This window comes from Thermobia domestica, chromosome 13 (assembly GCF_964235325.1).
Source record: "Thermobia domestica chromosome 13, izTheDome1.hap1.1, whole genome shotgun sequence".
Taxonomy (NCBI): domain Eukaryota; kingdom Metazoa; phylum Arthropoda; class Insecta; order Zygentoma; family Lepismatidae; genus Thermobia; species Thermobia domestica.
In genome coordinates, this window is record NC_137466.1 from 156178296 (window position 1) to 156250384 (window position 72089).

Consider the following 72089-nt stretch of genomic DNA (forward strand, 5'->3'; position numbering starts at 1 on the left):
GAAAAGTACTAATATATAACCTCTCTTTTAGGCGCCCCTCCAACCACGCGCCCGGGACACGTGCTTTGCTTGCTCGCCCATAGCTGCGGCTCTGTGAGCTACATAAGTAACATACAATGCTTACGTAATACTTTGGGTCATAAGTACTATTAAGAAAGGAAGAATTGCATTTTTTTAACTTTGGGAAAGGAGCTACTATGGGATTAAAGATAAGGTAGGAAAGGCAACACATTCCAGTCTATGCTTTCACCCAGCAGACATATTGTTTGGAACCAAAAAAATGTGACTTTTGGAATCTTGTACTTAGGTTCACAGCGGAAGCGACGAAATAACTTGAATCATCCATTGTAGCTCTCCCCGCAACCAGTTTCTAAAATGTTGGCAATAAGTTTGCGAAACGAGAGGTGACGACTCCAATTTTGGGTGAAAAGTCGCTATAAGAAATAATCGAGAAATTCATTGTCTATAAGCATTGTAAAAGTTGTAGATGTAAACTAAACAATATGTTCTACTCACTGGCGCAAATCCCGGGGGGGATGACGGATACATGTCCCCTCCAATCTTGGAACTGAGGGGGACTTCTCCCAAATAATCCGATTTGAAATGTGTTTTTTGGGAGAAATTTGATGATTTTTGTCCGATTGCTACAAAGGAACGTGAGATGTCCCCCAGAATAAGCCTCAAATCTGCAGCCTCCTAACGCTAAAGACAACTCTGATCCTCCACAACATTGTTTTTCAACTTCATAAGTATTTTGGACATCGCCAAAAAAAGTATGGTAACGGTCTTACCCTCCCCTCCCCCCCCCCAATGTTGAAGACAGATTTGCGCCGCTGGTTCTATTCACATCTTTGTAAACAGGGCGCAACCAATCCTTTAATTCAGGGATCATTTCAGGTTGTTTCGGGTACTTTTGTTCATGTTGTGGTCAAAATAGTTCCGAAATAATTAACACTACAGTACTTACGTTAAGCAATTTTTTGTAAAAGAAAAAGTGCAGAATAATTAAAAGACCCCAGAGGACAAATATAACAAACACCTTCTTCGCCTTTTTTCACGCATCTATAGCTAATCTTGTTGCTATCGGTAATGATGTATTACGTGTGTCTCTCAACGGAAACTCTGCGAACTAAAGGACATCAAGTTTGTAGTTATTCTTCGTTAGAGGGCAAGGGTAACATAACAATGCAGGATTGTGGAGTAGTGAGTACGCTGTATTTCCAAACTCTTCATCACTTGCGCTGATTAAAAGCAACAAACAGAAAAAAAGAACGTAAAAACTGTTTTGAACTAATAATGCTTCTCTACAGATGAACATTTTGTTTGCAGCAAAAAGTCGCTAAATGTGTAAGTAGGTAAATCGTCATTTAAAAATCACCCAAAAAAGTCTCCAATCGGATTTATTTTTTTTGTCGTTATCGTAGGGCGACCATACGTCCCGTTTTGACCGGGACAGTCCCGTTTTAGGGGCGTGTCGCGGCCGTCCCGTCAGTAGATGGAAAAAAGTAGTATTCGTCCCGTTTTATGTAAATGAAAGAAGTAAATAACAAACCCAGTACCTTTACTCCTTTTAAAAGTATTAATAATAACAAAGCGGCAAAAATTGAACTGAAAATCCCTATATTAAACATACTCTATAGTTCGCAGTACTGCTCGAAAGGCAGCAGAGGTTTTAGTAGTTGGTTGTGTGTTAAACAAACTTCAACGTGTCTTTCCTTTTTCATAAGTACCCGCTCTGTAACGAAGAGAGAGAGGGGGAACTCTGATATCAAGGCACTGATAAGAACAAAGGTAGATCTAAAAGTCTAGTGTTGCAAGAACCTGTCCCGTTTTTAACTGAAAATTTTATGGTCACCCTACGCTATCGTTGAGGTCGAATTCCCCTTATTTAGCGACTTTACCCAAAATTGGCAACATTGACCCCCACCGAACAACACCCCGTCATCTTGAGCCTAGCCAGCATAATAGTGGGACGTAAAACTTAAAGATTTCATTTCGAACAACACTCCCAGAAACCTACTGTTATACTATTCTCAAACCACCCTTTCGTACAGTTCTCCCTATTCGAAAAAAAAAAAAAATTGTAAATAGCAGTGTTCATACATAAATATGGAACTCAATTTCCCTGAATTTTGCTGGTTTTCCAGGTATTAATTTTGCAATTTCCAGGTCTAGTGGAAGAAACTAATAGTACGAGAACACATAAATTTTAAGAATACTATATTTATATATTTGAGAATGGCCACCCTTCTCCCCAATGAACGATTGCAATTAAATATTGAGTCACAAGAAAATAAATAATTAAAATAAATAAAATTTAAGTTGAAAAATATTAAGTTCAGAAGCCTACTAAGGGAATTATATAATACTTTTGTTCCATACTTGAATACATTCAAAATATACAAAAAAATATTGGCTTGGGGAAGAAAAAAGGGCCAGCGAGATTTTAACTGATTCTTGTAGTACTCGACGACAGAAATAGATTACTGAAAGAATTTTCAAAATCGGCACAGGCAAACATGAAGAAAATCGCATTTTCAGGTACCGGTTCAAAATGAGAAGAAAAAAGGACCGCGAGATTTTAACTGATTCTTGTAGTACTCGACGAGAGAAATCGATTAGTGAAGGAATGTTCAAATTCGGCGCAGGCAAGCATGAAAAAAAATCCCACTTTCATGTACCGGTTCAAAATGGGGAAGAAAAAAGGGCCCGCGAGATTTTAACTGATTCTTGTAGTACTCGACGACAGAAATAGATTACTGAAAGAATTTTCAAAATCGGCACAGGCAAACATGAAGAAAATCGCATTTTCAGGTACCGGTTCAAAATGGGAAGAAAAAAGGACCGCGAGATTTTAACTGATTCTTGTAGTACTCGTCGAGAGAAATCGACTAGTGAAGGAATTTTCAAAATCGGCGCAGGCAAGCATGAAAAAAAATCGCACTTTCATGTACCGGTTCAAAATGGGGAAGAATAAAGGGCCCGCGAGATTTTAACTGGTTCTTGTAGTACTCAACGGGAGAAATCGATTAGTGAAGGAATTTTCAAAATCGGCGCAGGCAAACATGGAGTAAATGGCATTTTCATGTACCGGTTCAAAATGGGGAAGGAACAAGGTCCCGCGAGTTTGAACCGCTACGATGTATGTTCACGAATGTGCCCGTCTTCTCAAATTTAGTTAATTACTGTGACACTGAAACATGTGACACAGAGTCACATTGTGGATGACTCTGCAATCGGCAACCACTGCACATATACTCCTCCCGCCCCACAGTTTGATTATTTCGATCCATTCCTCACGTGCTAACGGCATGGTTCAACATCTGCAAGAAAGAGGTAAATGTAACGTTCAATTGGCAATAGCTTTTCACCAAATTAAGCTGCATGAAATCTGATTGCATATTTGACATACTGAGAAAATTCTAGCCCGTGGCCATATGTATCACATATCCCACCAGTTCATAAAAATTTTGAACACAAAATTACGGTCGTCCGTGTAACGTACTCCCAAAAGGCCTAATGTGTATCACCCACCTCACATTCAATGAAACCACATCCGTGTAGAATTAAGAAAGGAACCTCTTATGATGTATACAGGATGTCTCAAACGTTCCCTGACATAGGGTAACTCTGTTATTATCAGAGTTACGACAAAATGTAAGAGGAAAAACATCTCGAAATATGACGTTTTCAATCTAAAGTGAACACTTTTTTAAAAAATCGGACAAGATGAATGTGCTGTATACTCTTTATGCACCCAATTTTAAATGAAAATGCAACGTTGTCATTTACCTGGACCCACGACATAAGTGAATGAAGTTACTGTTTGAAACGGGGGCTGGCCATCGACATGTTAGCGTAAAAGACAGTAACTTCACTCACTTCTGTTGTGGGTCCAGGTAAATGGCAACGTTGCATTTTCATTTCACATTGGGCGCATAGAGAGTGTACAGCGCAAACGGGTCATCCGATTTTAAAAATTCCTTCACTTTAGATTGAAAACATCATAATTGGATATGCTTTTCCCTCCTACATTCTGTTGTAACTCTGATAATAACAGAGTTACCCTATGTCAGGGGACTTTTGAGACACCCTGTATACCTTATTTAATGTATGTTTGATGTCACTATAACTGTAGTATAATTTAGTTTGTTTAAATTTACAATTTAATACAAGTAGATTCGGATTTACATGCGTAGGATTTTGTATGCATCTAACTAATGAATTCTTTTATATTTATGCTTAACTTAGTGACTTGGCTTTGGACTGCAACTGATTATTGTAACCCATTATTGCTTGAGAAGAAACAAGATATCCGAATCTTCATTTGGAGAAATCAAAGGTCTATTGGAAAGCTGGGGATTACAATCATTAATTTCTACATTTCAAGGTGCGTAGTAAATTATACATTGTGTTTATTGTTAAATTACTATTATTGGGTTTAGAATCAATGAAGCACTTCATGATATTTTATGGGGATCAAGATGGGTGCCGGATAGATAAGTAAGTATTTGAGCGTCAGGCTCTTATTTCTTTTCAATTTAATATTTAATCAATGATTATTTTTCTCCCTCATTATTCCACCAAATCGTATTCCAAGATCATATATCCATTTTTGTTCGATATATCCATATTTTTGATCTCTTTCATATTTCTATATTTTCGATTTTTGATATTGTTTATATTTCGATATTGCTGTATTTTTCGATATTTCGAACAAGTTTCGATAGTTTGTCGACATCGATTATCTATATCTAAATTCGGATATCCCAAAGCCCTATCGAGCACCCTCCGAAATGAAGTTTTTGGCTATGGACCTGATTAGGGATGCGCACGAGACAAGACGAGACAATTTTTGTTACGAAATTCGAGACAAGATAGAGCTTTTCCAATAGAAACGGATCCAGTTTTCGAGACGAGACAACTTTCGCGGCACCTTTTCGAGAGGAGACAACCTCAAATCTTTTCTCTTGCGCATCCCTAGACTTGATCATGAGTTATCAAAAAAAAAAATGTTAATGAGAAATAACATGTAAATACAATATAGGTAGCTAAAACATTTTTGTTTTCATTCTTCAGTAATGCATTGTTATTAATCTCAGGGGGGGCGGTGGCTCAGTGGTAGAGCGTTCACCTCCGGTGCTTGGGGTCCCTGGTTCCATCCCAACTCGCGCCGTGTGGACTTTGTGGTGGACAAACACCTTGCTCGTGGGTTTTCTCGGGGTTCTCCCGTTTCCTCCCACTTTCTTCATTCCACCATTTCACTCATTTCTCATTATCACCGTCTCCTTATCCTAACCGGCATAACCGTGGGACGTTAAACTTAAAGATTTCATTTTTTATTAATCTCAGCATTTTATAGTGTATTCTTAAGCTTAAGGTGATGTATAATTAAATTTTGAATTCAGTTAACTTATTTTGTTTCTCAGATTGTTTTTAAAATGTATGTACAAACGTTTATGTTCATTCTCGAGAGTTTAAAGTGACGTATAGTTATTAAACATAGTATTTAATATTGTACTCTTAACGTGGAAGTGATATACAGTTAACTTTTGAATTCAGTTAACATTTTTCTTTCTGAAATTGCTTTAAAAAGTATGTAAAAACGTTTTTATTTTCTTTCTTGAGTGCTAAAAGTGATGCAAAGTTATTAAGCTTACTACTTTATATTGTATTCTCAACCCTAAACTGATACACAGTGCGTTTTTGAATAAATTGTCAAGTTATTTGAGTGATGAACACTGGTAGAAAATCCTGACTACTACTGGAACATTTTGATTTTAAGATGACGACTACTGGTGCAAGGATTTTAAAATATTGTTTTTCCTTCAAGGGCTACTTCTTTTTGAATTCTGACTACATGGTCACTATAGGAAGGATCAGTGAGTCTTTCCAACTATGGTACAGCTCCGACAGATTCACGATGCTCAGAGAAGAGACAAAATAGTATGTTTTCAAACTTAAAGTGAGAACCACTGGCGTTTTTACCTTGCTATGCAAAAGTAAGTGAGTACTCCAATGGGGTTCCAATGCGGTACCTAATTTCTGCATTTTAGATATATGGAAATACATGTCTCTAAAATGTAAAGAACTGATTTTTTTTGGGGGGGGGGGAATAAACTATAGGTATGTGGGGCTTGCATACTTGACGCTACAATTCGGAAATTGAATTAAAATATGACTAACGGCTATCAAGATGTTGTCAAATAAAGGGAGGACCAACACAGTTAAGGGGTTTTCGTGTTAGATGCTAAAATTTCCGAAATCGGTCATGGAAAGTTAATAAACACCAGTAGCAATTTCATCTTAAAGTAATTAGATATCTTCATGGGGTGTTAGAACATCATGGAGTCTACCAAAATTAAATTTTAAAAGCTTTTGAAAATATAATCTCACATTTGTAAACAGTATTTGAAATATGTATTTACCCAAAACTTCCAGCTAGTACATCTAACATCTGGAGAAACACTGTGAAATAAAAGCTTGAAATTTCGGAAACAATTATTGGTCGCAACAAAATTAAATAAGATGGTACTTCTATGGGTTAAATCAGTACCTCAGTACAATTTCGATCGAAAGATTAGTTCAGTCCTAGGTTTTCTTCAGGCAATTCCAAGGGTTCATCGAGCTGTGCAAAAGAATGAAAATTCGCTGTCAATATCTAAGATAGTAACTAAGATATAAGGAATTATATATTTTATGACGTGAAAATAGAGATCTTTATGGATTTGTACTTTTGGGTCTTTCCTATAAGAAAAAAATTCAGAAAACTACTGTATATACCTTAATAGACAATTCAGTGGGCGGGGACACAGTAGCTTAGTGGTAGGGTATTTAACTAATCTTTTTTTTTGCAGAAACTATTGGAGTATTCACTTAACCCATAGAAATACGATCATACTTAACTCCCTATTTAATTTTAAAATTAAATAAAAGGAAATATTTCAGTGTAGCGACCCACGATTATGCATTTTAGTCTCAGGGAGATTATGATTAAAGCAAGTGAATGTTGTTGACAGAATTGATGGAATGCAAAGGTGGGAGGAAAGAGAGTACCCCGAGAAAACCCACGAATACGATGTCCACTACAAACTGACTTGGCCGTGGATCGAACCAAGAACCCAATACACCAGAGGTAAGCACTCTACCACTAAGCCACTGTGCCCCCGCCCATTTAATTGTCTATTAAGGTATATACGGTTGTTTTCTGAAATTTCTTCTTCTTACAGCAAATACTCAAAAGTACAAATCCATGTGGGTCTCTATTTTTACGACGTCATAAAATACATAATTCCTTATATCTCGCTTGCTATATTAGATATTGACAAAAAATGTTCACTTTATTTCAGAGCCCGATGAACGCTTGGAATTGTCCAAAGAAAATTTAGAGCTGAATTAATCTTTCGATCGAAATTGTACTGACGAGTCTGAGGTACTCACTTAACCCATATAAGTACCATCTTATTTAACTTTTGTTAGGATCAATAATTGTTTTCTGAAATTTCAAGATGGTGTTTGGTGTCTCTCTAGCTGCTAGATGTACTAGCTGGAAGTTTTAGGTAAATACATATTTCTAATACTCTTTACAAATGTCAAAATATATTTTCCAAAACTTTTAAAATTTAATCTTGGTAGACCCCATGATGTTCTTAAACTCCATGGAAATACCTAATTATTTTAAGATGAAATTGATACTGATGCTTATTAACTTTCCATGACCGGTTTCGGAAATTTTACCACCTAACACGAAAACCCCATAACTGTATGGATCCTCTCTTTATTTGACAATATCTTGATAGTCATATTTTAATTAATTTTCTAAATTGTACTGTCTAATATGCAAGCTCCACGTACCTATGGTGTCGCTTTTTATTTCACCATATTTCGGTAACTGTTAGGCGTACCGACTTGCGGTTTCGGTAAACACACGCCTCTAACGTTATTTAAAACGTTATTAAGACATATTTTAGAATATTTAGAAATGAGAGTTCTGCGAATATCATGACACCCGAAAACCCCCATCAGGGCGTGTGTGTAGTGTATTTAATTGAAACTACTTTTGAGGTGGTTGTAAGCCCTCGTAATTACGTTTCCGAAACTGCACCACCTAGTACGCAAACCCCACACTTCTATGGTGTCGCTCTTTATTTTCCCATATCTCAATATCCCTAAGGCTTACCGAGTTGAGGTTTTCGGTAAACAAATGTCAGTTCCCTACATTTTAGAGACATACATTTCCACATATCTAAAAAATACAGACATTAGATACCCCATGGTACCTCGAACACCATTGGGGTACCCACTTACTTTTGAATAGTAATACATTTTGAGTTGTTGTTCAGCATCAATAAACACTTCATAGTTTTTCTACGTGCAACCCAAAAGTCCATACCTGACCGAACAGATTTTGTCCATTTAATCTCAAAAATGTTAAGATACTTTGTATTGTTAAGTACAACCAAGTTAAGCACACTGAATTTAATATTTTAAATATTTTCTGATTTTTGTTTCAGGTATTTCGTGCATCAAAACAAAACCAGGATTCTGCTTGGAAGACAGTGAAAAGAAGCAGTGTAGGTTGTGGCTAAAAGTACGTCCTTTCTGAAGACAGACCCAATTGTATTTACATTCTTTTGTACGAATATATAACCCTAATAAAAATACTGTACTACAAATTATTATTTCTTTCTTCCATAAATTAGAATAAAATATTATCTCTGTTTAAAGAAAATGTTTGTTAGTGTTAAGTCATTTCAACTCTTTTCCTTGTAATAAGAATATTATCCCTCGCAATATTTTTTATCTTTGTGCTATTATGATTGGATGAAGTAAAATTCTATACGAAGCACTATTATTTCAGACATGCATTAAGAACTAATGTATTGTTCTGTATGTAAGGCAATGTGTATACTGAACATGTCTAGCGAAGGTGTTGTTTTAATATAGAATCTATAACTCAGCTTTTCAGTAGTCAACTTTATTGGGAATCCGAAGAAAGAAGTATAAAAAAAAAGGTTGGACTAACCAAAGTATGTGTTCGAATTCTGGACTAATCCAAATTATCCAGAGAAATCATTATATATTTCTTTGTTGATATTTCAGATGTGTCCTTTATCCAAGTCATATGAAACGGAGACTTCATACATCGCTATACTTTGTATGAACTATGTTCCGTATTTACTTAATCACTTTGTAACTTTCTCTAGGGTTGAGAAGGCCGCAGGTGTCAATCGAATAGTTTAGTATTTCACTCATGTCACCTTGTGACTAAGGTACGTCCTGTCGGTATATATATGGTACTGGGTTCAATTAGCAATAAAATACATTTTTAGCATTAAACAAATGTAAAAATCTACACGAAATGAGATACCATGATCTCTGACTTACGGATAACACCAAGCAACTAATGATACTGAGTGTGATTGAGTTTAATATCTGGCTAAAATCAGTGTTCCTTTAGCTATACTTCTTTTCGTGCTCTGATTTGCAAAGATTGAAATAACCGTTTTAAATTATTGCATATATATCTTCTGAGTAATTCTGAGAATCATTGCTCTTTCTTTAAGCAATGTATGAGACTGTTAAACTGCTCGTTGCTTAAAATGTTGCACTAAGAAGGATGCATCCCGGAAAGTCCAAATTTGCAGAATGTCTAGAGCAGGGAAGGATAAATATGTTTAGTCGATGGCTGCACAACGCCTCCGCTGTCACCACGTTGTCACAGCGAATACAGCGGACGTTTAAGAATATTCTGCACTTACTATTAGGTATCTGCCTGGGAACTTTGGTGAAGCTACCCAGTCTCCTTCTTGGTGTCGCATTTTTAATGGCGAGTACTGAGTAGGAATCATCTTGTGAGCGAACACGTTTTCGGCTGTCAGCATACTTTTAATTATTGCGATATTAAAAAAAAAACATACCTGTTAATTAAAATGTACAGAGAAGTTATTTCTGGAAAATTCTATTCAGGCCTCTTGTGGTAACAACTGCACTTTAGAAGAAGATACTATTAAGGAAAAGAATGAGGTAAAATAATCTTTATATCGTACAAGTAGTGTTGTAAATAGAAAAAAAACGGTTCGTATTTTTTCAGAAACGTACGTTTTTTTAGAAAAAAAAACATTGCCTCTCGTTTTTTTTCTAAATTTCGTTTTTTTTCAAATAGTCATTTGTAATGCATCTTACGTCTATTTAAGTATGAAATATTTTTATGTAGGTGTAATCACCGTAAAATGCAACATAAATTAAACGGTAGATACTGATACGCTACAAATATTTTACAATTTACATGAATACCATACCTATTAACAATTCGGGTTTCAGCAGTTTTCATCAATATCAACTAAGAAATAAAAGTAGAAATGAAATTTTGTTTTTTCGTGAAAGCAGGCCTTTAATAAGTACGAAAATAATGTCACGAACAGTATAAAATTCCAATAACTTGTCTAAAGGTAAAAACTAATACTAATTTGCCTAATAGTATTTTTCTAAATATCATATATAAATAATTTGTCGACTAGATATATATGATATGCAGAGCCGGCTCTACCATATATGCAGTGGTGTATTTACGATTTTGTTTCGGAAGGGGCTTTGCTAACTTTCGGGGGGGGCTTTGCCTGAAAATGTTAAAATTCTGCAAGATATTTCATATACTATTTCATATACTTTACTATAGTAAGTAAAATTTCGGGGGAGGGCTTAAGCCGGGAAGCCCTCCTAAATACGCCACTGCATATATGCAACACGTGGATTTGCGTGGAACGGCAAGCTTGGATGGTCCGGCAAAATCTGTCATAAGTATATTATTTAAATTAAATATTTCTTGTTGGAAACATACTTCATGATGATGGTAGTTACATTTACTAAGCTGACCTTCTATTTGAATACTACATTCATAAATTATGTTTAGGTTGCATTAGTTTAAGGCCACATGGACAATGTTAAAGCAAATGGTCGAATAAATCCGAGCACAAATTGCTTGATTGTTGTCAAATGCAAGAATTCAATTCTCGAATAGTAGTGAATATCAGTTCCATTTCGTATGTTATCACAGTTTTGATATGAAAGTAGTCTTGTTTTTGTCAGAAGCAAGTTCCTTATCATTGAAGATAGAAACAAGTTTTTTTAAAAAAATGTTAGGAGATGTAGAAGAAAAATCAAGAAATAAAGATAAAAGAGCTAGTTGCACTGGAATTGCAAACTGATACATTGAGATTGAAGCTCGATAGTGAATTCTATAAAAAGGATTACCATCTATCCTCTGCAGGTGTGTTTGCTTTATCTTTCACTATCATAATAGATTCACATTTAAAGAAAAAGAAACATACACAACGGAATTGCAGTTTTAGTAAGTATTTAAGCCTTTCTGAGTGCGACTGCACTTACCCTCCCCTTTGTTGTTCATGCTGGAGTAGCATACTTAAAATCATGACTTCTAAGATTTGTTCTTTCTGGAGAAAGGGGGAGGCGGCAAATTATGCCATTGCACGAGGCGTCAAATTGACTAGGACCTGAATATAGGATGACTCAATTTGAAGTAGTGCAGGGTGTTTCAAAATTAATATTAGGGTTTTGAAACTTTGTAGTATCTATTACAATTAACTTACAATTATAAATATTATATCACATGAAAGAGCAACTCAAACAGTTTTGTACGCAAGCATGTACATGCATTATTTCTTCTGTCTGCCGTTAGAAAGAGCAAGTAGCAAAGATGGAGACTAGAGAGCAGAAAGCTTTTTGTGTTTTAATAAAGACTGAACCTGTACAGTGCAACCGTCTGTGTGAAGAATATTAAGGAGACGCTTGCAACTACGTCTTTATTGTTTGCAGTTGCTACAGGTCTAAAACCTACAGACTACGGTTTACGTGCCAATTTCGCAAGTGAAATATTCGTGCAAAAATAAAAATTTTCTGGATCGTATCGTCTACAGTGATAAATCGACTTTTCACCTAAGAGCTAATGTGAACACTCATAATGTTTCCATCTGGCAGTCAGCAAATCCTCAGGAGATGGTACAATTGAAACGAAACTCCCCTAAATTGAATGTGTTTTGTGCCATATGGCGGAAAATTTATGGGCCTTTCTCGCCTATCGACTAGATGTGTGCCGTGTGATGAATGAATCTCACATTGAACACTTGCAGTAAAGACTGTTTGAGGTGCTCTTTTACTTGATGCATTGCTCATAATTGTACGTAAAATGTAGTAAGTACTACGAAGACTTAAAACCCCAAAATTTATTTTGAAACACTCGACTTTTCTCTCCAACAGTGTTGGAACTAAGATGTAAAAAGGAGAGAAAATTTTCCCTATAAAGTTATTGTTTACAATGATATTATTATTAGTCGAGACTATAACTACAATAACAACACGAGTTAGTAGTCAAAAAAATGTAATCAAATGTGTACTCGGTGGCCCAGGTGTCCAAAATGGCACACACAGGTGTGTCACTTGTTTAATCCGCTCCAGTGTGGACACTAATTAAGATATCGGGATATTGTTCTTGCAAAATGTGGTTGATCTATAGTTTATCATATTAATTTCTTTTTCTTCTGGTGTCGAATTTCCTTCTCAAATTTCACCCCAGTAAAAAATTCGAGAATTTTCTAATTTCAAATTTCCTTTACTTTTTTTTTTCCTTGTAGCTTCCTTCGTTGTAGAAAGATATCCTTAAGACTTGCCAGGTAGATACCTCGGATAGATACCTAACTGTTGACCTCAATTGGATGGGCCTGCGCGTAGTGTTGCCAATTAGGGAAATTAAAATTCTCCTATATTTGGGCAAAACATTAGAAATTTTTGTTTATAAATCCGTACCTATACGTTCGAGTGCAAGTCAACTTACGCCAATCGAACATTTGTCCTTACTTAACAAACGAAAGTACAGATCGTTACAATGGGGTAATTAGGGGACGCACGTAAAATTCATATTTAGGTTCTAGCCCTTGATTTTTCTAGTTTTTCCTTACTTTTCTGTTTACCCCATTTTATCTTTTTGATAATTAGAAGCTTTGTTCCTTAAATATCGCCATAATACTTGTAGGATGTATTAGTGGTGTACGAATGTTTAATTTAAGGTAGTTTGCATCTGTCGGGTTGCAGTGTTGCCAGCTATCAAATATTTTAATTCCAGATTTTAGGGGGAAATTTTGGAAAAATTATATGTTTTGTCTCTATTATTTCCCTCTTGTTGGCTATATCGGAACAGACGTACCAGTATCTGGAAGTCTCGTCTTTGGTCTACACAACGCACTATAGAAAGTTTCAATAGGATAATTAAGGGAAGTACAGTTGAGCTTTACAGTGGACCTTGTTCTCTAATTGGAAAGATAACTGTGATTTTTCTTAAGGTAGAATGAGATATTTTTTATTGACATGCTTACTTTATTAGATATCATCACAAAACTCGTAGGATATATTAGAGAGATAGCAAAGCTTATTTTAAGATAGTTTGTGTGTGTCTGATAGTAGTGTTGCTAGCTACAAAAAATTTTAATTCCAGATTTTAGGGGCAAATTTTGGGAAAAATTCCCTTTTTATTTCTATTATTTCCTTCTTGTTGGCTACATTCGAACAAATGTACCAGTGTCTAACAGCCTCATCCTTAGCATACACAGCGCACCATAAGAAGTTTCACTAGAACAACTAGGGGAAGTACAGTTGAGGTTTATAATAAACCATGTTCTGGAAATGGTAAGAAAATGGTGAATTTCTGAGGTAGAATGAGATTTTTTTTAATTTCATACTTACTTTGTTATATATCGCCATGATACTTGTAGGATATATTTTTTGAGTACTACGGTTTATTTTCAGATAGTTTTCGTCTGTCTGATGGCAGCGTTTCCAGCCAAACAATTAATTCCCGCTATTAGGTGAAAAATTCGGAAAATTTCCCTTTTCCCCTCTATTATTACCCTCTTACTGGCTACATTGAAACAAACGTACCACTACCTGAAAGCTTCCCCTTTGCCCTACAGAACGCACCATAAAAAGTTTCAATAGGATAATTAAAGAAGCTGTACCCCGGCATATTTGATTTTTGCCTCTTAGGTGTAAAAAGTGTCAAAATTTCATGTGTACGACAGAATTTTTTCTTTCCCTCTTTGAATGGAAGCCAGCGACTTCAGGATTTCACTGTACCTTGTCAACACACCAAAGATTTCTTTAGGTTACTTGAACCCATATAGCAGCAGTGGTGCTAGATACAAAAAATTTTGAAATTCGGTTAGGGATTTTTTGTAAATTTTCACCCCTACGTTTCCCTCAATAATTTCCCACCCGTTGGTAACACTGCAATGCAACTTACACCAAAAAATAGCCACATCCATTTTCTTAAAAACAAGGTCTTAACCATATCAATCGAATGAATAGTTTTTGAGCAATAAGTCACTAACTGGAAATGTAGGAAAACGCCAAAAATGGCCTGGGACCGAAAGGAATAATCACACAATTTTGCTCGTATAGGTTCGAAGAAACAAACGATTTGTAAGTTACGAGGGCTTCGACTCTAGTTCTGGTGATTCTTTCAATAATCTGCAACATAAATCAATAAATAATAGTTGCCAGAAAAAAAAAACAGACTTTTGAAAAAAAACATGAAAAAGAACGATGTTTTTTATTGAAAAAAAACTTCACAGAAAAAAAACCGTTTTTTTACAACACTACGTACAAGCAATGGATGATAACAACTTAATAAATGATTGTACGTAAATCTTGTTTGAGTTTGAATATAGGATTGTATATGGCTGTGCATTTTGCATTATTATTGAAGTGCTGCAACTAACTAACTGCAAACCATATGATAAATTCTTACAGTAATATATCACATATTGATTTACTCTGTATGAAAACGAAAATAGTTTAACATATGGTTAACCTTCTTTGTGCCCATAATTTTAAAATTAACACTTGTGTCACTTTTCAACACTTGGCTTTGCAGTAGCTTTCCAACGAATTAGCAGGAAGCCCAAACTTACAGGACACCCTGCAGGTAAATACATTTCTTTTGACAGTTTCACTGCTCCAAACTAAGATTTGAAAAGTGTAGTATTGTTAATTTTATTATTATTGGCACAAAGGAGATCAACCATATTTTAAACTATTTTTGTTTCCATACAGAGAAAAACAATATGCGACAACATTACAGTAAGAATGTATCATGCATTTTGCAGTATGTTGTAGCACTTCAATAATGGTGCACTATACGTACAATCTAGATCCTGAATATGTCCAATCCATATATTACAACAAGGCAATACGTATGCGATACAGGTAAAATCCGTATATTTCATATGGACAATCTATAAGCTACATACATCCAATCCATACATTACATATGGCCAACCTGTACGCGACGTACGTATAATCTATATGCTGCATGCAGACAGTCTATAAGCTACATATGTGCACTCTGTATGGTGCATACGGATATTCTGTATGCTGTATCGGGACAAGCTGTGTGCGACATAAGGAAAATCTGTATAATACATACGTACAATACGTATACTGTATCTACTATCCATTTCATAAAGATAGGCCCCTGACTTGGCGGTGCTGCCGTGACGTCCAGTCAAAACTTGTATTACATTGTCGTACCTCGTTGGAATTCTTGGAATGTTGTCTTTTCAATACTTAAGACATACAAATTTTCTTTGTACTGTGTAGTGAGAAAAAAATAGAAATTAATGAAAAAGTGCGTATTTTTTCGTACTTTTTTGGTAAATCAATGTTTATAGGACTATATCTCGGAAAGGAGATAACATGAAATAATTTCCTGTGCACCATATGTAGATGCATATGTTACCTGTAAGTTCTGAAAATTTCATTACTCAACACGTAGTAATTTTCTTGTTATTCAGTAAAAACTGAGACATCATTATCTCTGAATTGCTGCGGTGTATTAACAATCTTAAAAAACTTTTAGAAAGATCTTAAAGTAGCTTTTTCAACCAAACTGTTTTGACTTGTTTTAAAAGATAAACAATCAGAAATATGACATTATAATTTTCTCAGCTTTGCGCCCTTCGCTATCGCAGTTTATACGGAGTGCTACGTTGCCACATTTTCCTGGCGCGTATACACTCTCAGACGGACGGGTATTTAAACTTGTCACGCACACTGTCCGGCACTTTTTAGATATATTTTTAAAATTTTATGTCTCCACAGATTTTAAACCAATTTCTTAGAAATTAACAGGATATACAGAAAATGTGCCAAATGTTCAAAATTAGAAAAGCGAACTCTTATTTTGTTTGAATTTGCATGTGATGGTCTTCGAAAATTTGTTGCTTTTTGTCAGTTTTTCACTTACTGCACGCAGTACAAAACACACTTGCACAGAAACAAATACAAGCATAAACTTTATTATATGATACAACCTCAGTTGATATGTAATATTGAGTTTACACTTCACAGAAAATCTGTTCCACCACTTGACAGACATACTAATAGCTCTTGCGTAGTTGATTTGTAAAAATCGCGTAAAGCTGGCTTCCGTACAAGGCTTATGTGAATAATTAGTGTAAAAATTTCCTGGTTTTTAATTAAAGTAACACGCTTTCATTTAGAAAACAAAGATTTTTGTTTTAGTATTTTTTTTCTTTTTCTCAATCTGCTGTTTTGCGTATTGATTCATAACTTTTACTACTATTCTGGGGGGAGCTCATGTAGTTTGGATTCCACGTTAACCAGTTGGTCGACGTCTCATATAGCCTCACTGCTGAACAGGACGTTCAACTCAAAATCAATTCAACTTTTTTTTACTATAAAACTTCATCGGTAAAAACAGCTGAAACACTTTATATGCGGAATACTCTGTAGATAGCCCAGCATTTTGTTCAATTCCCGGGATACCACTAAACAGGGGCATGCATTTACTTGAATTTTATCGCTCAAAGCTACATCAGAATCTGTCTTTGAATAGGAACGACACGTTTTTTTTTCTCTCTTTCCCGGCGCAGCCTCAGGTTCACTTGAAACAGCGTTACTATCTTGTTCACTCCCGAATACGCCACTGAGCACAGAATAATCAATGTCATTACTATTCATTACTAACTCATAACTGTCTTGAGTCGGAGTCATTCATCAGTTCTGCAATTTCATTATAAATAATTCTGCAATTTTGCCTCTTCTTTTTCTAATACCGCCGCTCGTAAAGGAATATTCATATATATATATATATATATATATATATATATATATATATATATATATATATATATATATATATATATATATATATATATATGTGTGTGTGTGTGTGTGTGTGTGTGTATATATATATATTTAATCAAAAACCACGACATATACTAAGGAAAATATAAATGCCCATTCGTCCGTCTCATTGCAATGAACCCATATGATGTGAGTGCATGTCTAAGTTTTTGACGCCTACGAACCGAAGGGAAGTGTTGAAGACGTAATCAGTGCAACGTGATTAGACCCAAATACAGCCCTCGTCACCTACTCATTGCTTTTTTTTTTTCGTTGAAAGAAAACAAAGGACCCATTCTTTGTTATTGTACATTCGGCAGGGGAACTGATCGCAGAACTTGGGTGAACACGTGATTGCCAAGGATACATTTCTTTTTAACCTTTAACATGTTCGTAAGCTGGAAAGTGTGTATACTGATAGATCTCTTGAGGTAGAAATGGAGCCATTGTTAATAAGTATACAGGAAGATAACAGGAGCAGCGATGAGTCAACAAACCCATTACGAAAGTGAATGAAGTAAATAGATTAAGAGATGAGTTTTTGGATGTTTTACTTCAACGTTTTATTTCGATTAAATTGAGATGTGTAATGCATTATTATTATTTTTATGATGTTGTGAAAGGTTATAATAAATAGTTTTTCCTATTACATTCTTATGAAGTAAGATTCGCGCTACAAACTTCCTGAACGCGACAACACTGCACGACAGCGTTGCCGCACTTCCACTTACTGTATGCTGTTTCTTCATATAAGCGCGGGGAATTTAAAGATTGGGCTGCAACATGGCTCACCGCTTAACGCAGAGAACATGTTGAAGTAAAAACATTTTTTTAAAAAATAAATACTCTACCAACTAAACCTTTTTATGTTAATAGTTTCAAATATTTGGAACACTAGACTTCCAAATTTTCGAACAGTGTTTTGTACGTTTCTCTAACTACTATGGTAAAGGAGATCAGAGCGTCGTACATTTGTTTTAATTACACAAAAAGTATCAAGTAATGAAATTTGAACTTTTCGTAACTTACAGTTAATGGATGCATCTACATATTGTACACAGGAAATTATTTCACGTGATCTCTTTTCTGAGATATAGTCCTATAAACATTGATCTACCAAAAAAGTACGAAAAAATAAGCACTTTTTCATTAATTTTTATTTTTTTCTCACTGCATAATACAAAGAAAATTTTTATGTCTTAAGTATTGAAAAGACAACATTTCAGCAATTCCAACGAGGTACGACAATGCAATATAAGTTTTGACTGGACGTCACGACAGCACCACGAAGTCAGGGGCCTATCTTTATGAAATGGATAGTAGTCGTACGTACGGGGCACAAGTACAATATAGATGCTGTCTCGGGATTGAATGCAAGAAACATACGTACAGAACGTATATTGCATACTTCTTGAAATTATGCTCCGTCCTGATAGTCAGTGAGTGTCGTCATTATTAACCGACATGCTACATACGATCCTGACGTCACAAAGCTAGATATCACCTCCGTATATACTTGTTACTGCAGATGACGTCACACGAATGACGTCATTGCACTTATGCAGACAGTGCGTATAATACATACTTTTTCAGTTATACGTTTGCTGCAGGATGTTATATACGTTTGTACGTTAAGTCCAGAAACTACAGGAATTACGAATGTAACCTACGTTTTTAAGTATGCCACCTACATTTTTTTTCTCAGTGTAACCTTCGCAAAACCGTCACTGCTGGTAATTAGTAATAATAACGATTTAAAAACAATAAAAAAGGAAGTCGGCCAACTCACAGTACACGCACTATTTCTACATTCACAGATGGAATGAAGAAAAGCTTTGTCAGAATGGTCGAATGCTGGTTGAATCCCGGACTTCCCGATAGAAGCGCAAAAGCTAATCACTCAGTCATGTTTGTTGTGCAGTTGTATTTAGCTTAACTTAAATATATTCCGTAGTCTTTTTTTTTTGGGGGGGGGGGAGTTCCGTAATGATATGTTAAATCCCTCTTGTTAAAAATTCAGAAAACTTGAGGATTGGGTAAACTATGATGGTGGTTCTATAAAACTTAACTGTAGAATTTCAAGAATATACAGAACCAAAAGCTCTAGATGTGCAGCCCTTAAGTGTATCATATAAACCTAAGTATTTCTCTTGTTTTATTTTAATTTTATTTTGTTTCAAAAAGAGGGTATGGAATATTTTGAAGTAAAAATACTACATACTATTTTGCTAGTTATTTGTGTATTCTTTAAAAAGAAGTGTTTACTTTTAGGGTTGGCTGATTTACACCAACTTTTTTTTTTTAATAACTGATTTAAACCACAAAAATAAAAAGAATGAAAAATGCGAATCGTGTGAACTTCATGGTAACGTTTCCAGATATCAAACTACCTGCAATAGTTTTATTTCCCTTTCACCTTTTAATCAAGGTGTCCCATGTTCAATTCTCGGTCGAACCACAATCCTTCTTTCATGCGTAACCCAAGTAGCGGTTCGGATGTCAGTTTAAGCGAAAGTCTTCTTGATAACCTCGGTATTTCGTAAGGATGTTAAGCCTAAATATACGAAACAAGCCAAATTGTATATTTCTACATGCCTAAATGCGTGTTGTTTTATAAAGAAGCCAATATTGCTTAAATATATTGATAGAAATTGGCAAAATTTATCGATTGCCTACGTAGCTTCCAACATTAGCTTGGATTGGACTTTCAATGATATCTACGTACCGGTACTAAATTTGTAATTTAATACCTCAGTTTTAGCGTACTGATTATGGTACGTTGACCTTTAAATTTTACATGCAAAGCAATAACAGGATTTTCCCGTTATTGTCTTACATTTCAAGTAATGACGGGATTTTCACAATGGCTAGGGCGGGAGATTCTCAACTTAAGAAATTTACTGACCGCACTTCTTTAAGCTTATGGGAGTTCTTCCGGCATAACCCCGCTGTTGCATAATAACATCAAGGCGAAACAAACTTAGGCTATTTCTGTGAATATGTAATATAAATACATAAAGCAAAAAATCTAAGTCAAAAAAGCCTGGTTTAAACATCCCCCAAAAAACGGGTTTTTGGCATTTTCAAAAACAACCACGGTTCTTGCCAACTCTGCTTACTTTTGTATATAGGAGGTTAAAAAATTCTTATTATATACATTGGTTAATCCTGTGGAATTCATAATGTAAATATGTTGAAGAAAAATTGTTTGAAATATTTTTTCGAAATTCATAGTTTATTTTCGATGTTTTATATTATTATCAGCATCAATCACTAATTAAATGATTTTTTGTGTTATAGAGAAGCGATACAGTCTGTTTTATCAATTTAAAGCAGTATTTTGAAAAAAGCCCAAAATTTCCGAAGCAAAAAAGCAAAGCAGAAAAAAAGAGTTTTTTTTTCCAAAAAAGACAGTTTTTTTCCGAGCCCTTGCATCTCTAGTCAATATTATTACTTTATGGTTATATTATTATGTATTTGTGTATTTTACTATTATTATCTGTCTCAAGGATTAAGTCATGGAATGTCTTTGTATTGATATTTTGTATAGTAATTTTCAAAACAATACTAGATAATTTTTTTCGTAATTATAGATGAAGATACAATTTTAAAAACTGGCTCCGGAAACCAGCGAATTGCTGCAAACCGCCTCAATTACACCACTGAGTATAGGAAGTTCATTGCTTGCATTATAAAAACAAGTAGAAGTCTCACGTGTACACTACGCGAAGGAGTTTGGCTTTTATGGCGTGATATTTTCTCAATTATTATTCAAACCGGGAATGGTAATCGATTTATATTATTTCCGGTTTTAATAGAGAGATTACAGGGTACATGGAATATATTCTTCGGACGCTTAATTGATTACTGAAATCTGCTTCTATTCATATTCATATTCATATTCATATTCATATTGATATTAGCTCATTAGCATCAATTACCCGCTTTGCTGGGTTAAATTAAGAAAAAAATAGTTATATGTTTCGTTAGTCAATCACTTTTTACTATTACTAAAGCGCTCCTTGATATTGGTCATTTTCAATGATTTTTATATATCCCCTCTCCTCCCCATGTTGCGGGCCACGGCATCGAAAGTGTCATTGTTCATCTGAGCGACCCCGAAAAGTATGAATTCGACACTGATATTGGTAATTTTCGACCATTTGTAAATGTATTTCCCCTCCTTTAAGTTACATCGTCAAAGTGATATGACAAAAATCATCTCATGTCCGAACTTAATCTAGGTTGAAATTTTGATCGAGATCGGTCCGGTGGTTCAAAAGTTATTAAGTTTTTTTTTATTTATTTATATATCTCCTCCTCCTTCCCCAAGTTCTAGCGTCAAAGTAAATAGATAAATACCATCCCAGGCCCGAATCTCGTCTATGTTGAAAATTTGATCGAGATCGGTCAGGTGGTTCAAGAGTGAAGTCACATAGTCATTTTTATTCTTTTACATATATCTCCGTCTCCCCCTCCCCTACGTTGCACCGTCAAAGTTAAATGATAAAAATTATCCCAAGCCCGAACGTCATCTATGTTGAAAATTTGAGATCGGTTGGGTGGTTCAAGAGTTATTAAGTTTTATTTATTTTTATATATTTGTCCTCTCCCCTCCCCCTCCCTTAAGGTCTACAATCAAAGTGATATGATAAAAAAAAACTCCAGGTTTGAACTTCATATATGTTTAAAATTTGATTGAAATTGATCGGGTGGTTCAAAAGTAATTAATTCACGAACATAGTCATTTTTATTTTTATTTTTATTGATTTTTGTATTTCTCCCCCTCCATCCCCTTTCCTACGTTGCTTCGTCAAAGTGAAAAGATAAAAATAATCCTAGTCCCGAACCTCATCTACATTGAAAATTTGATCAAGATCGGTCGGGTGGTTCAACAGTTATTAAGTTTTATTTATTTTTTTTCTGTCCCCCTCCCCCCCTCCCCTAAGTTGTACCGTCAAAGTAAATAGCTAAAAACACTTCCAGGCTAGAAATCATCCCAGTCCCGAACCTCATCTACATTAAAAATTTGATCGAGATCGGTCGGGCGGTTCAAGAGATTAAGAGTCACAAACCTAGTCACTTTCAATTTTATAATATAGAAGATTACCTTATTAAAGCGATCACCGTTAAAACCGGAAGTGGTTGATTTCTGCCAATTCTAGTTTTAGTAGAGATATTATGGTGGAGTTGAAATATATTTTTGGAACGCTTCATTGATTACAGAAAACCGCTTCTCGTTATCTACTATAGTTTTTATTCTATGGAAATCAACGTTGAAACCGGACGTGGTTGATTCATTACACTTCCGGTAGAATATATACATACATGGTTAATGGAGAAGATTGTATTTATTCATAGAACGCAAAATCGATTCCACAAAACTGCTTGTCGTTATCTTTTGTCTTCTTTGATGTATGTAGATCAATGTTGAATCTGGAATTTGTAGAGATTTCTACTACTTCCGGTTTTAATAGAAAGTTAAGGATGAGCATATTCTTGACATGCTTAAGCGTTTCCTGAAAACAGCTTCGCTCTATCTATTGCCGGTTTTGCCCTATATCGATTAAGGCTAAAACTAAGAATGGTTAATTTCTACAACTTCCGGTTTAGGTATTGGCTCCAAAGGCAAATTTGATTTCTAACTTTTGACCTTCTATTTTCTGATGATAATTGGGCAAATAGTTCCCGAGATTTTTTTCGTCTTCCGGACTTACAGGGTAAATATATAAAGAAGTTTTGCAAAATTAAGCTCCTTACAAATAAAGAATATCAAACAATATTTATAGTTAATTTTTCACATTATGTGATAAGTAGGAAGCCGGAAGCCAAAATATTTAGGAGAGCAGATTGAGTTGATAGTGAACTCATCCTTAGCAATTCTTAAGTCTCATTGTAATTTAAGCTAGTCTTTAAGCCACTGGTTCTTTCATACGTGCCCTAGTATCCTAATAGATTGTGTTCTGCATTCCTGTTAAATTATTTATGCTACTATGATTTTGAATAATTATGCTATAACAAAATAATCAGTTTCAGTAGAGTAATAAGAAATCATTTTAGAAAAATATGATAAAAGAGAATAAAGGAGAGAAAGAAAGGAAAACACCTTCATTGATGGACAATGTTGAAATGAATAATACGTCAAGACGAAAAGATTTGCTGAGGATTATAGTAACTGACTTACCAGTTCTGATACAATACAGTTAAGCAGTATTCCTGTCATTTCTTGTATCATACTGTAGCACTATTTTAATGTAAGATTCGAGTTTCACCGATACATGCTACTTGGTCACAGTACACAGCATGCGGAACTTACTTTCGTCCTTAACTTTTGCACACCAGTGTATATTCTGTATGTTTTTAAAATGGTAGGCCTACTACATATATTATTTTGAGAATATTCTTTCTTATTTCACTACTGCTGTTTTACTGTTTGTTGTCTCCGTTCTAATAATAATAATAATAATAATAATAATAATAATAATAATAATAATAATAATAATAATAATAATAATAATAATAATAATAATAATAATAATAATAATAATTGGAGTATGATGGCTCAGTGGTACAGCGCTCACCTCCGGTACTAGGGGACCCTAGTTCGATCTGAGACCAAGTGAGTTTGTAGCGAACACCATATCTGTGGATTTTTTCGGGGTTCTTCCTTTTCCGCACATACTCATTCTGCCAATTTCATAATAATTCACTTTCTTTAATCATACGTTCTCTCATAGCCTAAAGGTCATAATCTTGAGACTCAATTAAAGATTATTATTATTATTATTATTATTATTATTATTATTATTATTATTATTATTATTATTATTATTATTATTATTACTATTATTATTATTATTATTATTGTTATTATTATTATTATTATTATTATTAACATTTTCTCGCTTATATGTGTGCAAAGTATGTTAACTAACTTTCGTATCAAGTACTTTAAAATAAATGTTAGAGAAATAGTATATAAGATTAGGTTGAAAACGAAAAAGGTTTATTTCACATCTTAATTTTCTTTGCATTAACCATTTGAAATGTTCGCTTGTACTTTATATGAAACAGATTAAAAAAAAAAAAAAAAAAAACAATCAGTTGAAATCACGAAATCACATTTTCCATTGTTGACTTAACATACTAATGCAGATACACTCAACCATATTATTATTATTACTTCATGTTTATAGCTTTGCACAATAAATTATAACTTTTTTTTAAACTTTAATTTTTTTTTAGCGTTGTTTTGTTGAAGAACGAAAGTTCAAAATCAATATTTTGTAATATCATGGAGTCTCTCCTCTTATATAGTTCATTAGTCAGTGTTCTATTCCTTGGCAATCCATTCTTGGTTTTATCGTTTTCCGAAGAAGGCTGTCCATGTCCGTTTATTTATGATCCAGTATGTGGGAAAGATGGAAGAACATACCCAAATTTGTGTGCTCTTAATTGTGCCAGGCGTTTTAATAGCGGTAAGTGTAACTTCTTGATATTTGTTTCTTTTCTTTCTTTCTTTCTTTCTTTCTTTCTTTCTTTCTTTCTTTCTTTCTTTTTTTAAATAATTTCCAAATGGCCGATGAATGATGTCTTTACTTTCAACGCGTGGTAAAAATCCCATTTTTTTTTTTTTTTTTTGAGAATTTTTCGCGTAGGGATGAAGGGAATTTACGTCAAAATTGGCAGCATACAAGGGCGCCGATTTTTCTGTAAATTTGGGGTGTCCATTCAGATGCAGAAGGTATATATATGAGGATTTTAAGACAAATTGTATTCAAATTATGCCAAATATTTTATATTCATAAATACAATTTACAGACATAGACCTAGTAATTGATAAGTCCAGTCAAGTTTGGTGATTATCTTTCTACTACGTAAAATTCTGATATTTCTCCTGTTTTATGTTTTAGTTATTTTAAGAACGATGTCATTTTTGTTTACTTGACCTACAGTGACTAGCAGAATTATTCGGACACTATAGTGTTTGAACAAAAGATGGAATTTATTTCAAAGAAAAAGCAAATGCAAATAATATGCTATCATTTTCTCTGACATCCAACATACATAAACAATTTTACACCTCGAAAATAAAATAACTTAACAAACAATGTAAAGTAGCGAGATCAAAATAAACACAATACGAATTTGGGTGTTGCAAAATTATTCGGACACCTGACCAGATATGACACTTATCGAGTAAAAAATATAAATATCAATATCTAGTAGGCAATCCTTTCTGCTTAAGAACTACATGTAGTCTATTTGGCATACCATTCACAAGTTTGCGAATGTATGCAACAATAATCTTGGCCCATTCTTGACGAAGCACGTCCTTCAGATGCGCCTTCGAGGTTATGCATATTTTTCGAACTTGTTTCTCTAGTTTATCACACATTTCGAATTTGCTTGTCTAGTTTATAACACATTTCGAACTTGTTTCTCTAGTTTATCCCACAAATGTTCAATGGGGTTCATATCTGGAGACTGGAGAGGGGGATGGAATGTCTTTGGGCAATTGTATAGTAACCACAGATTTACAATATGAGCTGTGTTTCGGGTAGAATTTGAATGTATCTAGTATCTACATTTTTCTGCATTCTTCTTTAAATTATCTGTGAGAATTTGCAGGTAGAAGTGTTTGTTCATTGGTTGTTCAATGAACACCAACTCATCTACTACAGACGCTGACATGCAGCCCTATACCATTACGCTCCCTCCTTTGTATTTTACTGACGGCTGCAAATTTTGTTCCTTCAGCTCGGTATTGTTTCTTCTCCACATCATTACCTTCCCATCAGAACAGAAGATGTTGAACTTACTTTCATCAGAAAAAATCACGTAGTTCCCCCAGTTGGCACCCATATACTGGTATTATTTCGCAAAACTAGTCTTTTCTTCCTCTTTGTTTTGTTGATATGAGGCTTTCAGCATTGTAGATGCTACGCGGCCATGAAAACTAGTTCTTCTCAGGACTCTTCTAATTGTATCGGGACTCACGTCGATCCCCATTTATTCTCCAACCTCGGCAGCGATTTTTGAAGCTGATTGATTCTTTTTTACTGATCCTTTCGTTGATCCTTGATTCGTTGATCCTTTTTTTCGGACTATTGCGGATTCCCGTCTCTCCGAAAATGTCTTTGGACGTCCCGTGTTAGGGAGGAAATCAACTCTATCCTCAACCTTGTATCGCTTGATAATATCACATACTGTACTTTTTTCATTTGTGACATCTCTGCAATTTTTCTGGAGCTTTTATCTTTTTCATAATGAAAAATTGCTAATTGCCGCTTTTCAAATGGCGTGTTCTTTCCTCTTTGACCCATTCTTCGTATTGACAACGAATTGTTGTATCTAACTGCCACGATAACGACTACAATACTTAACACAACCCTCAGCACTAGCGCCACGTCTCATAGTGCTCAAATTATTTCACAAATGTCGTACTGTCCGAATAATTTTGCTGGGGAAAATTTCGGTATGATTTTCATTGCGATTAATTATATCCGTTCTGTTGACAGCAACTACACGTTTCATTGTGTTTTTCAGGTATGCGTATATAGCTCCTTTTTCTTACGTATTGTTGTGTACAAAATATGTTTTCATTTCGGAGGCATAGCCCGTTATATGTATTTCATTGGATCTGTCCGAATAATTCTGCTAGTCACTGTATAGAGCTACCAAATATGATATATAGGCCACAATACCTACAACAAGACATTTGGATAATTCGAGCACGGGCACGATCCCTGCTCAGATCACCCATCCTGAGTAGGGTTTTCCCTGGTTTTCCTCAGTCTCATCAGGCGTATGCCGGGATGGTACTTTTCCCGAGGCCAGAACCGAGTTTTTGTTATTGTTGTTGTTGTTTATTATTATCTTTTACCGTTTTTGTTTTCTTCAATGCTTTTTAATATTTCCCTGTGTAAAATGGCAAAATTATGCTGAACTGGGAACTTGCTCAATAAATAAATACACTCGTAGACTTATCTTAAGAGCCCATGTGATCTTGGAATTGGAGACTCGAACACTTCCTTTGCTCTTTTCCTTGAACTAACAAACAAATTTATTCCTTAAACAAACAAATAAATTGCTTGAATGCGTTGCCCATGCTCCAATTATTCAAATGTCGCATTGTAGGCAGACGCGCAAATTTTGTTTTAGTATTCCATTTTAAGAACAGGTAGTGTTCCATATTAGGAGTGGGGTGTGCCTAATATGGGAAATTGAGTTTCTTTCAATTTTGTAATATTGTAAAAAAATCAATAATGTGGAACAAACTTTCGTACTTGAATTTTGTTTTGCAAAGGTACCACAAGTATTATGATGTATAATATTTTTATTCTGGAATATGTATCTCTGAGAAATAAAGAAGAAACAAAAAGTGTTCCGTATTCGGTGCCTTTACCCTATATATACATATATATATATATATATATATATATATATATATATATATATATATATATATATATATATATATATATATATATATATATATATATATATATATATAGATAGATAGATAGATAGATAGATAGATAGATAGATATAGATAGATAGATACACTAGTTCTCTCTCTACACAGCGCATCATTCACATATGAATATAAATCTCCTTGTCACTCCTCACAACATATGTACGTGTCCCTTTCAGACACAAATAAAGACGTCTTGATAAAAATCGGAAAGGGGAGATTTTTTCGATTATTTTTTTCAATATCTCGTACCGTTTGCAAGTTTTGAGCCTACTTCCGGTTGGAGTTTCTAATTCATGCATGATCAGTGTTTTCAGTGGCGTATTTAGGATTTTATTTCAGGAGGAGCTATGCACAACACGTGAATAAGCAATTAAATTTTTAATTTTGAGTGCAGACAAGTTTTAATGAAGTTGTTCATTATAACAAATTTATTTCGGGGGGGATTGAGCCCGATAGCCTCCCCCTAAATACGCCACTGAGTGTTTTCTTTCTCCTTGCATGCAGTACAGTGAGAAAAATTCGTTCTCCGGACAGCGGTATATTGTACAAATATACGGAATCCTCTTGCTTACGATAGAAAACAGTACAGAGCATCCGTTATCCTTATGCTACATAGGCACTGCCCTTAGATGTTACATCATGCCGTTGCAGGATGTTTGATATCTAACAGTCTTTCTTATATTACCTACATAGATGTAACACTTATACAGAAAGTATTATACGTTTGCTATACGTTAAGTCCAAAAATTATAGATTTACAAATGTAACATACGATTTTATGTACTATTTTTCCTCAGGATATGTAATAAGCAAATACGTTATAATGTCAGTGATATATGGTGTTCATTGGGCAAAACACTCCAAACAATAAAGATCCGTCTTAGACTAGAGAAATGGTTGGCCTTCGTTTTTCTTTATCATTTGGTCATGAAACAAATACCGGAGAGATATACTAACGTCGTATACAAATGTGTGGTGTGGGAATATGTACCTCGCAGGATATGATGCTTTACTTTTAAAATTTCAACAATTCCAGTGTACTCCTAAAAAAAATGTATTAAAGAAATCATGGTCACTTAAAAAAATCAATTAAAACTGAACAATTTGCAATCGATCAGTGAAAATGACATTTTTCTACAGCCTATGGTTCCCGAAAACTAGCTGTCGAAAGGATTGGCCACAAACTTTTCTTGACCACAAACATATAAACCTAGCATTTTAATATATAGATGTACAACAATAAAATATATGGTATTATAATATAAAACTAACAAAAGTCAACATCACATTCAAATGAGCAATATAGAAAAATCAAGAGGAACTAGGAAACACTTTATTTTATTAAAAAGAAAAAAAAGAAAAGAAAATTTGAACACGCGAGCATAATGGACACCCATGCTATTTCTAGGATTACTCCTCGAAAATCAAATCCTGGATAAATCACTAAGTAAAAATGCTACTTATAACTGAAAAGTTTCAAAATTTGTACCATAATTATTATATGATATGATAAGTGTCTGCTGTAAATTAGTTGATTGTAGCTATCTACGAGTTTTGAGTAGTTCCGTTTATTTTGTTTTAAAAGATACTTAGAGGAATATGAGCTGGTGGCTATGAAAACAAAACAACATTAGGAGTCACTTTCTTACTGAAGTGCAAAGCATTAAAAGCTGTCCTTTTTTTTATTATGGTCAACAGGATTATAATAAATTGTACAAATTCTGTTCAAAAACGACAAATCCCTTAGTGCGTCACACGAATTCCTAATAGTAAACAGTTACACTAAGAATTCCTAATAGTATCGCCTGCCTGTTTGACGTTAGCAAGTATCGCTAGTATGCAAGCAATTTGACGATTTAAAACTACTACTTGTTCCCCGCTGTTCACTATAGCTTAAAATCGTGCTTTAGCTCTAATTGTTTGTAATTAACAAATTTATTTGTTTATTTCAGTTTTCCCACCAACCTTCCAAGCTCTATATCATCGCTATACATTATATGTTAAAATCAGGGTAAATTAGAAGGTCTAATTGTTTACACTTAATAAATTTATTTATTTATTTCAGTTTTCCCACCAACTACCCCAAGTTCCATATCATCGCTATACATTATAAATTAAAATCAGAGTTAACTAAAAGCTCTAATTGTTTAGCAAATTTATTTATTTATTTCAATTTGCCCATCAACCACCCCAAGCTTCATATCATATTAATGCAATTATTCAGGAACTTGGTTATATACAACGTTGTATTGATTTGATTCATTAACAAGCGATAGTCCAGGTAACAACATTTATTTGCGTCAGGCAGGCAAGCGATATTGCAGGTAGTGATACTTATTAGCTAACTGTTTACTGTTAAGAATTAGTGTGACTCATAGACTGACACGTTTGCCATTTTCCATCGAGATTTTAATCCTGACGATATAATTCCAACTTAAAAACTGTATTGATTTAATTGAATTTTTCCAAAATCGGACAAGGGCCGTAAGCATATTTAGATTTGAGCATTAATATTTATCTAGGTCTGCAATAATATATTGTGATTATTTAATTGCGATCTAAACTGTATTGTTTGAACAAATATATTGTTTCATGACACACGATTATGTACCGAGGCTAAGGAAGATGGTGATGGATCATGATGGAGTGAAGAAAGTGTGAAGAAACGGGAGAACCCCGAGAAAATTCATGCTCACCGTGTTTGTCCACCGCAAAGCCCCCTTGACGGCAGCTGGGATCGAACCAGCGACCCCATGCACCAGAGATGAGCGCTCTACCACTGAATTTCCAGAAAAGGTTTCTTCCCTGACGTAATCAGAGACTTGTTTTCCCTCCCTTTGTTTTGAGAGGAGGAGCATGGGAGTTTGTTTTCATTGTTTGTTAGCCTACAAAGAATGAATCTCCACCTGTTCCATCTGTCTCAAACATACAAGTATTTCTAAAGCGGGTAAAAAGGAGATCCTATTGAGTAGAGTCTTGTCGAAGTATTTTTTGTATTGACTTTGCATTTCGGCACTTTCATTTCTATTATAACTTCAGGGAGTTAAAAAAAAAAAAAAAAAAAACTCGAGCATTAGATACTTTTGAATCATTGTTTTACTTCAGTTGAACCTGCAAGAATCACTTTATTTGTGTTCGGAGGCCATTGTTACCAAAGATAGGCGTACTTTGGATTTTTCGCAGGAAGGGGTAAAGTTTATAGTTTTTTTTTATATATATATATACATGTGTATTTCTCCTTTATATATGCATATCAGCTCATCTTCTGTTAAGAGAAAGGAAAGTACATACAAAGGAGACGCTTAGAGACTGATTTGTATTATATCCCGATATTCACGGTATAGTTTTCAACAAAAAATATAAATATTTTTTGAATTCTGACCACCTAGAATCATATAACATGTTTCTACAACAGAAATTGGAAGTGTAAAGAAATAGAGAAAATATGGTCTCTTCTCCGAAAATTTAATTCGAATTATAATTGTGTAGTGGAAATGGAAAAGGCTGAAAGTGCCAAAAAATAAAAAATCTATTTTTTGCATGGAATGTGTTGTAAACGACATCGCCAATAACCTAGAGAAGGTCCAAAGTGCCAGAAAAATTCCTACTAGTTTCTAGAGCACTCGCAAGGAGCAGCACCTTAAAGGATAAAGTACAATTTTAGGAAGTTTTTATTGAATACTGGAAATTTTACTTTGTGGCAATTTCAGCCTTTTCCATTTCCATTACACAATTTATTGATTCACTTGAATCCTAGGGAGGTGTCACTGCCCCATCTTACAGATACCTATGTCTGTTGAAAATCATTTATGTGCGGTGTCGAACTTGTAAGAATCATACTATGCCAAAACAGTTCTACATCCTAAATAAAGTTGATCTATGTATGATTGGATCACCTTTATTCGAACACCCTCAAACTTAAACTTCGTGTGTCAGTAGAGTAAACTGTAGATTAAATAGTAATTTCCTATTTCTAGTAGTATCTGATGCCAAGTTTATTTTATGAAAACTATATGTGAACTACAATTCCAGATAAATTAATATTCGCTTTTTGCAATTAACTTTATTTAAGCATAGCATTTCTATCTTACGACATCTATATAAAAGAAAAAAATCAATTTAGAGATTTTCTATTGATAGTTTATTTATTATGAATTAATTGCTATGCTCATAAATATGATTTATTTACTTATCATAAATTTAAATTGACGTTTAACATATTTTTTATTAAATTACTTTTAGTAAGTCTAACATATTAATTTTAAGAGTAATATAAATTAATTTTTATTTTCTTTATTTTTACAGCCTTACGACTTGAGTCCCAAGGAGAATGTTGAAATAAATAATTTACAAAAACGAATATTCTATTAATTTTTGAACATTTAATAGCAAATTGTATTCAAATTTCAAATACTTCATACATTTATACATTCCTTTTAATACACTACAACTTGAAACATTATGGGACAGTTTATATTATAATGGAAGATTTATAGACGTCATTCACTGTATGGTTACTAACATATATAGAAGATTACAGTACCAAAAAAAAAAAAAAAAAAAAAAACAATATTATTGGTGCACATGTTGCTTTACCTTACATTGCTAAGAAACATCTATCTACGGAGCTAGGGGTACCAAGATTGTGTCAGCTAAATGCTGACATATCTCTCAAATTGGCCGACACTTTTTTCCCCACTTATTCCTCCATAACTAAGTGTCTCTTAGCAAAATGCAAGATAAACTTTTTTTTTTTGTTTTGTTTTGATTACAGTAACGTGAGTGAAAAATTTATATGTTTTCTCTCAATTAATTTTCCAAATCCTCGATTTTAGTCGACACATTTTAAGCATGCACAATACTCAGTTTATTGTGCATCTGTCAGCAAAATACAATTTTGTAATAAGGAGCTATAAAACCATATGAATAATTCTAATAATCTCTAATCTTTGCCTCTTTGCCATCTCCATCAAAAGAAGTATACAAAGTCCAAGATATATATATCTCTCTATGCTTGATGTGGTTAGAAGTTCCAAGTATGAAACCATAGGGTCCACATACAAATAGAGAGTCTTGTCTATATCCGACAACATGAAACAACAAAATTTGATGAATGCAGATTATATCAATGCACATTCTGTAGAAATACATTTTTTTACATATATAGATCTAAATAGAAAACGTTAAGATATAATATTAAACAACTATTAAGATCAGTAATAAATACAAATAAATACACAAAAATAAAATATTATATTACCTAATTCGTCAACCAGATATTAAATTATATGATATAATATTTTTGCTATCAAAGATGGAGAGTAGACTGCACTCATGATAAGAGGTCACTCCTATTGACAGACCCAACTACGTAAGTTTTGAGTCCCCCCAATACTTAAATCGCTCCATGGAATCCGAGAATAAAAATAAAATTCGACCGCAAGTATGTGTCGAATTGGCAAACACCAGTGGTGCTCTTCTTTTCAGTACATTAAGTTTTTCACAGAACTAATTACATTCTTTTGTAGAAAACAATGGAACGAAATAATCTATTCAACACCAGCATACAAAGAGCTAACGAACATGCCACAACTAACATTCTTGGATAAATTTCTAATTGCGGATTTTATGCTAACATGCTAAAGAGAGAACATAGCACAACTAGAAAATATCCAAGCTTGAATAAATTTCTAATTGTGGATTTTATACTATTTGGGGGATGCTGAATCCAATGGAAATATTTTTAAACATACCCGCTCCTGGAGTCATGAGAAAATTTATCTCAAAATTGGGATATTTATATTTATTTATATCCCACATTTGAAATCACTGATCTAGGATTCTCATGTACACGTATGTTTAAAAATAACTTCATTGGATTCATCGTCAGGTCCGGCCCTACGCAATTTGCAGCCCCATGCAATTGGCATCATTTACCGCCTCCTTTCTCCAGAAAGAACAAATCTTAAAAAGCCACGATTTTAAGTATGCTACCCATCATGAACAACGAAGGGGAGGGAAATGCACTCGCACTCAGAGAGACCTAAACACTACAAACACAACTTCGTTGTGTTTATTTTTCTTTAAATAATAATCTATTGTGTTAGTAAAAGATAAAGCAAACACACCTGCAGAAGACAGATGGCAATCCTTTCTATAGAATTCAATACAAAGCTTCGATCTCAATATATCAGTTTGCAATTCCAGTGCAACTACCTCTTTTAGCTTTATTACTTGCTTTTCCTTCTACATTTGTTTACAATTAAAAAAATAAATGTTTCCACTTTCAATGATACGGTACTTTTTTGTGACAAAGATAAGATTAATTTTCATATCAAAATTGTGATAACTAACTAAATTATTCCTACTGTTCAATAACTAACTAAATCAAAATTGTGATTCGCTACTGTTCGATAATTGAATTCCTATATTTGACAACAATCAAGCAATTCATGCTGGAATTTGTTTGACCATTTGCTTTAGCACTATCCACGTGACCTCAAACTAATGCGACCTAAACATGATTTATGAACTTAGTATTCAAATAGAAGGTGAGCTTAGTAAATTTAACTTCCATCATCATGAAGTCTGTTTCCAACAAGAAATATTTATTTTAAATAATATAGTTATGATAGATTTTGCCGCCCCTCAAAGCTTGTCGCTCCGTGCAAACGCACATGTTGCACATATGGTCGAACCGACCTGTTCATCGTCCTCAAATTAGTATAAAAAGCAGTTAGGAATTTATCCGAGCGTGAGCACTATCTTCTAATGGGCATAATCATTAATTCTTTGCGATGTTTTATTGTTTTCTCCTCTTAGTCCAGTAAATATAAGGAAAATTAGGGCTGTACCTCCAACAAATTGCAAGAAAAGCTTTTTTTTAGTTTTTCTGGTAGAAAAAAAGCATCCTGAACAACATATCAAAAATTAGCAAAAATTAGACTTCCATTTGGCCTCCATTTTGATCCGCCATTTTGGATTTTGTTCCTAAATGCCTTTCTCGGAAAAAGCAATTATATCTTCTCACAGAATTAAGATAGAAACTTCGTTCTTGTATCAAATTGATGGTAATAGATAATATAAATGAGGAAAGGTGGTACAGTCTTGTGATGATGCCGCTATATTTAAATATGGCTTCCGTGCTTCTAAAATATTTCGTTACTTCGGTTCGTTATCTGTCTTAATTGACACATAACTATGAAGCTGTTAAAGTTTTCAAAAAAATCATTTGAAATGATCATTATAGAGTAGAATGTCCTCTTTTCTTTGACATCAAAATCATTTCTCTATCTTAAAAACTAAGCAAGCTAGATCATTTTATGTGGCGAGGGTATTGTCTTTTATAACACTGAAATCCGCCATGTAAGGCAACATGCCTTTTCTTTCAAAAATGTAATACTTTAATTTTATAAAGAAAAGTATCTGAATTGTTATTATAAATTAAGGAAAACAACTGCAAATAATAATAATAATAATAATAATAATAATAATAATAATAATAATAATAATAATAATAATAATAATAATAATAATAATAATAATCATCATCATCATCATCATCACCATCATCATCATCATCATCATCAGTGGCGTATTTACGATTTTGTTTCGGGGGTCTTTGCTAACTTTCGGGGGTAGGGCTATGCCTGGAAATGTGAAAATTCTGCAAGATATTTCATTTACTTTACTGTAGTAAGATTTCGGGGGGGATTAAGCCCGGAAGCCCCCTTAAATACGCTACTGATAATGACGTATATCACAGGATATATTTTTTGTGTAGTGTTAGGCACCCCCATGTATACATCCAAGTCAGCCATCTGTGCAATTCCTGCCCATGATTGATATGTACCCTGGAAACAAAATATGCATTCTGTCAACTCTTAATTTCATTTATGAGCTAACAGCGAAATACAAAATGCAAGCTATTGTTACCTTTGACCAGCCATTGTTTTGGAAAATTTCTGAAATCGTGATTTCAGCCGAAAAGAATGTTCGAGTGAAAGATGCTATATTGTTACTTTGAAGTTTCCATATCTTAATAAAGCTACTGGGTGCTATAGGTACGTTAATGGAAGACAGTGGACAGAAGAGATCTTAGCAACAGCCTAGAGTGAAAATACAATCATACATGCTATGTCAGGAAGAGCAGTACAGCGTATATTATGTGGGCATCTTATGGTCAACCAATGCCTTACAAACTTAATTATTTCCAAAATTATTGAAACAGAACCTGGGTTTGAGGGCCACATTACCAAGCTAGAACAGTTATAGGCTACTGTAAAGCTGAAAAGGGTGACTTAGAGTTGGACATGCTTGAATCTGATTGTATGGCGCGTATAGTTTCTGCTCTGCATGAAAAATGTGTCAATATTCTCAGGAGTCAATAACAAGCAGACTTAGGTGGAACTATACGCAGATGTTTAGTGTAGTCAGGGAGCTAATTCATGTCGAGCGATCAGGATCATGGACAATGCATCTACACGCTATTTCAACTTGTTTTTCCCATATTTCCTGCTGCAGGTCACCAAAATTATCTGAACTCTGCTTACCTGTATCTTCAAACCATGAAAGTTTGGATATAACTAACCCTGAAGTGAATCATAAGTTCATGCAGGGATACCATGTCATGAGACGAAGTAACAAATTCTGTACTGGTCGTAGTTGTGACCTGGTTATTAAGCAGAAGCTAATGAGGTCATTAAAAACCACAGAGGATTAACAAGAGGTAATAGAATAACAGAGAAGCAAAGGGCAATCTGGACAATGTCTTCTCCTGTATCCTCGTCTTACAACTTTGCCATGTATTTTAATGTTAAAAAAATAGCATGCCAGTGTTACTCAGGGGCGGATCCAGGGGGGGGGGCGATCGTTCACCCCCAGACGATGAAACTTTCTTATTTTATATATATAAATAAAACCCATCCCAAAGTTTGGAGCCCTTAAAAGTAGCAGTATTACAGCCCACAGTCCCCCCCAGAAGTCGGTCCTGGATCCGCCCCTGGTGTTACGCATGTCAATTATTTGATTTATTCTATAACATAGTTTGTGACCATTATATTGTAAATATGACAGCTGGTAATGAGACGCTTTCGTGAAATGTACACCATTTTTATTATTATTATAATTACATCCTTTGTAATGCTCCTATGATATGCATTATTATTATTATTATTATTATTATTATTATTATTATTATTATTATTATTATTATTATTATTATTATTATTATTATTATTATTATTATTATTATTATTATTACAGTTGTTTTCATTAATTTATAAGAACAATTCAGATACTTCTCTTCATAAAATTAAAGTATTACATTATTTAAAGAAAAGACATGTTGCCTTACATGGCGGAGTTCAGTGTTATAAAAGATAATACTCTCGCCACATAATATGGTCTAGCTCGCTTAGTTTTTAACATACAGAAATGATTTTGATGTCAACGAAAAGAGGACATTCTACTCTATAACGATCATTTCAAATGATTTTTTGAGAACTTTAACGGCTTCATAGTTATGTGTCAATTAAGACAAATAACGAACCGAAATAACGAAACTTTTAGAAGAACGGAAGCCATATTTAAATATGGTGGCATCGTCACAAGACTGTACCACCTTTCCTCATTTATATTATCTATTACCATCAATTTGGTACAAGAACGAAGTTTCTATCTTAATTCTGTGAAAAGATACAATTGCTTTTTCCGAGAAAGGCATTTAGGAACAAAATCCAAAATGGCGGATCAAAATGGAGGCCAAATGGAAGTCTAAAATTAGCTAATTTTTGATATATTGTTCAGGATGCTTTTTTTCTACCAGAAAAACTAGAAAAAACTTTTCTTGCAATTTGTTGGGGGGTCAAACCTTATATTGACTGGACTATCTGTGTTGTTTGCAACGACGTTCCTGCCTTTCCTTTTATAAGAAAATGAAGCAATTAGTTTAACGTCTCATAAGCGAAAGTAGACAGTCAATAAATGAATGCATTTAGTTCTAAAGGAGTTGAGTGCCAATGTTTGGTAAATACACTTTGTTGAATTATGGTGTATGCGTCAACAGAATCCGTACCTAAAGAATTTAAGTATTAGTCTGTTTTCTAGTACTTCATAGCAACACCAAAAGATAGCGTTTACTATATGATAATATTATGAATATAAGCACAGTAGACTCAATGTTAACCGACCACCACGGGACCTGCCCCTGGTCGGATAACGAAAAAGTCGGTTAAAAAAAAATTCATAGCCCTTAAATTGTATAGATCTCTATAGTGGTTAAACAAGGCTTACAGTATTATAATTCAATAAATTTAACTTTCCAAAATCAGAAATTTCGACCGTAAGCTGATCCAGTTACACTCAGTTGAATGAAATACTGTATATTGAATAAAATACACTAAACTATTACACAAACCAGATGCTTGCTTATGGTTTATGTGTATTGATTGAAGAGAAACACAAAACATTAAAAAAAAAAATTTAATCTACGATAGTGAATGAAATACGGTACTGTATTCTACTATATGTATTTTTATTAATGTTGAGCAATACAGCGCGGCACATAACGAACATGACTCGTTTCTCGGAAAATCAGCGGTTAAGAGAAAGTCCACTGTAGTTTTTTTCTTTCTTTTTTTTTATTTTGTCAATATCTGAAATGTTTACATTTGGGACTTAGCACCTTTCGAACTAAATACATTCAAGTGTAATCGAAGGATGAAGAAAAAGTATGGACAACGGAAGGAAATAAGAAAATTCTGTTGTTATTATCAATCAGAAACACATAAAGCCTCAGAGCGACTCAGTTATCTTTCTGCCAAAAGTGAGCGATCTACACTGCTCACGCTCTATTGAATTGCAGTTTCCAACTGGTTGCTCTGTGACGTCACTGCTTGATGCTCCTATTCTCACCAAGCCATACAAACAGAACATGGAACAAGAAGTAAAATTTGCGTTGCTAAAAAAGTCTGCCCTTGTAAGCAGACCGAAGAGAGGTAAGGATCTAGTTTCAATTTTTGGACTTAGTCTCTGGAAGGCAGTCTAGGGGTTTGTGAACAGAAGAGTTCAATCGCGGCACGGTAAGAAGGTGTTTGTTTTGATGCAGGATGTGCTTCCCTTACTATGGATTGTTAGGTCTTTTGTCTGTTTTAAATTTTAGATATTTAATTTTATTATTATTTTGTTGATACTTTATAGGCCTACAAGGAATACATGAAAGAAAGACACGGCTTTAAGAGTTAATTTTAAAATATTTCCCACAATGAACGGGCTCAACGTACGTACACCGCCAGCAAAAGCAACTGTCTAAGTTTCTCATACGTTAATGTATGTACCCTGGATAACACAGTACCCTGGAAACCCAAACACACAGTAATCAAATCCAATTCAGACTACGATGTGGCATGTTCATTGTAATGGCTTGTAGTGTATATGTTATCGGATTACGAAGTTCCTGGTTGGATGCATGCAATTGTGATACATAAATACTGTTTTGAACGAACTCCCAAAGAAATTACGAAGTCCAAGATTTGGCGAATGAGGTGGCCAAAAAATAACATTGTCATCCCCCATATGCGACATGTCTGATCCATCGCTCTGGAAGTATACGATTGAGAAACTTTCGTATACTCCTGTCAAAATGGAAGCACGCTATGGATTTGTCAAGTGAAATTCTCTTAACTGGTATAATAAATAGTTTTCCAGGTTCAGATTGGGTAACTTGTCACAGTTGTTTTAGCGATTCAAAATGAGAGTGTACTTTCCTCGGAACACCACATGAGATCGACTCTTGTCGTCATAGAAGTATCATTTCCACAAACTGTACGTACCACCTGGCTATATTATTCTTCTATGGTGCAACTAAAGTTGCCAGACGTTCTCTTTTATCTGGACATATCCTCTTTTCGGGTATTAAAAATTGTCTTTGTTAAAAGAAAGTTTTGGAGAAATGTTATCTTCTTTGGAATTACAGACAACTGCTTCACCTTCAAATGTCATCTGAGCTTATGATGTGGATGAAAATGATTGCGAGATTTCATTTAGCATTTTTGTATGATTAGAGGGATTTACTTCCATAATAATATTGAATTCGGACAACTTTATTTAATAATTTACACATAAAAATAACAGAAAATATTTTAATGTGTGTTTAATATGAAGTCATTTACCTATGCTATAGTTTAAGAATTAAAATTATGAGAATGATTATAATACACAATGCAAACATTTTGCATGTTTAAATGAAAGGTGGTGGAATATTACAGATATAAATTCCTAATTAAAAGTATACAATGTACACTATGTGATCAAAAGTATCCGGACACCTGGTTGAAAATGACTTACAAGTTCGTGGCGCCCTCCATCAGTACTGCTGGAATTCAATATGATGTTGACCCTTAGCCTTGATGACAGTTTCCACTCTCGCAGGCATACTTTCAATCAGGTGCTGGAAGGTTTCTTGGGGAGTGGCAACCCAACTGAGTGCTGAACTGAGGAGAGGTATCGATGTAGGTTGGTGAGGCCTGGCACGAAGTCGGCGTTCTAAAACATCTCAAAGGTGCTCTATAGGAATCAAGTCAGGACTCTGTGCAGGCCAGTCCATTACAGGGATGTTATGGTCGTGTAACCACTCCGCCACAGGCCGTACAATATGAACAGGTGCTCGATCGTGTTGAAACATGCAATCGCCGTCCCCGAATTGCTCTTCAACAGTGGGAAGCAAGAAGGCGCATAAAACATCAATGTAGGCCTGCGCTGTGAGAGTGCCACGCAAAACAACAAGGGGTGCAAGTCCCCTCCAAGAAAAACACGACCACACCATCACACCACCACCTCCGAATTTTACTGTTCGCATTACACACGCTAACAGATGACGTTCACCGGGCATTCGCCATACCCACACCCTGCCATCGGATCACCACATTGTGTGCCGTGATTCGTCGCTCCACACGACGTTTTTCCACGGTTCAATCATCCAACGTTTACGCTCCTTACACCAAGCGAGGCGTAGTTTGGCATTTACCTGTGTGATGTGTGGCTTATGAGCAGCCGCTCGACCATGAAATCCAAGTTTTCTCAAGTCACACCTAACTGTCATAGTACTTGGAATTGATCCTGATGCAGTTTGAAATTCCTCTGTGATGGTCTGGATAGATGTCTGCCTATTACACTTTAAGACCCTCTTCAACTGCCGGCAGTCTCTGTCAGTCAACAGATAAGGTCGGCCTGTGCGTTTTTGTGCTGTGTGTCTCTTCACGTTTCCACTTCACTACATCAGGCGCAGTGGACCTAGGGATGTTTAGGAGTGTGGAAATATCGCGTACCGACTTCTGACACAAGTGACACCCAATCACCTGACCACGTTCGAAGTCCGTGAGTTCCGCGGAGTGCCCCATTTTGATTTCTCACGATGTCTAATGACTACTGAGGTCGCTGATAATGAGTACCTGGCAGTAGGTGGCAGCACAATGCACCTAATATGAAAAAACGCATGTTTTTGGGGGTGTCCGGATACTTTTGATCACATAGTGTATATTGATCTAAAACACTATATTAATATTTCCATAGTCGGTATCACAAAAGTTTAGTTGTATAAATTATGTTTTCTTGCTGTGCCATTAAAAGATTTATCGAGTAATATATATTTATAATCATTTATATAAATTTATTCTAACTACAACTGTTTTAAACAGTGCACAAAATTACTGTTGTACTCTAATCAGATCTAGATACCTGAAAAACGGAGCACATATAAATCTTGACACCATCTTATAGGTAACGCATGAAAAAGCTGGAGCGTTCTGCTACTGACGTTATGACATACCCGTGTAAGATAAGAAAATAAATTTAACTTTTGAAAGTGTGCTATTCTTTTGTGTATGCCCTGTACATGCTATTTAGCTTTGTTAAATATGGTATAAAAATTAAATCTAGTTGGCAATTCTGATTAAATGTTAGCTCTTAAATTCAACTTTAATGAAAAACCTTGTTTTTTTAAATTTATACATCAAGTAAACATATGAGACTAAAACAAATATTAAAAATTTTTAATGTCTTATACTACGCGTAAAAGAATGTGGGAAAAATGTTGGCTCATCTAACTGAATTGTGATTGGTATTGGAATATATATATACTATATCAACACAAGATCACAAACATACTGCGTAGAGGTGTTTGTATGTATAAACGATAGATAGAAAATACATTGAAAATGTAATCCATTGGAGGTCCGTTATTGCTCAGTGGTGTTTTATAGCATTCTACACAGCACATGCTATTGTTCTTTTGCTAGTTGGCGTGCAGGCTGCTTTTAGCAATAAGAACTTATACAATACACTCGATTGAATTATTTGTAGATGACACAGAAAGAAAAAAGGTTGATGCAACAGTGCCTGGAAACAAGGAATTTACATTGAAATACATGAAAATTGCAAGTATTTTATTATTATTATTACTATTATTATATGATTATTTTTCAGGATTTTTCTTTTTTCATTATTTGTAATATATGAAGTGTAAAGGTGTAAGTTGTGGATGTTATTTAATTTATATCTGCATGCAGTTTCTCACATAATACTTGGTGCTTTTTAACGTTCTAGTTTGATTTAAAAGAAAACGAAACGCCTGTGTGCAGTAAATGAGCTCTAAATCAAGGGATGATTGAAATGCTACTAAAAAGAAACAACAGTGGAAACCCATTATTCGACAGGTACTTAATAACTTCTTAGCACACCCTATAAGTTAGTTTTTTATTGGCTCTGCAGTAATAGTAGGTGCGTTTATTGCTAGTGGGCAGATCCGCCTGTTTGATCCTCTATATGGTTCATGATGGAACTCCCGTTTACAATTTAATTTCATTTCGTCAAATTATTTGATTATCATTGGGGCGCATTTCTTCTTTTAGTGATGTACCCTTAACAGAGTTAAGTACCTTTATTTTCTTAGGGGGCGCGGTGGCTCAGTGGTAGAGCGTTCACCTCCGGTGCTTGGGGTCCCTGGTTCGATCCCAACTCGCGCCGTGTGGACTTTGTGGTGGGCAAACACCGTGCTCGTGAGTTTTCTCGGGGTTGTCCCGTTTCCTCCCACTTTCTTCATTCCACCAATTCATTCATTTCTCATCATCACTATCTCCTTTAGCCTAACCGGCAAAACCGTGGGACGTAAAAGATTTCATTTCATTTTTTTATTTTCTTAGTCCATTGGTTTATATGAGATTTTTTTCTATTTTATTCGAAATGAACTGGAATTTCTTCTTCAAATCTAGTGAAATATCACTCGCATTGTCGAAATGATTTAGCATTGTACACAAATTTGATTGTATTGTAAATAACAAACTAGTTTTTCACGAAGTAATAGGTTTTAACACATAGATGTCGGAGATATTCAAATCCATTAATATTTGATTTTGATAATTTTGAATTCCGAAGCGCATTTGTGATTTGGGCTCTTAGGATTCTTACTTTGAGGTTTAATTTGTAATCACAAACCAGTCTACATTCATTTGATACATTGGTTCGAGCCAAGCTAGTGGTGTGCACAAAGGTAGTTTAAACCCCCATTGAGCAAGATACGGAAAAATAAACATTTAATATATATACAAAATCATGATTGTTCTGAAAGGATATGAGATTGAGTCTTGAACCCCCTTGATGAAATTCTGTGTGCGCCACTAGTTTGATAATTACACTTGGTTAGAGTAAAAGCATTTAAGGCATAAAGTTAATTATATTCAGAGATCTGTATAATATAAAGACAATCATTATTCTAAGAAAGCCCTCCCTTCCTCTCTTAAAATATCTATATTTTGACACTAATTGGAAATTCTTTGATAATTAAAACCGAATCTAACTAAAAATTAATCGAATTCATTGCATTACGACAGTTTAGATATTCTCTAATATATTATCATTCATCGTTCACTGAATCAACCATATCTTAAGCGAATATAAATCTAATACTTTCCAGTGCGACTTGTGAAATCATTAACTAGCTTTATACTAATTTTATATATTTCAGAATAATGAACCAGTTTTCCATATTAACAGCATTAGCGCTAGCTTCTGTATTTGCCGTCACGTGCTTTTGTGGTACCGATTGGCAGTGTCCGTGTACAAGGCAATATAAACCGATCTGTGCATCAGACGGTGTTGAATATGGCAACAACTGCACGTTCGAATGTGCAAAGCAGAAAAATCCAGGTGAGTAATGCCTCATAAACACTGAAGCAATGACTTAGCATTAACAAACAAACAAACAAACAAAAAAAACTTACATAACCATAGTTTATGTTTTATTTAACGATCTACGTGACAGGGAATAATATAAGTGAGAATTTGAGAATATGTGTACTAATTCATATATCTTTTAACTTAAGTAATTAAAACATTAATTAAAACGTGTTGTAAACAGGATTGGTCTAGGCAATTTGCTGCCTTGTTCAATAGTACGAGGGGTGACTGAAAAGTTTTGAGCCTTGAGGAAACTATAAGAAGTACAGATTAGGTAAATACTTTTATTTTTCAACATAATCCCCTTGGACAGCAACACACTTGCTCCAACGATGCTGCAGTGCTCTTATCCCATTAGAAAAAAGTTCTTAATTTGTGACCACAGAAATTCAACCACGCTTGTCATGACGTCATTATCGCCTGCAAAACGTCGTCCTGCTAGAGCATTTTTAGATTACTGAACAAGTGGAAGTCTGAGGGGGCCAGATCTGGAGAATAGGTTGAATGAGGAACGAGTTCAAAGCCGCATTCGTGAATAGTAGCCATGGAAACTGCTGATGTGTAGCCGGAAGCATTGTCATGATGATAGAGAACGCCTCTGTTTATCATTTGTGGCCTTTTTCTTGAATTTGCACTCGAAGTTTTTGAAAAGGTCACTATAGTATTGTCCTGTGATTGTATTACCCCTTTCCAGGTAATCAATTAATATCACACCTTGGGAATTCAAAAAAAAAAAAAAAGAACTTTGCCAGCGGAGGGAACCACCTTTGCCTTCTTTGGGTTAGGAGAGGAGAGGTGCTTCCATTGTTTGGATTGTTGTTTTGTTTCTGGCTGGTAATGGTGTACCCAACATTCGTCCACACTGATGAATCGACAAAGAAAACCGTCCACATCACGTTCTAACAGTTTCAAATTGTCCACGGATAGGAGGTACCGAGTGCATTTTTGTTCGGGAGTCAGAAGACGTGGGACCCATCGAGCAGACACTTTTCATAAACCAAGCTCATTCTTCAGAGTATGATCTGCTCGCTCCCGTGATATGCCCAGCCTGTCTACAATCTGTCGAGTTGACAATCGGCGATCTATGATCATATCAAGTACCAGGCCAATGTTTTCCGTGGTGGTAGCATTTGATGGTCTCCAGAACTCAGCTCATCTTCAACACTCTGCCTAACACGCTTGAATTCCTGCACCCATCTTTTGATTGTGACATATGAAGGAGTAGATTCGCCTACGGTATTGACCATATCCTGATAGATCTCAGACGCCGACATTCCTTTAAATTGCAGATATTTGATGATTGACCTGTACTCGATTTTTTCCATTTTCCCAACTTCTGCCATCTCACTTCAAGAGCCTGTAAAAGACGAAAGAAATTACTTAGAACCAAGAGCTTGTTACACATTAATATCGCAGGTTGTACTATTCTAATACATGTAATTATTCTTTTCTACATTCTCATTTTCTATGTTAGGCTCAAAACTTTTCAGTCACTCCTCGTATTATTTGAAACCTCTCCTTCCCTACGAGTAATAAAGCAAAAGTTTTAAGTACATTGCCTCAGTATACTTGTAGTAGCGTTAACAAAAATATAAAATTCAGTGAATAATAATAATAATAATAATAATAATATATTAAAGTGTATGTTTTCCGTGAAGAGTTGCGTGGAAAAAAGCAAAATCAGTTTCTGCTCTTTTCGGTGGACTTTTGCGTACTGTTTACACTGTTCTGGCGACACTTAAAGACATATTCCAGGGGGCCAATCTCTCTCCGAGTTTGACATTTAGAAATATATAGCCTATATTTTATTCAATAGTCAGTTTTAACGATTTATATAGATTTACTTATGAATGAAAACCGTGAAATTGTACGTACTTATGTCGGAGGGTCTTTGTTCCTTCTCCCCTTCAAATCAAAATCTAAAATGACGCTACTGATTTCACCGTACCGAATCGTGTCAATTTCAAGTTCGTTATTTAATTCTTGATATCGAAATTACTGCCGCTCAGGTTAAAAAAAGAAGAAATCCAACTCATAAGAAGTTCTTGTGAGTTGGATTTCTCTCTCTCTCTCTCTCTCTCTCTCTCTTTTTTTTTTTTTTTTTTTTTTTTTTTTTAACCTGAGCGGCAGTAATTTTGATATTGCTGGATCCATTACCGAAACTATGTGCTTGCTCTTCATTTACCTCTTCAGTTTTAAATATTTAGGCCCACTTTATTGCAGAATAATGCGTTCTTTTTCGGACTTTCTTTTCCGATACTCATTAAGATTTTTATTAATATATTGCAACGTTAAAATATTTTATTCTATTAATTCTTCGTTTATATATATATATTTTTTAAAAAATATTAACTAACCATCACTGTATCACAACATGGAAAAACACGGCACTATACGTACACACTTCACTATAGTCTACAGCAAAATGAACTTTACCGGATTATTTTTTTTTAAGTACGTGACTGAAGCAGTTCGTAAACAATATCTTTATGACATCATTAAAAAATTAAAACTAATTCAATTTTCTAATTAAAGAAACAGTACCGTAAAACGGGGTTACTTTGCACAAGATTTAAGGAATTTTAAAGAAAATTGCATGTAATTTACAAACGTAATAATTTAGAATACTCTATTTTAAACATATAATAGCTAGATATATAAGAAAAACAGTAGTGCAAGTTCATTAGTAAACATTCAGTACGACCATAGTTATTGAAATATAAACTTTGGTGCAAAGTAAGCCCATGCGTGGTATTACTTTGCACAACGTACAAAAAAGTATGTTCAACATACGAACATAAAGTTTCCGTGCAAAGTTTTCCCTTCAGTCTACACAAAACTGCATACAGTCTACAAATATTGATATTACAATGATGGTACCGGTATCAGTACTTAGTTTGAATTATCGATGTTTGTAAAGAAAAGTATGTATTTTCTGGTACTGGCATATAAACCACATTCTAATAGTTTAGCATATGTCCCACAAAAATACCAACTCAGGAACAAACAAACAAAAAACTATGAACTGATTTGCCTTGGTTATTCTTTATGTCCAAGATCTACGGGGTTTGGGACTTTCAGACTGAAGTCCATCTAAATTGCTTGATTACTTTTCTAAAAAAATCTGTTAGTCATTCCTATGTATATAAACTGAAAGCCTCCCTAAAAGTCTAGTGATTTCAAAAAAGCGAAGCGTTTATGAGTGAAGCCCTTCTCAAATTGCTTTTCTGGATCTGCCACTGTTTATAATTTATTTTCCAACAAGAAATTCATACCGGCATCTACTTAAATAGGAAATTTGCCTAAATTTAGAATGCAGGAGGTTCCAGTAGTAATAATTTCCTATCAAAGCGGAATTTTGGACCAGAGCAAAGTAACCCCGAGTAGAGGTTGAAACCGCCTTCTCCCAGTTTTACTTCTTTTAATGACTTTAAAACGTTTCACATTTCAATTTTAACTATTGAATTAAATTCCCATTATACACAGTAGTATTCTACGAAACTGACTTAACTTTGACGGAAATTCTTGTAGGTGATATCTTTCAAATTTTGGCGACCTTTACAATGACTGCTTTCCATGCTTCTACAACAATGAACCCTCTGGGCAATTAGAAGTGATGTTAACTGCCTACATTATAGCCAAAATACAGTTAGATGGTTATCTTATGGTGGTAGTTGAAACTTCATCTTTCATGGGTTTTACCGACAGAGGACTGTGAAACTCTTTTCATATTTTGTGCAAAGTAACCCATGATGTACAAAGTAACCCCGTCTTACGGTATTATAATTTTGCAGATATCAAGAATAGGTTACTAAATGCAAATTTGATAAATATCGCCAATAAATACGCGTTTTAAACTTGAATGAAGGTCGCGTCAGCAATGAAATTGGAAATGTACTTACTCAAAAGGCCTACCGCTCACTGGCAACTTTGTCTCGGGCAACTATCTTGTTGCTCTGGCTAAATGAATTGAGTCTTATGGGAGTCCATTCACTGAGGCGGCGGCGATAGAAAAGTTGCCGAGGTGTCGCCAAGCAGGGTAACAGCTCGGCGATGGAACAGTTACACAACTAAAAATACATTAAGTCTTATGGGAGTCCATTCGACGGTGACAGAAAAGTTGCCGAAGTGCCTCCAGGCTTGGAGATAAAATGTTAAAATTTTCTACAGGCTTTTTTTTTTTTCCCGCACAACAGTTTGTTCCGTGTGCTGTGCATGAAAGAAAGTGTACCCATTTTGGTCGCATTACTTAGCATGTTCACATTGCTAACCTTGGTCACGTTACTCACTATCTAAATGCATCTATCTTTCGGAGTTGCCAACGCTTTACCATGGGGAATATACTGCGGTAAGTTACGTGGGGGAGGAGATATCAAGCTCCTACATTGCGTTCCATACCCTACAAAAGGTTTCAAATTCATTCAAGACTCTTGTTCAAGTGTCTTGAACATTTTTCTTTATTTTTGAAAATGTAAATTTGAATTCTTAAATGACCCTGTTTCAAGCTTTCTTTGGCCTTGTGTAAAAACAGCTTAACACAAATTTTGTATGGCGTTGACGCAAACCGTTACGGAATGCACACGTAAGTATATGTATTGTAGAACTCTATATATTAAAATATAAAGATGTGGGGATTTATGTTTCTTATTTTCGACAATGACATTAATCCCATCGTTTGCATTTCATGTGGAGGAGCAATACAAGCATTTTTTTAAATGTACCGTTTCCAAATCGGTTTTCAGTTTTTCGGTTATATTGAAGTATAAATTATAATATGGATTCGTGCACAAACAAGCACACACCGTGCACAAACGAACGACACTACTTTGTGCTTGCAGTCGGGGTCTCCATGCACTTGGGACTCTACCAGTTTCTTGCTTATATGTCCGAAACTAATAAGCACAATTGATGGGGTTTCCTACACAAACGACACACTAACGAACGATACTATTTTCATCGTTTGTGCTTGAAGTCTGTTGCGGGGGGGGGGGGGCAGCGAGAACTTAGTCCGCCTACCAGTTCTTTGCTTAGTATCTTCGGAACTCATAAAGCACAAACGATGGGGTTTCGTGAGAAATCGAGCACAAACGATGAGCTAACGAATGATACTATTTTTATCGTTTGTGATTGAAGTCGCGGACAGCGTGTACTTGGCCCATTACCAGTTTTTTTGCTTGCTTGTAATTAATAAAGCTCAAACGATAGTGTTTCGTGCGCAAATGACCCCAAACGATGCACTAACCATCGTTTGTGCTTGACTTGGGAGAGCAACACAAGCATTTTCTTTAAAAAGAAATAGCAAAAATTTGTATCCAGTTTCCAACTCTGATATCCACTTTCCAACTCTGTTTTCAGTTTTCAGTTTATATCTCAGGGATTATTAAAGTACAAACGATGAAATTTCACGCACAACCTAGCACAAACGATGCACTAATGAATGACAGTATTTTCATCGTTTGTGTGTGAAGTCATGGGGAATAGCGTGTACTTTGCCCTTCACTAGTTTTTTTTCTTATATCTCCGGAACTAATAAAGCACAAACGATTAGGATTCCTGCACATACGAGCACAAATGATGCACTAATCAATGGCACTAATCACGTCGTTTGTGCTTCACATGGAGGAGCAATACAAGCAATTTCTTTCAAAAGAAATAACAAAAATTTGTATTCAGTTTCCAACTCTTTTTCAGTTTCTGACTTACACTTCAAAAGATATACTGAAGCACAAAAGACTCGTTTCGTGCACAAACGAGTGCAAACGATGCACTAATGAATGAACTATTTTCATCGTTTGTGGTTCATGTCGAGGGGCCAAGTTCACACTGGCCCCGTAACAATTTTTCATTTTTATCTCTGGAACTAGCAAAGCACAAACGATTGGGTTTCGTGTAGAAACGAGCACAAATGATGCACTAACCAATGACACTAATCTAATCGTTTGTGCTTCACGTGGGGGAGCAACACAAACATATTAATTAAAAATAAATAACAGAAATTTATATCCAGTTACCAACTCTGTTTTCAGTTTTTGGCTTATATCTCAGGAACTATTGAAGCACAAACGATGCACTAACGAATGATACTATTTCCATCGTTTGTGCTTGAAGCCGGGGGTCCAGTGTGAGCTTGGCCCCTACCAGTTTTTCGCTTATATCTCCGAAACTATAAAGAACAAACGATGGGGTTTCGTGTTCAAACGAGCACAAACCAGACACTAATTCCGTTGTTTGTGCTCCAAGTCGGGGGGCCAAGTTCACGCACCTATTTACAGCTTGAATCCACCCTCACGAGGGTGATTACCGAAACAAGTAAGTCTATCTTATGGGGCGTTTACACTTGGTCGATTTAGTCGCACGACTAAATCGATTTAGTCGCACGACTAAATCGACTCGCTGCATTTGCCACTAAATCGAAGCAACTAGGCCGAATCAGATCGATGGATGTGTTCAATTATTTCAACCACAGAAAATAGAACGTCTTTTAATTCAGTTGCCAGTCGATTAGTCGCTTTCGATCAACAAGCGATTAAGTTGAATTCCCGTTTACACGGTCGATTAAGTTGAAAGTGACGTCAATTCAACTGAATCGAACGCAAATCGACTAAGTGTAAACGCCCCATTACACATTCTTTGCTTGAGTGAAGGCATTGGTAAATAATATATTACAAAAAGTGCGTTATAAAGACTTTATTTACTTTAAAACTTTATTTAAAAAATCAATATTTTAAAAGATTTCTTAGCTATGTTCACCAAAAAGTGAAATATTAACATACTTCATTATCCATCTTTCATTTCCAGAATTGATACCAGTTCCAAGTGAGCGCTGTCATCTATCACCGGAGAAAGATTCACGAGCAGCAAAACATACATACTGATAAATTGTCTAAGGTTCCTCCAAGTTCAAATAGCCAAGCGACCAAAGATTTTTGTATATAATGTTACTGTCTTCATAGTGAGTGTCTAGTCATTTAAAGTGTGATTTCCATATTTTTTTTTAATGTACAGAATGGAAATGATCCTTGGCATTCAAAGAGTACTGGTGCGAACTTTGTAAATTAGCCTATTTTTGAAAAAAGATCAATTAGTCTTTGCAATATTTGTTTTTAATAGCAATATGTTCCTATATATACTGTGTATTAGGATGAAAAATCAATGCTTCAGACGCATTATTATAAAGTTGAAGAGTCCAGGGGGAAAATAGTGAGGATCCAAATATTACGAAACCGATGAACCAGAACTTTGCATTTAAAAAAAAAAAATGTTAACGCCCCTCCCACGTAAACATTTTTTTTAGCGCAAATATGTGCGGATCCTCATGTTTTTGCATCCAGTGAGTACCTACAATTCTAAAATGTTCAAAAGAGGTCCACTATCTCAGTTTTAACAAATATGAACCTTCATGTTTTTTTCTTTGTAATCTTCAAATGTTACTGGTAAAGTGGGAAAATGAGGGATTTTTAACGATGCCTAAAGTAAGTAGGAAGTTATTTAGTTCAACAACTTGCCAATCTAGTTTACGGAACTATAGATTAAGGTTAGGAAAAGTATTAATTTAATCAGAAATAAAAAATCCTAAGAAGTGTTGATGTTACTTAATAATATTAGTTAACGCCTTTACTCTAACCTAATCTACTCTACTCTTACCAAAGATAATCTTCGAAGCTAGCTAGAGCTATTAAATTATAGTTGCTAACGGTGATGTATAGGGGAGAGCAGGAAATGAAATGAAATCTTTCAGTTTTACGTCCCACACTTATCCCGGCTAGGCTAAAGGAAAAATGAAATGAAATCTTTGAGTTTTACGTCCCACGGTTATGCCGGTAAGGCTAAAGGAGACGGTGATAATGAGTAATGAATAAAATGGTGGAATGAAGAAAGTGGGAGGAAACGGGAAAACCCCGAGAAAACCCACGCACACGGTGTTTGTCCACCACAAAGTTCACTTGGCGGGGGCTGGGATCGAACCCGGGACCCCTAGCACCAGAGGTGAACGCTCTACCACTTTTTTTTTTTTTTTTTTTTATTTCCGGAAAACATGTTACATGACCAAGCTATTTAGCATATCACATTAATGCTTGGTAGACGTGATATTGTCACTGAACAATGTTAATTTACAAAGAAATTGAATGGTACAATAACAAAGAAAAAATCAATTGTCAAATATTACCTGTAAAAAGCGAGCGAAGAGTTGTTGTTCTTGAGATTGAGTGAAAGTCTTTTTTCTTACCCTGTTGAGATACTCTACATATAGGCGAGGATCACAATAAGGTCTGTATTGGTCTATAAAAAGAATAGTAGTACCAATTAACCAAACTACTGCCCGTCGTTTCATAGGAGGATACCACTGAAAGTCAGGGAAGAAGAGAATAGTAGATGTAAAGGCGGACGCTGGACAACGGCAAATTAGTCCGAGAAAGCCGCATAGCCTCTGCCACACAGGTTGAGTGTCAACACAAGAAGTATAGCGATGCTCCAGAGTATCTATGTGCGAACACAAGTCACAAAGTTCGGATGTACTGCGGCCTATTTTAGCAAGTCGTACGTTGGTAACTACGAGATTATTCACAATGCCATACCAAACGTCCGTGGCTCGTCCCATGAGGTATGGTGCATGAATTGTTTTCCAAATAATCATCCAATTACGCTCTGGTGTTCGTTGCTGGCATAGGGGTATGACACTTTGAATAGTTGGTGCAAGTAACACAGTATAGAGGAGTTTTGGGGTCCAATGTTCCGGCATATCCTCAAAAGGCACTGTGGACCATGCGAGTGCTAACTGTAAAATATACGAAGGACACACATTTGGAAAGCGAACATATGCGGGATTGTTGTTAGGCCAGAGATGAGGCACCCAACAATGAAGCCACTGCGCTGTCTGTGGTGCCAATAGTTCAGTGTCCATATGTATCTTGGCTGTGGCCATATATAATGCTAGGCATTTGTGTCGGACACTAAAAAGATCAAAACCTCCTTGATTACGTTGAAGATAGAGCACCTGCCTTTTCACACGAAACATGTAAGTTTTCCAAATGAACCATCCATAGAGTGAATCAATTTGGCGCGCATATTTTTCTGGCAATGGAAAAAGGCGGGCAGTGAACCATAACTTTGAGCTGACATACACATTTAAATATTGAATTTTCTGAGCAAGCGTGAGAGAGCGCAGGCGAGTGTCTGCCAGATGCATACGCAAAGTTCGAAGTAATGGGCTCCATACGTGATCATAGGAAGGAGTCAGGTCAGCTGTGAAAGGAACACCTAAAATAGTCTTGTTAGTTGTGTGATCAAATGCTTGTAACAAATGTTCTGGTAACAAAGTATGAAAGTTGTTTACAGAAAGGATGGTTGTTTTCCGCATGTTGAGATGAAGGCCGCTTGCGCGCGAGAACAGCTCCACTTGCTGTGACGCACACATGAGTTGTTGAGAGGTTGAGCAAGAAATAGTTAGATCATCCATGAAGGCAATGGCTGTTAATTGCCGAAAGGGATGAGTGTCTCCCGCATTAAGCGTCGACAATCGATGGAGTAAAGGCTCAAGGGCAAGACAAAACAGAAGACCTGAAAGCGAACATCCTTGACGAACTCCTCGAAGGAGTTCAAACGGTGGAAGAAGATGCCCATTTATTTGTAGCTGCGAGGTCGCTCCTGCGTATAGGTGACGTATTACAGATATAATTTGGGCAGGAAAGTTGTATCCTTGCAAGACCCTGTATAAATAGTCGTGTGACACGGTGTCGAAAGCTTTGTGGAAATCGCAAGCTAATAAACCTACTGGGAGTTGTTTAAATTTGAAATAGGCTAGAATATCTCGAATGGTTGCAAGAGCTGTATGGATGTTCCGTTCAGAATGAAGCGCCGTTTGAGCTGAACTGATGTAAGATTGGACAATCTTCTTGATACGTTGAGTCATGATAGCAGTGAAGATTTTATAGTCTGTATTGAGCAGAGTGATAGGTCGATAGTCAGCAACTCCAGTTTGGTTTCCTCCTTTGGGTATTAAAATAATGATTCCTTCGTGCTGATACATTGGACCACCTTGCAACAAAAAGTTATATATATTGCATAGGATCGGACCTAGTAAAGGAAAAAATGACACATAAAGCTGGTAGATCAATCCATCTCTTCCAGGCGCCGTGCGTCGCTTGACCGTGCGGAGAACGTCCTGTATTTCTTGAACCGTGACAGGTGTGATAAGTTGTTGTCGTTCTTCATCGGAAAGGCTGTGTGGAATGCTAGCAACAAAGGGATCTGACAACGAGGTATCGCATTGCTGAAGTGAGTACAGTTGGGTATAAAATTCCTGAAAATGGGCATAGAGTCCATCAGCTGTCGTAAAGGTTGTGCCAGTCGTGGACGTCACCTCTGTGATACATTGTAAATTTTGGCGTCGTAACCTATGTATGTAATGGTATAAGGAGATAGGTTCCGCAACCATTCTGCCTGGTGTCCCTTCGTGAACGCAGACACTGAGAGAATGTTCCAACTGTAGCTGTTTTAAGTGATGTTTCACTCGCATGATGGCGGCCATATTTGAAATACTGCTCGGTTGTTTCCAGAGATCGCATAAGGTGGCATATAAGAATTCAAAAGTTTCTCTATATCTCTGACGTTTTTGTTTGCCCATTCCTTGAAAAAACAAACGAATTTGGGGTTTGACAAAATGACACCACCACATATTTATATTCGGATAAACTGTCTGGGTACGTGTCCACTGTTCCCATCTATCAGCAAAGAGTTGTTGTATTACGTCATCAGTTAAGAGCTGACTATTTAATTTCCAAAAAGGACGACCATACAACCGGGGAATGTTCTGAGGAAATCGCAATATGAGCTTTAATGATGAGTGATCCGAAAAGCTCAAAGGTAAATTTTGAATGTCAAACACGCTAGAAAGATATTCTTTTGAAATAAAACACATATCTAAGCGAGACTGAACTCGCGCCGACTTATATGTGGCTTGGTGATTATGATGAGTATGTAACCAAATATCAGCGAGACCTAGTTGAGTGACGAACTTTTGGAAAGCTAAACATGGATTAAAAATACCAGTTGTGTCCTGGGGGGACATAATACAGTTTGTGTCCCCGAGAAGAAGGAGTGGGTAACGTGTGGTGGGTAACAGTGATACAACCTCTTCCGCATAAAAGCGCTCGCGGGCCACACGTTGAGCTGTTCCAGAAGGCCCGTAAACACAGAGGATACACAACTTGTCTACGACACAACTAATCGCTCTACAAGACGAGGAGAGTTGTATGTGTGAAGCTACTAGTCCTCGTTTTAATAAAATTGCTGTACCTAACACGTTGGGAGCCACATTCGTTATTGCTGTATAATTGTAAACAAATGATAGATCACTAAAGGTCAGTTCTTGAAGGCAATATATGTCACAATCTTGCTCGAGTAAAAACTGGGCTAAAACCTGTTTATTGGCCATGCTACTAACAGAATTAATGTTCAAAGTCATATATGAACGTCCGTTAACACTGGCTATCATCTTATAAACACATAAGATATAAACAAAAACATGTTTTAAAACGCCTATCCAAAGCAGTGACCCTTGTATAGACATAGCACCAAAACGTCCAACCACCGTAACTGGAGGCGATTAATAGTAAACAGAACACAATCGTAACTCACCTGTTTATGTATGTGAACAAGGCAAGAAATATTGCTCGGGAGTACAGGCTGTGGACCATGGAACAATCATAACACTAACCGCAATAATAATAAGAATAAAAACACTGCCACAGTGCGACAAGAAACAGAAGCACGTTATAATCACAAACACCTTGGATTCCTTCTTGTTGTGTAGAGCGCTTATCTAGACACAACTTCCGTACACCATGGACTCACAGTTAACATCCTGAAGGTCACCTTGAAACTCACGTTCTTTTGTTTTTCGTTTTTTAACATGTTTTACGGATAATATTGGAGAAACACTATGTACGGCACTACTCGCGTCACTAGAAGGTGGAGGGGAGAGAGAACGAGCCGACATATCCGTGTTAACGTCATGCTCATCCGTTAGTGCCACGGTCGTCTGTTCTGGAAGCACGTTAGGAGTAGGAGATAGGCTTCTATCACGAAGGTCGTGGATGCGATCGTCGTTGTTGGTATTTTGCATATTCTGGTTCCTTTCGTCGTTAACTTCCTTGAGTATGGTTCGGGGTTTTAGTACACTAGCCATAGTTTGCGATGTCAACATTAGCGGTGGAAATTCTGTGGCCGTAATAGCGGGAGGTTCTGGGACGGAGTCCCGCGTATCATCCACACTGGGAACTAGGGAAATGGGATTTCGGGCAGGTCCCGAATTTGTTTCATGTAACGTGGACACTTTCCGAAGATCCGTCATCACTGCTGGTTCGATGTCTGGGTTCATTAGACGAGCTGGACGCCGGCGCTTTGGGCAGAAAGAGATAAGATGTTGCAAGGAACCACAAAAATGGCAAGTTTGAAGTTGACCTGCGTAAGATACACAGCATTTCACAGTATCAATAATGAGTCTGGTAGGAATGTGTTTTTTCAAGGTCATAGAAAACACTCGATTGCCATTATAGATACGTGTAGGAAAAATAGTATTCCATACTTCATGCTCAATTTTGAGTATGTCACCATAGTCACTTAACACTTGAGACACTTTCTCATCGGGATAATCGAAAGGGAGGTCCATGATCTTTACACGGGTAACATGTACTTGTGCATCCAGAATGTAAACATCACTGGTGGTCTGATCGAAATGGGTAAAAGACAGTTTTTCCGGTGCGTGGTCGAGAAATTGTTTATGTAAGGCACTAGTTTTGAATTGAATATACATGCTGTAGTCCTCATTGTGCAATTGTAAGGCTTGAAGATCCTGGAATATATTCTCGAAATGTATACATAACCAGGAATATAAATCGGCTGGCGAAGGTCGTTTACTGCGCGTGGTTTTGTCAAAAACAAATTTGATTGAGTTTTTCCTATGTTCTTGCATTGCTGGTATCGAACTTGATTACAGTACTTCTCAAACACAAAACAAAAATCACTGAATTAGAGTGCACACACTAAATGTAAGAAAAACAAAGTCACTTGCTTAAACAAACTTAGTAACACAGGTATTCGGAGCTGTACTTCCACACGTCCGCTCCGTTCAACCGTCTGTAACGAAGTCCCACCACTGAGCCACCACAGTCCTAGGGGAGAACAGGGTAAAATGGGAAACTTAATACTTTGAGGGTTATAGAATAAACAATTATGCCCAGATTTTGAAAAAGTGTAAGATTTTATTTTGTATTATTAGTGTTTAAATTGAACACAAACACACTAATTTTAAATTGTCAATCAACTTTTAAAAAGTGTCATTTCTGATTAAATAAATCTTCAACTTGCGCCACTGGATGGGGTGAGGTGGGGTATGATGAATTTAATCTTGACACAAACTACAAATACAATACTAATTATCTTAATCTTTTTCGCCTACGCAGGAGCATTGAACCCATCGTTTGCATTTCCAACATTGTATCCATCCTTCAGTACACTGTGAGTTTAAATATCCAAAGCAAAGCCATGCAATGTTTGAAACTTCCGATGATTAAGAATCCGTCCAGTTTCCCTTATAATTTGTTTGATTTGTTTCTTTACTTCTGTTTCGCTGTTTCTTATTGTCAATTGATTTCTTTTGTAACGTTTGTTTGGCTTGTTTACCATTTATTATCGTTTGAGGAGAAAAAACTTATTCAAAATGTTTTTAGCTCTTTTCTACATGTTCCTTTGTTTCCCTTTTTGAATATTTATTCCTGTTTGAACTTCATTTTTGTAAAGATACTCTGCCAAAAATGCAATCTTGCTGTTTTGACTTCTTTTTCAAATGAAGATTACTGCGAGAGGGAATTGGCAGAGTATCGTTTGATGTAAGACTTTAGAGTAAGTTATACATTTTACAGCGTTTGGTGTGACTTTTATAACAGGAGGCTGGCGAGATCTGATAATATCAGCAGACAAGGGAGTTCCGATGGTAGTGTCAGAATGAGAAGTTCCGATGGCAACAGTAGAATGGGGAGCTTTGGTGGCAGCATTACAACGGGGTGGATACATCCCCATCTCCCACAGGCAAAACCCACTTAACCCTACTGACGAGTTGTTGGGTTATCTGTCTTCATTCTATTTAAACTAATCATTAGAAATAACTATTTTTGGTAACATATATGGTGCTTTTAATTATAAGATTACATTACCTGTATTTAGCATCAAACTGCAAGCACACACCAAAAAACTATCCAGGAGAAATCACGCTGTTTGAGAGAAAAACCAGTGTAGAAGCTAAATTAAGCACTCAAGGTGACTGCCGCTTATATGAAGAATTGTTTTCTGATTCCTAATAGTACTTTGTATTGACGTTTTCAGCTAGCTTGAGCACAACCTGAGCCAAAACTCAAGTACCTATCTTGGCTCGCTACCTCGTTTTGCCCCATTCTCCTCTATATATTTCAGGGTTGTTGAGACAGTATGTGACCCAACGCAGTAATGGTATGTTGAAGCCAAATTTAATTAGAATTTATATTTAAAAAATCATATTCGTAACGCTACGTGTATTTAGTAGAGCATAAACACCAAATTCAAAGACACACGCTAGCCACTAGACCAGCAACGAAGGCTGTGATTTTTTTTCTGTTCTCTCGATTTATCAACTCGCATGAGATTTAGCAGGAAAAGTTCCCTGTGTTCAATTTAGAACTGGGCTGCTTTCCGAGAAAATTATAAGTAATCTTAAGCTCATGAACGCTTCTTATCTTTGGTCACGGGATATGGGTTTGGTTCCCAGTGAGAAAGGTTTGACATTCAACTGCGTTACAGTGGTTCGGATTTCATATTGAACTGTATGTCCACATTTCATATAGTCTCGGTAATGAAGATGAATGATAGACGCAACCACCAACGAATTAGACTTTAGCATTCCTAGTCTCGAGAGAAAGCTGGGAATATAAGCAAAAAAATGATGGTAGTAAGTTCTAGATTTGAATGTACTATTTGCTTACTAATAAATCTTTTCGAGAAAATGTATATCCTTGGAAAATCTTATGTTCCACGTAAAGGACTTTTTATTATTTTTATTATAGCTTAGTTTTAATTACTTAGAGTTATATACCTTAGGGGCCGTCCACATATTACGTAACGGTATTTTTGACCAATTTTTACTCCCTCCCTCCCCTTGCACACTTCGTAACGCAAAGCCCAACCCCTACCCCCTTCGTTACGTAACACTTTTTGATTTTTGTTTTTTCACTCATTTTGCTTATTTTTGGGGTTACTACAATAAAAAAAAAACTATTTTTAATCGTAGAAGAACTTTTTTACTACAAAATGCTTGTATTCTGAATATGTTTGTAGTATTTTCCGCCAACAAATCAAAGTATTAGGAAATGGTAGGAATCGTAATATTTTAACATCATAAGTTTATTTAGTTAACGAATCCTAATTCTTGAAACATTCATACTGTCGTTTTCCCAAGGAGATCGCACTCATCTCTTTAGGTCACCGATGATGGCAAGGAGGAAATACTGTCGGAAGATGCAGGTGAAACAGAATCTAAAGAACTGATATCGATCTTTTTTTTTTCGGGATTCAGATGCTTCGCGGATTTGAAGTTCTCCAATGTCGACGATGCAAAGTTCTAATCCTCGTTGACCGCAGATTCGAAGTGACTGCACACGTGAAAGATCAGAGACATCTCTTTTGTGAACAATCTTTCGAGCATCTTCTTTGGACTTTGGACTTCATTTTACTCCTTTTCAAATTCTTCTTGTCCTATATCTGTGCGCGAAAATGCAAATAAACTCGATTTCTTCATAAATATTTAAATCCAAAAATCTTAATACCTTATTTTGGTTTTCAAATCGTGGATCGTTCCGTTGCGAAAAATATTGCTTCACGAAAAAGATTTTTTTTCTGTTTCACGTGCAAAACTCCTTGTTAGAAGAAAATAGTGGGTAATGATTCAACTCAAAAATTTCAAATAATATTCTCAGAAACACTGATATGAGTGGGAAGGTAAGGGCATTTTCAAGCGGTGGTTACGATTACTAGAACTCCAAAAAAGTGTGTGCCGTAAATGTGATAAAGCGATAGCTACAAAACTGAGTTTCATTGTATTGTAATATACGAAGTGTTCGTCACCAGTCATGCTGGTGTTTAGCGCGTCTTGAAATCCCTTCTGTGTGATTCAATTTATATAGGCTATAATTTGCAATTTTCCAAAACATATGTAGTATTTTTATACTACATTTACATATGTAGTATTTTTATCTACATATGTAAAAATGAAAGTAACTATGTTTGTAGCTTAATAACTCTTGAACCACCCAACCGATCTGGATCAAGATTTCAACATAGATGAGGTTCGCACCTGGAATGGTTTTTATCATTTCACTTTGAAGGTGCAACTTAAGGGAAGGGGAGGGATATATATATATATAATGATCGTAAATCACCGATATTAGTGTCGAATCCATAGCTTTTGGGATCGCTGAGATTAACAGTGATACTTCCGGTGCCATTTAAATCCAAATTCAGCCTCTATTAGCACTCCTAAAGGGGGATGGTGACATGTAATAATAATTGAAAATGACCGATATTAGTGTTGAATTCATAGTTTTGGGGGTCCTTACGTTACATGGGTGGATTCAGGACGGACTTCTGGGGGGCGGTGGGTTGTAATACTGCTATTTACAGCTACTTTTAAGACCTTCAAACTCTGAGATGGGTTATATATATATAATAAAAATTATAGCAAAAAAATGTGTTACGTAACGAAGACGTAAACCCCCTCCTCCCCCTTTGTCACATTTCGCGATGCAAGGCTGAACCCCCTCCCCTTTGCAGCGTTAGTAATATGTGGACGACCCCTTACCGGATCTAAATAAATTTGGGTACAGACGTACTAGCATTCAAATAAACAAGTGTGTGTATTTTTTCTATAAGTTATCTATGTATGAACGTTTTCACTCATATTTTTACTTCTTGTAGACCTAATGGAAACAGGTCCATATAGCAATATTACATCAGTGTATCTAGGGATTCATTGCGTACCAACGTTCACAATAATTGCGGAGCGTAACGCAACGCAAAGTGATGTAAAACATGAAAAAAATTAATTACAGTAAAACCTGTCATGTTGACCACTACCGGTTCCATTGGAAAACAGCCAATTTAGATAGATGACAACTTAGAGACGCAGCTACTAATTTTTATCTCTGTATTAGTTTGTATTTTATAAAAAAAAATGTGGTAAAATTTATTTCTGCGATATAAAACATCCTATGAAATAAATACATATCTTACGTTGTCATTTTCACACTGTTTTATAGTGTAATTTCAAAATGCTACTTAGCTACAAAACATTATGACACATTTTTTTTATCTTGTCTCTCCTCCATTCATAACGATAGATGAGATGAAATAAAATATCAGTTCCATGAATTACTTAAAACATCCACACTCGTGAAAATCGACCTGTTGTGTATCTGGAAAATGGTTCCATCAAGTACAGAAGAATTTACTCTATTATCTTATGTAACTTTCTCTTTCACACCTTGCAACCTGTATCCGATCATCATTTGTTCTAAATTTCCTGTATGCTCCCCAACACTGATATACTACATCCTTACTCTATGCTTCAAGTTCTTTCCAGAGTTACCAGAGAATTCTGGGAAGATGGGAAGTACAGTCTTTTTTTACTGACTTTTAATACAAGTTTTTAAATCTTTTGTATTTTGCAATAAATTTTGATATTATGATTTTAAGCGATATTATGATATTATGATTAAAACAATTCAGCGTCAGTCTCAAGTACCTTTTCGTAACAATTCGAGTGTTTATAAACGTACCAATTTGATACAGATAATATCGAACGTGTGTTTGTTCCATATTGGTTGAGTTTGTGCTGTAACCATTGGAAACTTTTTCTACAAATTTGATAAAATTGACAGTAACACAATATTAAGAAAGATTGGCTGTTGATATGGATTTTATATCCACGACAGAAATACATCTTTTATAGGTGTTTATAGAATAGAATAGAAATTCTTTCCAGACTACATGCAATAGATCTACGCACAAAAATGTAACATATGATTTTACAACAGTAAGTTATATGGATTAATCTCTTGAGATGAAGAGCTGCGAAACAGCATAATATAAAGTGAGCTTAATTAACAATATTTTTTCTTTTCTATTCCAGTTTCCTCTCACCACTATGATCGTTTAGCTTATTTTATAATTAATTCTTATTTTATAATTAATACGAAATTCAAATTTATACCTCTTTCATCTTCTGCTTACATGCTGACATTTCCCCTTTGCCAGTAACACATATAAATTTAGATGTATTATTTTAATAGAAATTCATTATTATCTTAAGATGGGTGAGTCGCAGAAGGTAACGTCTTGTTATGGGGCAGTGACATTCATTTAATTGTAGTGAATAATATTTAAAATGGGTATTAATATTTACTTATTTGTTTATTCATTCTTATTCATACATATTAATGTATTCAGAGGACGTGATGTAAATGAAGTGAAATTCAGGTAACATAACAGAAGGAGACATGCTGTTAGTTGTCTCGAAAACGTTAATATTCTGTTTTGGGTTTATTCAGGGTGGGTTTAGAGACTTGGAACTGTTTCAGTGAAAAACAAAAGAGTGTTTAGAAGTTATACGGATAACGACGATAAATGTGACGACGCGATTATATAGAGGAGTTGTCTATATTTAAGTTTTCGAGAAATATTGCAAAGAATAAGATACATTTTTACCTATTTGTGTACAGTAAATCAACATTATGTATAAATTTTATACACATTACTTAGATTTTTAATTTGACAATTTAATGAGGAGCATTTGTATATTTAATTTTGATTGTAAGTAAAATGTTTACTTGAATTTCTGATTTCGAAATCAATCTAGAAACAAGTTTTGGCCATTTTCACGTTGTGCTAGTAGTTTCGTACGCTACATGTGTTGTCAGGACCGCTAAGCACCAAAGCAATCTTTTGATACAGTTACATAGCTGCTATATGTGATATCGAATATGTCATTAAGTGTTAAACAAACCTACTCAGATATACAGATAATTACCTTTACTCGCAAGCCATTGTCAATATTGTTTGTGGTAGATTGCTTTTGAAATCATTCATTCATTTATAATATGCATGCATTGTAAATATCGATAAATTCTTTTTTGGGTTGTAATTACTATCACAGTTACTTATACTGTTAGGTTATATGTTGGTTTAAATGTACTCTATCTTCTAAATATTTTAATGGAAAAAAGCAGACTACTCTCTTACAGCTAAAATTGTGTTTACCTTCTTAACCTACAGTTATTTAGTTATTTTATCCACATATTTCTCATTTGATTCAAGATAAATGTTTCATCAGAAGATATAATTATTATATTTCTTTTCATGTTATATTAATTATATTTAAAGACATCTAAAAGAAATTTACCAAAAGTCATGGATGTCTTTTTGTAATCGTGTTCATTCCTGTAATATAATTAGAAGTGAATCTTGCACATACATTGACGAATTGATGCACCATATTTTCTTATTTTTTAAAGTAATAAGATTATTTATTCTTATTTACCATAGTAGAATTACTTCTAGTTAACCACATCTTGTAGTATAGTAATGTAACATTTAAAATACAAAAGAAGAGACTAAATATGTATAACATAATTACAACATCCTAAAGTAAACAACATTAAGAATTTTATAATGAGGATTATGGCAGAAATAATAAACTACACTTATGTAAGTTTGTCTGGTACAATATGTTAAAACTTCAGTTTAAATTATTTATAAACATACCACATTTAAAGAAATATAATGTGCAGCCATTGCGTGTATTGTCATAGGTATCGCCATCGATTTCAAACTTCTAAGGTTGTCAATCTCACTCTGGTAATCGTCAACGAAGAGCAAATGCTTGTATGAGTGTTGTTCCTTACAGAGCGAGGTAACGGAGAACTTCACTAGCACGACTAAAGCCGCTGCAGCAGTTTTGACATTTCCAATCTGATTTTACCTATTAGAAAATGTGCTGTCTACAGAAAGTTTTCTTTCTTTTCTTTTTTTTACGCAACCAGTAGTATAATGCTCTGCCATTCTGTGTGCACTTGACAGATATAAGAATACAATGGAAAAGAAAACGACAATGAGTGCAATGGTGTGTTCTCTTAAGAAACATATCTGAAATAGTTTCAATAAACTGGAAACAAATAACTTATAGTAATTCACAATAGATGGATGATTATGGTTTAAATGGAGGGAGAGCGAGGCTAATTGTTCCAGTCACGAAAAGGCCAATGGTCGACAAAAAATTCATAATTCAAAATGAAATCTTTTTTTTTAAAGTGTGGCTCAAATAGAAGTACTGCAAAATAAAACATTAAAACAAAAAAGACTATAAAAATTAAAATAGGCCGTGAAAACACTATGAGATCAAAATACAAAATATATAACAAGAAAATATCTCAAAAGAAGCAATATTAGTAACGCATGTAATACGAAAATGTAAGAAGAAAAATCTCGGAGCACGTTAGCTATTCGAATTTCCCGAATAAAAGTGGGAAACCAGTCACTGAAGACCATATTTTATAGTAATTCACAAGTACATTGACGTCATAATTATTTCTGATTACCCTACACCTGCTGTTTATGTGGATTTGAAATAAAAAAAAACTATAATTGTGATTTCATATTTGAAGTGGGTTTAACCACTCAACTCAGCCAGCATTTGTCTGTTTGTCCATTTGTCTGTGCCTCAGTTCCAAGGTAACAACCGCGAAGTTTATCACATTTTAGTGAAACTTGGAACGTGCCTTCCTACAGTCTTAGAAAATAAGTTTACTGATTAAAGCTGAGTTCATATGTTAGTTTGGGTTAATACAGTTAAAGAATGACAGAATTCACCGCTATTAAAAATATAATAAAATTGTTCCATCCTGAATTTCTTAAAATTTCTCTGATTTCTATTTAAATAGCGCTACTCTTATTGTTGGAATTGAAATTAGTCACAAATAAAGGAATGAATTCAGACCATCTTTGAAAAGTGAGAAAACATGCTTACCGAAAACTTTCCAAGAAATTGTAATATTCCCATGAAACATTGCATGTATATTTTGGGATTGAAATAGGTTCTTGTAAACGGAATTAATTCATTCTATCTCTTAAAAACCCATGCTGTAAATATACCTTTCCTAGAAATTATCAGACGTAAGTCAATCATGATATGTAAAAACCTTGAGGTTACCCAATGTACTGTATATGTATACTTATTGCTTAGAGTTGAAATTAATCAGAAACAAGGGACTCAATCCACCTCCAACTTTAAGAAATTTCTTCGTGATAAGTTTAGTATATAACTTCAGTAAATAAAACATTTACTAAAGTTGTATACTAAACTAATTATGAAGAAATTTCTATATTATTCCTATTGTTTAGGAATAGTGTTGAAAATCTATAATTTAAGTACAAAATCTTTAGTTGCTTTTTACAATGCGTAGTACTATTAGTAGGATGTCTTTACTATCAATTATCTAACATCACTGATCTCCTACCAGCAACACTTAGTTGTATTTGTTACACGTTTCATGAATTATGACTGAAATACGCTATTCAACTACATTAGTTCATGAGATACCACAACACAGAGACATATATCATACCGTGTTTAAATATATTGTAAAATATTCCTTTAGGGTAGAGCATAAAAATTGTACACCGGAACTTTTCAACTTTTCCAATCATTGGGATCTTAGAGAATGGTAAGGCTATTGCGAGGACCAGATGTCCAAGCGAAGGAGCTCTCAAAGATCAGGCGTCCTAGAGACTGGTGCTGGTGATCAATCGGTGAACGTTGATGCATTCTGCAGTATTGTGGCTCCTTTCATCCAGAAATATTGCTTATTTCATGTATCTTTGTCATTTGACGGTTGTCGACGATGGTTGACGACGCAACGTCTTTTTTGTGGTTGTCATCTGAAGTTGTTTACAGCCAGGTCAGAATATGGTGTTGGGAGTACGTGTGAATCATTGTAATATGCAATATTTATATTTTAAAAATGCAATTTCAAGAAACACACGTTAAATTAAATTTATCACATATTTATTACGTGATTGTACAAAATTATTACAATTTCAGAACTTTACATTACATCTAAACTTGATAAATCAATATGAAGTGAAGCATTCAACTGTTGCAATCAGAGCCTCTTTGCAAAGTAGCTTCTAATCAAACTGGGGTTGTATGTATTCCTGGAAAATCATCTGACACGCTGTTTGTGTGGAAGTCCACAAGGCGCCATACTGCCTCCTTAAAAACCAGAATCAACAAGGAGCCCACCAATCATATCCCACACAATTACGACGAACATGCCAGGCGATTGTTCAGGCCGGTGAAGGAATGGTACATGTAAATCCTCAAAGAAGGTTTGCACATTCAGGAACATGGCATTATCGAATCCGCAATTTTATGTTCCTGTCAGTAATGCTTATAACATTAGAAATAAAAATGATAGCAGATACATAAAGTACATATACTGCAAATATTTTGGTACAGTTCACTAGCTTGGTTCGTATAGACTGTAAATAAAATTTCTCCTGACGATCCCAGTGCTCTGGGAGGACTGCAAAACGTGTTCGAAACTACAGAGAAGGTGATGATCGCGTCACACTTCAGAATCATTTTGTGATTAAGCCTGCTCTAGAAGGTAGGTCACATGCGTTTCCTTTTGCTTTTCTTCTTTTTAACGACATTGTAATTCAATGGTAAGGCGCTCACCTTTACCGCAGACCTCTGGTTTGAATCTAGGCTACATGCATTTTGCGTTGAGCAAAACTTGAGTGAGAATGTGGGACGTCATTGGAGAACTTCGAGAAAAAAACACGACCATGACGTAATCTGTCACAAAGCAAATGGCCTAGGGTCAACCAGGGTACCGTCTTACCAAAGTGAGCACTCTACCACTGAGCCACCGTGACCCCTAGTATATACTGTTGGTGAATCAAAAGAGGAAGAGTCAATGTGACGAGTAATACATTCTGTGGCACTAATAGACGATTTCAGTGATAGAAACATTTGTGATGTTATATTACTAAATTTAATTATTCGTATTCATATTTTTTCAAGTTAAGGAAGGATGGGTATTGTATTATTTACGACTCATACATAAATCATTTGTTTCGACTAACTTTATAACGCATATTCCATTTAATTTTATGTCCATTGTAATAATGGGTAAATAAGGAAATGACCAGTATTGACGACAAAAAGAGTAAAATCAAGAATTGTCCCTTTAACCTGAGGTGGAGTATTTTCGTGGAGGATCTACAATCTAAATAATTAAAGCACCAATCATCACAATTGGATAAGTACAGGATGCGGCAGAGCCGACTAAGCAGTTTCTATCGATTACCGCGAGAGCTATGGTGGGGGTAGGCAGTTGCACGTGGTCTGCCTTTGTTTAGTCGTTGACCCCATTTCAGTAGCTAATATGGTCTGGACCGGTGCACATCGTGATTTTGCCGTTCGCGCTTATTATGAAAGCAACAGATCTGTGATCGCTATACAACGATCTTTGAGGGGTGATGTCGAGTGGCCTGCGCGGTCACCAGACTTGAGCATTTGTGACTACTTTCTTTGGGTTTTCAAAAGCCGCCCTCACACCCTACCAGAGTTAAAACAGCGGATTATTGACGAAGTGAATGCCATATCCCGCGATATGTGTGCAAAAGCTGCCCGAAAGTTCAGGGATCGTCTACAACAATGTATTGATGCTAGCGGCCGCCACCTTGAGGACATTATTTTCAAAACTAAATGAATGTAAAATGGTATATTGTACTAATTTAGAAAATAAAAACATTTTTTCTCTATATATCCAGATTTACTTTTTATTGTCCCTTAAAACTGCTTAGTTGCTTCTGCCGCACCCTGTGTTACACACGATATTAAATGTTTTATTTTTAAAAACATATTAATTATTAAATGTAAAGACTCTCGACTATCTGACTTAATGTGATGGAAACTTCCTGTCTCACCCATGTCCAGGCCGGCAGCCAAAAATGTAGGGGGCCCCGGCTGAAGTTAGGGGGGGCCCGATCCAACCATATTATAATCCATCACCATATTATAGTTCATTTGCAAGCCTACCGTGAAAATTTTAGGGGGGGGGCAGCAAAAATTTAGGGTGGCCCGGCCATGCGAAAAGAAAAAGAAGATAAGATATACCGAAACCCATCCTTATTCATATTTTCTGATCTCTTAGTACGGATCAGTACTTTATAAATGCTCATTATGAACTGTATTATATTTGTAAAATTATATTACAGTAAATGGAAGCCCACGAATAATGATTTTTACACATTTTAGAATACATTTTATGATTAACTTAATTGCAAGAAATCTATTATACATAGCCTACATACAATTGTAAAACAAACAAAACATGAACGTAAAATCTACGTAACATGGTTTAAACCCTTTGCATTGTCCGTTGATAAATAATTCAAACAGATGTTTGTTTTGATCTATAAGGATTCTATAGCATAATTCGAAACAAATTAATGCGTCTCTTTTAAAAATAATTTAATATTAAAGAGGGGTTTAATAATAAAATAAGATGTGATATCATTGACACCCTACAGTTTATGTACACTCATGTCCAAAATTATTGTCGCATGTCTATAAATACGTTGTTGTAGGAATATAATTTGATAACGAATTCGCCCGGTATTTCTTATAATGTTAGTATGTGTATAATCGGCAAAGACATGTATGTGGAAAATTTCATGTTGCCAAAACTAAACAGCTAAATTTTGAGGCATATTTACTATAATAGTACGCATTCCATTATCTTAGTAACGTTAAATTATTTGAACTCCATTGAACTTCAATATCCTTCCTCTTTATTTTAGTTAGAACACTCACATTTGACTGAAGGATTTTATTAAGTTCAAATTTGTATTATAAAAGTAATATGCGCTCCATAAGACCGCTGGAAATGTATCAAATTTACACTGTGAAGAGAGAAATCGGGGAGAACACTTCTCACCACATGAGATTCTCGTTTAGCCTAATGTTGCCCACGAAACTAGATTTGGAGCTGTCTTGTCTCGAAACGGCGTAATGGAGTGCTTTCTCGTCTCGAAGATTACACTAGTTCCTATTAAAGAGTTCTGTCTTGTGACGAAAATTCTGCCTCCTCTAGTTCCGTGAGCAACACTACGAATGTCGCTCACACCTTACAAGAAAATGAGAATATAACATGAAGGTGCATAATTGTTGCATTAAAATTAAGGACATATTATATATAGAGTAGGCTGGTTTAAACAAAGGTGGTTTAAACCAACTGTTTTTTTTTTTAAAAACTGGTTTAAACCAAAAAACGAAAAATGTTCGTAAAAATGTAACTATTCGTAAAATCTTGATGAACACACCTTTGTGGGTTATCACGTTTCACTTCCGTATATTATTCGTATTATATTCAGACCTAAATTCCCCATTCATTACTCAAAGAGATTATTCTACAAAAGCAACATTTTTATACATATATAAGTTTATGAGTGTTTCTTTTGTGATTTTTTATAGTTTGTTATTATTGTTATGCAATTGCAATCAAAGGAAAATTCTAAATATTGTTTCATGTTAATAATGTTTACTATTGATAAAATACATCGAAATGCCGTACTTTTTGGGAGGGGAGTCATATAAATCCCACGAGAGGCATTTATTGAAATCAGAAATATCTTTGGTATCTATTTATGTATAAATGGGTCAGAGCCAAAGTGGACTCAAATAATTCGTATCTTTATTCACTTTTCTTACTGATATGCAAAGTAAGTCGTTGTATTTCTTTAACATGATCTAACAAAAGTCGTAGTGAACCAACTTAAACTAAATTAGTTCTTCTGTACTCTGCAATACTTTGAAATTGTCCATATGTAATTGTGGATAATGGTTTCACTTGTGCAGTTGTTTATCTTTTTGTCCTTCTGAAATGACTCTTGACAATTATATTCACAAGTATGTAAAGATCAGTACAACGTATTTTTATCAAGAGTCCTTCGTGAGTGAGACGGCAGATGTATTGCATTTGTAGCCAATTAGTCCTGGTTTCGAGTTTAAACGGAGAACAATTTTTCTGGGATGTAAGCCGAGAAGCAGTTTGGATTCCACTTTTTAGCTATGTGACCCCTTCTCCATAACCCGGTTGTTGAATAATAACACCAAGGCGAAATAAACTTATAGTATCCATATGTGATATAAATACATAGAACAAATTATTTAAATCAAAAAAACCTAGTTAAAAAAAAACTAGTTGAAAGAAATAATACGCGCAAGATATGGGATTGTGTTAAACATATAATATTACTCCTGGAATTTAAGAAAACACACTTATTTTGATCTTTTATAAGAAGCAAAATAAAGGAATCTAGAAGCAAAAGATACGCACATGTAATTGCTTCAATGGTTTTGTTAGTTACCAGTGTTTTGTTAGTTAATGGTTACTAATAAGTGGGGAAGCCATAAAGCATAAAAAGCAGTAAAAGCATAAGGGATAATTTTTCACCTGGTTGGTACCATATCTGTAATTTTGACCACTTTACATATCCAAATTTGCTAATCTTATAAGCATAATAAAGCATAATTTACAGATACAAAGCATAAAGCATAATGCTTAATGCTTTTTATTCCAGAAGTGTACAATATAGAAAAAAATGTTAATATATTTTGCGCCAAAGAAAAAAATGATCAACGAAGGTTGTTATCAATGCCACAAACAATGGAAATCAACTGCCAATTCCCTTTATGCGTAACAATGGAAAATTTCTTCCCTGTCCGCACCTTCCACTCCTCACGTTGCTCACTTTGTGTTAAAAGGCTAGCAAGACTGGTTATGCTTATTCCAAGATGCCAAAATCGAAAGTATATGCAATCTCAGAGAGTAACAGAATTTCCCAACTGACCATTCCAAAGTAGAAGGCGGTAATGCTTATTCCAAGATGCCAAAATCAAAAGTATATGCAATCTCAGAGAGTAACAGAATTTCCCAACTGACCATTCCAAAGTAGAAGGCGGTAATGCTTATTTCAAGATGCCAAAATCAAAAGTATATGCAATCTCAGAGAGTAACAGAATTTCCCAACTGACCATTCCAAAGTAGAAGGCGGTAATGCTTATTCCAAGATGCCAAAATCAAAAGTATATGCAATCTCAGAGAGTAACAGAATTTCCCAACTGACCATTCCAAAGTAGAAGGCGGTAATGTTTATTCCAAGATGCCAAAATCAAAAGTATATGCAATCTCAGAGAGTAACAGAATTTCCCAACTGACCATTCCAAAGTAGAAGGCGGTAATGCTTATTCCAAGATGCCAAAATCAAAAGTATATGCAATCTCAGAGAGTAACAGAATTTCCCAACTGACCATTCCAAAGTAGAAGGCGGTAATGTTTATTCCAAGATGCCAAAATCAAAAGTATATGCAATCTCAGAGAGTAACAGAATTTCCCAACTGACCATTCCAAAGTAGAAGGCGGTAATCTATTTTATACTCTTTGTCAGTGGCGGACTGTGGATTGTGGTTTCGGGTGTTGCAGTACGAACGATAAGAGACAGAAGATATAAAGTTGACTTAATGACTAATCAGCTTAACTTTATATGTAAATATTATGTGACATGTTAAAGTAAATAAAATTCTGTTTTTAAAAAATGAAAAATGCAGAACATTTTATCCGATTAATCACCTTAATTAATTTGAAAGTTCATTCTCCTCTCTTTGATTGGAGCAAATCTATCTAATACATGCTGGTTGAACTCTGGTATTCTTATTGTCAGGTCTTTTTCGATGGAAAGCATAATCAATGGTGATAACCTTTCTTGGGACATTCAATTCCTTGTGTTAATTCTTTCTCATGTGGAAAAAAAATCTTTTCGTCTTTTGCTGACGCCATAGGTACAGTTAATATTAATTTCAGAACCTTTGTAGATTCACTAAATATTTTTTCTAGATTATTGCGAACGATTCATTCTACTAAACTCAGTCCCTGACAGTAATCCGAATTCCTCTTCAGCCTTGACTGAAGAGAGTTCGTAGCAGAGATTAGTGTTATAAAAAAATGTACAT

General features: G+C 35.2%; 2 protein-coding genes across 3 annotated transcripts; both read left to right on the forward strand.

Moving 5' to 3' along the window:
• Positions 1–24484: 24484 nt before the first annotated feature.
• Positions 24485–32133, forward strand: LOC145669321 (leech-derived tryptase inhibitor C-like). The gene is made up of 2 exons (XM_081737628.1): positions 24485–24695; positions 32003–32133. The coding sequence occupies exons 1-2, from the start codon at positions 24512–24514 to the stop codon at positions 32032–32034; spliced, it is 216 nt and encodes a 71-aa protein (XP_081593754.1). The 5' UTR covers positions 24485–24511; the 3' UTR covers positions 32035–32133.
• Positions 32134–41949: 9816 nt separating this feature from the next.
• LOC145669322 (uncharacterized) lies at positions 41950–51021 on the forward strand. Of its 2 annotated transcripts, none has more exons than XM_081737630.1 (3): positions 41950–42129; positions 43716–43897; positions 50726–51021. In XM_081737630.1, the coding sequence occupies exons 2-3, from the start codon at positions 43720–43722 to the stop codon at positions 50800–50802; spliced, it is 255 nt and encodes an 84-aa protein (XP_081593756.1). In that variant the 5' UTR covers positions 41950–42129; positions 43716–43719; the 3' UTR covers positions 50803–51021. The 2 variants fall into 2 exon arrangements, with proteins under 2 accessions (XP_081593756.1, XP_081593755.1); XM_081737629.1 differs by lacking the exon at positions 41950–42129 and adding an exon at positions 42271–42408.
• Positions 51022–72089: the final 21068 nt, after the last annotated feature.

What these genes read in the sequence shown, in the direction of transcription:
- LOC145669321 (XM_081737628.1), top strand. Translation starts at nt 24,512, where the DNA reads ATGGAGTCTCTCCTCTTATATAGTTCATTAGTCAGTGTTCTATTCCTT. An exon ending in TGCCAGGCGTTTTAATAGCG is followed by an intron (nt 24,696 to 32,002) that starts GTAAGTGTAACT and finishes TTATTTTTACAG; the next exon opens with CCTTACGACTTGAGTCCCAA.
- LOC145669322 (XM_081737629.1), top strand. Translation starts at nt 42,356, where the DNA reads ATGATTGAAATGCTACTAAAAAGAAACAACAGTGGAAACCCATTATTC. An exon ending in GGAAACCCATTATTCGACAG is followed by an intron (nt 42,409 to 43,715) that starts GTACTTAATAAC and finishes TATATATTTCAG; the next exon opens with AATAATGAACCAGTTTTCCA. An exon ending in TGCAAAGCAGAAAAATCCAG is followed by an intron (nt 43,898 to 50,725) that starts GTGAGTAATGCC and finishes TTTCATTTCCAG; the next exon opens with AATTGATACCAGTTCCAAGT.